Below are 57,418 nucleotides of genomic sequence, written 5' to 3'. Positions count from 1 at the left end.
CAAGCGCAACCTTCTGAGCCTCAGTGGTAATCAGTTGAATTAATGGAAGAGATTTCAAAATGCTGTTCTAAAAATACCTCAGTGTTTTCATTGTATGGAAGAAAAGAACACAGAGGAGGTTTTTGAAAACTAAAAGTGAAGAGGAGGAGAAACTGGAAATTAGCTAGAAGGTCAGGCCATGCAGAGTTATTTTGGGCAATTCAGGATCAAATGGACTTATTTTCATATCAGCCTGTTTGGCTTGCTAAAAGACCTGGGCCTACAATACTTAATTCCACTTTATATTGTATAGGTTTTGTCCAAAACAGAGAATTTTCTTTAATCGTAGCCTCTTTTAGGTGAACATCTTGGTGGCAGGCATGTAGATTTGAGGAGAAAAGATATTGTATATTCACTGGTAAATATACCTTTCTGGTCCCTGTGGCAGATCTGGGCTCTGAAACACCACAGTCCGAAGGGTGGGCTGAAATGTAGATCTTCCATGAAGTTAAAGCAAAACAAACAAGTCCTCGATCTGTCTCTCTCCTTGCTAACTCAAGTCCTTCTGCTAAGTGACTACTTTGGTGGACCCTCTTTGTATTTTCAAGTGATTAGGGGGGTTTTCAATGTTCTATTTGTAAATAAATATTAACTGGCAATTCTCCATGACTACTTTAAAAAATTGCATTTTGTTAAAACAACATTTGATGGGATCATTAACTAAGTTTCTCAAAAAAAAATCTACATCAGGCCATTCACAAATGCATGATTTTGACATTTTCATTTGTGTTATCTAGGCTCAGGTTTTGGTTTTGTTATTTTATAGTCTTACAAACAATTCCTTTGCATTAAATTTTAGCAATCAGAAGTATTACTATTGTTATCCTTAATGATAAGTATTTTAAATGCATGCTATTATTTTATTTTTATTTTCTCTAATATTATTTTATTTTAAAGAATAAAACCTGTTAAGTAGGTGTTTTGACATAAAACCTTTTATGTCAGTACATTCACTGTTAAAGCTGGCATGAAGTCTGAAACTTTTCCCAAAATAAAGATTCTGAATACTTTAAAAAATGTGTTCACAACTGTAATTTAAGACAATGAGAGTTGCAGATAAATTTGAAAATACCATGCCCATGTCATGTGGATAAATGTAAATAATAGAGAGATATGGTTCCTTGGGATGGCCAATTTTAAGAAAAATATCTGAAACTGTGACTTAAGTTGCAATTGTAGAGAGATCAAACAGTTTCACCAACACTTAACTGTTCATACAGTTTGAACCAACTTCTAAAAAACGGAGCCTGCAAATACTTTCCTACACTTAAATTTTGAGGTTTTTATTGTGTTTTCTTTTGTGTGTGTGTATTTTTCAAAACGTATTTGCTTTCAGTAAGTATAAGAAAGCAGAGAGAGTTTTTAGAAATTTTCAAGATACAGACTGGAAAGGACACAGAAGTGTAGAAATGATGTGATTTACACTCTGGATATAGGACAGTGTGTGAGGTTTTGAGGACTATTAATCCCGGGGTGTTAGATGCAGTGCGCTTGTAGCCTGTGACTCCACCGAATCCAGTCTTTATTAGGAAGGGCAGTTGTCTTGAAATCAACTTCCTTATTTTCTGCATTGACGGAAAAAGTAGACAGTCTGGTGACAAGAAAAACAGATCTGTACTTATAAAGTTTGAAAGTTGTTTTTCAAGAAGGAGAACATATCAGCGTTGCTCCCCCCCTCTCCCCCTGCTCTATAAATAGCTCCTGGCAGGCAGAAACAGCCCTGATTGCAGGAGATGAAGGGAACAAGCAGCAGGCTCTAGTGCAGAATCAATGGCACGGTGCCAAGAGCTTCATCAAATGAATAATAGCTTCCACTTGACAATCAGTAAAGTGCCTCTTCTCTTACGGATTTAGTTTTTAATGATGATTAGAGAGGATGGGCCCCTAAAATTTCTCTGGTAGAAATGACCTCCTATTAATTTCTATTCCTTGAAATGCTGAATTTCAAAGCTATTTTACAGCTGCAAAACCAAAGGCACTGACATAAAGGAACTATTATCTTTGTAATTGTAACAACAAGTACTAAATTTGTCATTGATTAACAGAGACTTTTTAACTTCATGATCCTTTGTTGGTTGAATTTCCTATTTGGAGCTCTGCTGATTTACTTGCTTTGAAAGTCAAATGTTACATTTGAGACCCAACAGCTATCAGAATAATGTCCTTTGTTTTACTACAGGGGTGGGCAAAAGTAGGTTTACAGTTAATACAAATAAATAATACAATAATTAATAGATAATACAAGAATAACCTCTGTTTCGCACACTCACAAATGTAAACCTACTTTTGCCCACATAAAACTTCCTTATAAATCTTACACTGATTATTTATTATGCAATGAAAGTGAAGATCAAGTTAGAGTTTATTGATTCTATGCAGTGTTTTCTTGTCTGTGCAGTAACAAAAAGTTCTAAACAGGTATGCTTCAAGTATGTATAGAAATGCAATTTTTATTAAGCAAAGAACTTCATCAGAATTAAAAAAAAACAACTCCTAACCCATTTTTATCTGTGTGTGTGTATAGGAATTATATTTTCCAAGATGAATTAAATATAGAATTAAGAAAGGGTGGGCTGCAGCTTCAACATGAGTCTCAGCTTGTCACCTTCCTCCCTGAACAACTTGAGCTCCAGCACAAGCTCCAGCTTCTCCACAAGCTACCGGACCTTGGGCTCCATGCAGTCACCCAGCTACCGTGTCTGACGGCCAGCAGTGTGAGCAGCATCTATGCAGGTGCCGGGGGCTCTTGGTGTCCCACTCTACCAGTGTGCCTGGCAGCTGGGGATCTGGGAGCCTGGCTGTAGGGATGGCTGACATCTGACAGAGGGCATCCACAGTGAGAAGGAGACTATGCAATGCATGAATGACTGCCTGGCCTCCTACCTGGAGAGGATGAGAAGCCTGGAGGCTGATAATCAAAGAATGGAGATCAAAACCCGGGAACACCTAGTGAAGGAGGGACCTCAGGTCAGAGACTGGAGGCATTATTTCAAGACCATTGAGGACCTGAGGGCTCAAATCTTTGCAAATTCTGTGGACAATGCCCACATTGTTCTGCAGATTGACCATGCTTGTCTTGCTGCTGATGACTTCAGAGTCGAGTATGACAGAGAGATGGCCATGTGCCAGTTGTTGGAGGGTGATATGAATGGGCTCTGAAAGATCCCTGATGACACCAATATCATTCAGCTGGAGTTGGAGACCAAGATCGAGGTTCTCAAGGAGCAGCAGCTGAAGAAGACCCATGAAGAGGAAGTAAATATTCTATGATTGCCAACTCTAGGTTGACTGTAGAGCTGGATGCCCCAAATCTCAGGACTTCCGCAAGATCGTGGAGGAACTCTGGGCCCAGGATGATGAGCTGGCTTGGGAGAACAGAGAGGAGCTTCACAAGTACTTATCCCAGCAGACTGAAAAGGGCACCACAGCGGTCACCCCACAGACTGCTGAGATAAGTGCTGTTGAAACGACACTCAGGGAGCTAAGACTACAGTCTAGCTGTTGGAGACTGATGTGAATTCAATGAGGAATCTGAAGGTCAGTTTGGAGAACAGTCTGAGGGAGGTGGAGATGCACTAAACCATGCAGATGGGCCAGCTCAGTGGGATCCTGCTGCACCTGCAGTCAGAGCTGGCCCAGACCCAGTCAGAGGGGCAGCACCAGGCCCAGGAGTATGAGGCCCTACTGAACATCAACGTCAAGGTGGAGGCTCAGACTGCCACCTATTGCAGCCTACTGGAAGAAGGGGAGGACTTCAATCTTGTTGACACCCAGACAAGAGCCCCTCCTTACAAACCATCCAAAAGACCATGACCTGCAGGACTGTGGACGGCAAAGTGGTGTCTGAGGTCAATGACACCAAAGTTCTGAGTTCAAAGTTAAAGGCAGCAGAAGTGGGGCACTCCTTGGCAGGGCAGGAGGGTAATAACAAGTTCAGAGTTCACTGAACATTAAAAAAAGAAAGAAAGAGTGAAGATGTTTATATCAGTATTAAGCAAAGAGACTATAAATCTACTTTATCACATTAGGTTATTAATTATAAAGTCACAGGTTTTAAATATAACCCATGGATATCTCAGTCTTGTGGCACTGTATTGTGTTTTAAATAAAATTTTGAATGCAAAGAGCAATTCAAAGAAAACACTGACACTTTAGAGTGGTTTCTGTTTAATTTTCTTCATATTAAAAAAACATAATGAAATGCCCACTTTAATGGTTTGTAGATTTGGGATGGCTCTGAAAAGCCACGGATTTCATACTGTTGAATTATATGAAATTCATGCATTATAATACATAAGAGTTCACAAAACTTATGGAAATATTAAAAATAGTTTAAAAGTTTGGAGGAAAATGTCTATTAAGAATTAAAAAATTTGCCAACTTTTGATTCTAGATGTTGCCCAGTGATGATCTTTGTAGTTCTTCAGTTTTCTCCAGAGAAATGAGAATATAATGAGTCTGTTGCTTAATTTTCATGTAAAGGACTTCTTTCTGAATTAAAATGTCCTTTCTTTCATGAAATAATACTTTTAGTTTAACTTTTAAATGTCTTCCCTTGTTAAAATAAAAAATTAGCAATCATCGGTGGGTTCCATGTTCACTTAAAAAATACCATCCTGTGAAATGCTAGTTAATGCATTTACTAGCCTAACAGAAGTTAGGAATTAGTTGGCAGAGCCTTGTCTTTTGTTATATGAGCTGGTACAAAGCCTCTGTCATAGCTGCAGGCCAACCAGTTGCATGGGGAAGGAACATGAAAAAATAGCAAGTTATGACACTCAAAGAAAAATAAAATCATTACATATTCTTGTAATTAGGACATAAATTTCAGAAAAAAATCATTCAAGAATTAAAACAATAGGATAAGGCCCTGGCTGGTGCAGCTCAGTGGACTGAGTGAGGGCTGTGAACCAAAGTGTCACCAGTTTGATTCCCAGTCAGGGCACATGCCTGGGATGCAGGCCAGGTCCCCAGTGGGGGCCACGTGAGAGGCAACCACACATTGATGTTTTTCTCTCTCTCTTTCTCTCTCCCTTCCCTTCTCTAAAAATAAATAAATAAAATCTTTTAAAAAAAAGTCCTAACAAAAAATATCCTAACATTTCCAACATTAGGGAATGATAATCGTGCTATTATATCACTAATTTCTCAGTGTAGAAATGAAATAAGTTTGTACTTTATTAAAGTAGCAGTATCCTGGTATGCCTACAAAACTGAAAGTACATTTAAAGGATTTTTTTCTTTTGAGAAGGCAGCATTTCTTTGAAGTATGACTTAGTTTCTATATTAGTCATCCAGGGAAGAGATAGGTCTTTCTGTCAGGGGAAATTAGGACTGCCTGAAACAATTAAAACTATTGAAAGGGAAAGTTTGTGAAGCACTAGGAGGAGTAGAATGGGATGTTATATTGAATTGTTGAGTCACGGGCTTCCTAAGAACAAGTCTGCTATCCTGGGACCACAACTTTTATTCTGCAGATGGGATATATGTATTTTACTATTTAATAAGTCCTCTTTGAAATGTCTGACTTGGCTCAAATGATCTAAACGGATTACTTGAGACTCCAGAGTAGGTAAGGAAGGCATGCCCCCAGAGGCCAGCCTGAGGGTGCCACTAGGACCATAGCGAGCGACCTTCAAGAGGATCGATTGAGTCAGAGGAGCAGAGTCATATTACTTGCTAAGCTTCTTCTTCCCTCCAGGAAAGTTTCCTTTCAGTGCTGATCTTGGAGCTGGCTACATGATTTGCAGAACTCAAGGCCAATAAAAATGTGGGGCTCCTGGCAGGGGAAGGGAAGTCAGTCTCTCCTTTGCACAGAACTGCTGCTGCCCAATTTACGGCAAACGGGGTCCAGCACTAGGCCCCACTTGATACTTGGCTGTGACCATCTGGGGAGGTCCCATGGAGTCACCCACTGAAGGTGCTGCTGCTCTGCCAGCACAGGGCACAAGGGGGTACACACCTGAACTGGATGCTCCCTGTGAGAGAGCAGAGTGTGGTTGGAGAAGGCAAACATGGCCTCCTTGAGCCAACTCAAACTGTACCCTAGACCAGGTGGTGATGGTGATGGGCCAGAGCTGTGGGAGTTTCAAGATGGCCAGCCCAGATCATGACACCGTGAGCAGGGCCCCTCTGACCATGAGACCCTGTGAGACTGCCCTGGGCACGTGTCCAGGAAGGCAGCCCTGGATGCAGGGCATGTATTATTAGAGAATGGGACTTTATGGCTCCACAGTGGCCTTTCCTTAAATATTTTTTATTGCTACAGTCGTTTTTTTTTTATTCATTTGCTCTATTTAAGTGAAAACATTAGTGCTCGTTCACCTGAAGTAAGGATTAGTTTCAGTTTTGTCTGTGTTTCAAGGTGAATGATGGAACTCAGGGCCATCTTCACTGCAGGAAAACACAGGCCCCTTTTCAGGCTGTCCGCCTGGAGTTTTCAGGCGGTCAGCCTGGAGGGTGGGCTGTTTGCACCTCAAAACTGTTTTTAAAGTAAGGAATTGACACAGCCAGGTGCAAATTACAAGGCTAAATCTCTGAAAATAAAACTGTAAATTCATTTCTGACAGGAAGTAACTACGGGTACTGATAGTGCTGCCTGACAGGGAGAATGCCAACCAGTTTTGACCTGCAGCTATTGAGAACCAAGCAGAGCAGAGAAAGTTAGCTGGCCAAGGAGGCAGAGCATGGACACGCTTTGATAAATGGTTGGGTGTCTCATTGATGTGAAGACCTAGCTCCACACTCTGTTCTTTCTTTTTATTCTCCTAATGTTATCCCCATTAAACAGAAAAAAACAGATACTTATTTTACAAGTCAAATTTTTTCATCTTCTGGTTCTCTTCTGATCCTCTTCTCAAAATTTTTTTTCTTTGTTGGATTGGTAATTATCACTAGGAACATAGTTTTGTATGACTGAGTTTAGGGTGATAAAAGAAGATAATACTATAAGCCCTGGCATTACAATATTCACATTTTTTTAGAGATAATATGGACAACATTTGAAGTTCCTTCCTCTATGTCCTCCATAGTCCCACTACCCTTCCCTTTGGCCAGCTTTCTAGATTACAGACCTGTGAAAATTAATTTTCACATGATTCACAGGATTGCTTATTATATCAGGAAAACACCTCAAGGATATACAAAGGAAGCAATGACATATACAATAAAGAAAAGGAGATATTATTTTGTAGTAATTCATTTGTGTAGGTTTGCATTGCTCTCTTGGACTTAAAGGCCCAGAAGCCTGAGTTAGGCACGTTAGTGCAGGTACCCTGTCATTGCTGGTCTACCCAATGGCCCTTTCTTCTTTTATTCATTTATTTTCAATTTAATGCTTATTCCTCAACCATTCTGATGTGTTTTTGTAAATATATATTTATTATCTATTTATTATAAATGTGTATTATTTTACATGCATCATTCTTATTTGTAAAATAACCTAATCTATTGCTATATATCTCGTTCTGTTTCTTCGTTTTATTCAGGACTCTGTTTTTGATATCTATGTGCCACATCTATTAGAGATCCCTTCTTTCTAATGGCTGCATAGTATTCTACATTTTACCTCTCCATTCTTTCAATGACAGAGAACTGTGGTGTCTCCATTTCCCTGCTACCAGAAACTGCCCTATATCGAAGCTTTATGTATCTCCTTTTGGATCTGCATAAGAATTTCTTGGGATATTTACCCCGAAGCAGGATTGCTGGGCCAAAGGGCACATGTATACCTAATTTAACTAGGCTCCGTCAGTCTGCTTTCCAGAATGGCTGTATCTACATTCCTACACAAAGTGTGAGAATGTCCCCATGCCCTTACATTATATCCCTATATCCTTGATTCTTGGCATTACTCATCTTTGGCCAATTTGATGGATATAGTGATACATCATCATTTTGTTGTCTATACATCTAATTATTAATAAAACTCAGCATCTCCTAATGTAGGCTTTTTAGTCTTTTGGATTTCCTTTTATGTGAATTGCATGTTAATAGCTTTTGAACATTTCTGATTTTGCTTTTTTTGTTATTTGCTTGCATGAGATTTTTTCCCATTTTTAATATTATAAGTTTTTTTATTTTAGGCATTGCCAGTATATCCTTCCAATTTGTCATCTGTCCACTAACTTTGTCTGTGGTGTTTACATTGTTTAGGAGGTAACTTTGGCCTTTGCAGTAGAGCCCCACATTAACAGTGGCTCAAACAAGAGAGGGGCACATTTCTCTCTCTCTCTAGTATCAGTCTGGATGGAGGTGATCCTTTTGTCTAATATCCCACCATTTCTAGGATATTGCCTTTCTCAATGTGGCTCTCACAGCCTTAAGAAGGGGAAAAGAAGGAGGAGAGTTTGGTAAGTCCCTTTGTTTTAAGGGCGTAAAACAGAAGCTTCCCACACTTGTTGGAAGTTCGCTACATTTTATTGGCTGGAAAGTAGTCACAGCACCACAGCTAGCTACAGGGAAGGTGAGCAATATAATCTTTTATCCTTGTGGTCATGGTCTCACCTAAAATACAGGCCTTCTCTTAGGTTTAGGAACAGGGGAGAATGATTCTGGGGGACAGTTAGCAGTCTAATGCTACATTGTACTTCATTGAACACAAATCCTGACGTCTGACGTTCTCAAATTAATACTTTTTTTTTAAAAGATTTTATTTATTTATTTTTAGGGAGGGAAGGGAGGGGAGAGAGAGAGAGAGAGAGAAAGAGAGAGAGAGAGAGAGAGACATCAATGTGCGGTTGCTGGGGGTTATGGCCTGCAACCCAGGCATGTACCCTGGCTGGGAATCAAACCTGGGACACTTTGGTTCCCAGCCCGCACTCAATCCACTGAGCTACGCCAGCCAGGGCTTCAAATTAATACTTTTGCCTTACTTATGCTTTGCAGTTTTATTTAAGAAATCTTTCCTCTCAGATGACTATCTTCTTTTAACTTTGTAGTGTATCTTTCTTAATTTTTATTCTATCTTGAATTCACCTGCAATTATGATATGAGAGGGATGCCATTATATTTTTCTTCATATTAGGCAATTTTTCTAAGGTGTATTTAGCAATCTATTCTTTCACTGTTTTTTGTATTTCAGTTCAAATCTTCCTGGAAGCAGATGCCAAAGTGGATTTAGACATGCAAGAGATTAACTAGGGGAGACACCTGTGATGGACAAATGGGAGGGAGCCTTGGAAGACCACTTCTGTGAGTGTCTGACACCCGTGAAGGAGAGGCGGTGAGAAGGTAGCTTGGGTAGGAAGAGTCTCAAACCTCATTACAGTTCTAAGAAACTTTTTACCAGACCGATGCGGGGAGTCCTTAAACCAAAGTTGCCTGTCACAGGTGTATCAAGTTTTGTGGAATGAGCATGGATTAGTTCCCCCAGGGCGTTCCCAGAGTGGCTTTGTCATGAATGTGGTCCTGGGTGTAGAGGAGGAGCATCTGAGGCCATCAACCTACTATGTTTCTGCAAAAGGAACTCTGAGCCGTGCATTTCTATCACCACAGTTTGTAGGGTCAACTTTATCATATATGATGTTCTCATATTTGCATGTGTCTACCTTGAGTTTTCTGTTATATTTCATTAATCTATTTGTTTCATACTATACTATACTGTCTTTTAAATTTACTCTTCTTTTTTAATGTTGCCTTAAACTAATTACAGATTTTTATTCCTTGAAACCAATTTTAAAATAAGTTTTACCTTAAAAATCTACTTGAAACTTTGACTGGAATTGCAAGTGTGTAGACTATTTTACATATGTATGGAATAGCTCTCTATTCGTTTATAGTTTGTAGTACTTAAAATTTATCTATAGAACTTTGGATGTTTTTTAATACTTGGACATTTTATACTTTTTGTTATTTTTATGAATTGTCTCTTAGTTTCATTATATTTTCTAGTTGTTTGCTGTTCATATATATACTACTGATTTTGTTGAGGTTGAATTTGAATGTTAGCCTTGCTTTTTGTTTTTGTCATTAATATCATTATATGTTGATGTTGATTTTGTTGTTTTTACTATGTAGAAAATCTTTAAATAATAAGAGTTTTATCTCTTCCTTTTTAATACTTCTCTATGTACTATGTTAAACAATGGCAGAGAAAGTTGAAAGATTATGTGTAATGACCTTTACCTGTTTAAGGAAGTTTCTGCTACTTCCTACTTTAAGATGTTGATCCTTGTAATTTTTCTGTATTTATTTTAAAATCTATGATGTTTGCTCTCTTCTGGTTGGGACCATGGAGGGTGCACAAGGGAAGAAGAAGAAGAAGTTCTCTACTGACAAAAGCCCTTAAGAAAAAGCAAAGGAATTTCACAGAGCTGAAGATCAAGTATCTGATGAGAAAGAAGTTTACACAAAAGTTGCTTTGAAAGGCAAGGAAGAAGCTTATCTATGAAAAAGCTAAGCACTGTCACAAGGAATGTAGGCAGATGTACAGAACTGAGATTCGAATGGCTGGGATGTCAAGAAAAGCTGGAGAGTTCTATGTACCTGCGGAACCCAAATTGGCATTTGTCATCAGGATCAGAGGTATGGATGATATGAGCCCAAAGGTCTGCAAGGTGCTGCAACTTCTTCTTCTTCACTAGATCGTCAGTGGCATGTTCATTAAGCTCAACAAGCCTTCGATTAACATGCTGAGGACTGCAGAACAATATATGCAGGGGGTACCCAATCCTGAATTCAACAAATGGTCAAGCATGGTTATGGCAAAATCAACAAAAAATGAATTGCTCTGACAGAAAACACATTGATCACTCAATGTCCTAGTAAATATGGTATCATCTGCATGGAGGATCTGATCATTTCTACACTGTTAGATAATGCTTCAAAGAAGCAAACAACTTCCTGTTGGCCCTTCAAATTATCTTCTGCATGAGGTGGAATGAAGAAAAAGTCCACCCATTTTGAGGAAGGTGGAGATGCTGGTAACAAGGAACACCAGAGCAATAGGCTTATTATAAGGATGAACTAAGGCTTCTACCATGGTTATTTTTGTAGTTTGTTCAGTTAATAAACAGTGACTGCTTTGAAAGTGAAAAAAAATCTGTCTTTTTTTGTTAGTCTATTCATATGATATATATCATTGAAGGATTTTCCTCATGTTAAACATAATTTCATTCCTGGAACAAACTCTGTCTGATAGTGCTGATACTGTATGTACTTAAAAACAGAGTGTTGGATTCGTGCATTTATTCTTATCAGTGAAATGATAACTTTCTTATCTTATATTATCCTCACCTAGTTTTTGAATAAAGATTATACTAGCATTAGAAAATGAACTGGTCAGTCTTCTATCTCTTTCAACATTTGGGAGATTAAATAATCTTTGAAAATTTGGCAGAGCTCAAATGTAAAATGATATGGGTCTGAGACTATTTTGGAAAGTCTTTACTTTCCACTTAAATTTCTTTAATGTCAGTTTGTCTACTCATATTTTATATTTCTCTCTTGTATAGTTTTGCATTTTATATTTTTATAAGTCCATCCATTTTTTTGAGATTTTCAAGTGTACTTGAATATAATTTTCATATTTTATTGTTATTAAAAATCTATGTTGAGTTTATAGTTATTTGTCCTTTTTTTACTATATATTGCTTATTTGCTTCTTTTTATATTTTTACAGTCAGTCCTGCCAGAAGTTTATTTAATATGATCTTTTAAAATAATGAACTTTTTGTGTTATGATTCTCTCTATTTTTTTAAACTTTCTATTTGCTTAAATTCTGCCTATTTTCTTTTATTATTTTCTTCTTTTTCAGGGTTTTATCTCTCTGAACTTTTTTTACTTTTTTGCTTAGCTGTATTTTTCTTCAATCTTTCTTGTGCCCTAAGAAATATACTCACACTTATAAGTTTCTCCATAAATGTTGCCTTCAGATATGCCTCACAAATTTTGACATATACTATGAATTTTTTCAATTCTAAATACATTGTCAGTTCTCTTATGATTTTCAAAGCTATTCAGTACATATTTTGTGGCTTTAAGATATTTGAAATTGAAAATTTTATTAACTTCTAGTTTTATTGCAATAAAATTAAAAAGCTAGAAGTTAATACTATTCTTGACCTATCAGTTTCAGAAGGTGTGTGTTAAAGTCTCCAATTACAATTTTTGATTTACCTGTTTTGTCCCACAGAGCTATCTACCTATATCCTTAGGTGCATTTATGTTCATGATGACTAAATCTTCTTGCTCTATTATTCCCTTTATCAAGGTTTATATAATATCCCTCTTTGTCACTCAGGATGTTTTTCTCTCCATGGATATTAATCTTGTCAGATGTTAAGAGTGCAATTCCAGTTTTCTTTGGAATTTTGAGTAATTGCCAGATTACCTTTTCCCAGCCTTTATATATCTTCTTGTTTTAATGGTATTTCCTGTAAACAACATGCTATTAAATCTTTAAAAAAATTTTAAAGTAGCATTAGAATCTCTGTTATTTAACTAGTTCTAAATTTCAATTTATCATAAACACCTGTACTAAGACCTAATTTTATAGAGCAACTTGGTTAACTGGAACTCCACCATGCATCTTCTTTGTATTCCTGGGCAGGGGCAACCCCTTCAGGTAGTTCACCAGCTCTGGGAGTTAATAGGGAAGAAGTAGAGGAGGAATTCATGGTGTGTGACTGGTTGGTGGGAATATAGTTTCACCCCAGCAGAACTTTTATCCTGCCCTGGTATTAACCCATGGCAGCGACCTGGACTGTTATTGTGGATTCTTTGGTGACAGGACAGATGATGAGCATTCCAAGATTAGAGTGAAATTTGGAAGCTCTCGCTAAACCAATTCTTAATGCTGAGACACAGTAGTTCTTGCCCCAAACTGCTGCCACTCTATACACTGGCTTTTATAGCTTTCTCTTTCCAAATTTCCCATTGATTTCATATTAGTTATTCAGACCCATGTTTCTCTCTGCTGTCTGTAGTTTCTCCAGGGCTGATTTGGGGGAAAGGAGCTCACAGCCTGTGCTGCTATACCATCCTGTTAGAAAGCTACAGATATATTTTATGAATATATTCCTAAGAGTGGTACACAGAGATATTTCAGGGAAAAAACTGCCACTTAAAAACTGCTTGAGCCCTGGACAGATGGCTCACTTGGTGGGAGTGTTGTCCCATCCACCAAAAGTTTGTAGGTTCAATTCCCGGTCAGGGCACATTCCTAGGTTGCGATTTGATCCTTGGTCAGGGCACATATGGGAGGCAACCAACTGATGTTTCGCTCTCACCTCCATGTTTCTCTCACTCTCTCTCCCTTCTTTTCTCTCTAAAAAATCAATAAACATATCCTTGGTTGAGGATTAAAAAATAATAATAATAAAAACTACTTGAAACCCCAAATGAGGTGACATTGGCAAATTATAAAATAGGAGTATTGGAAAAGCCAAACTACTTCACATTTGCATCCAAGACTTCCTTCAGTACCAAATCAGTCACTCCACAGTACTCCCAAGTTTTCTAAGATAGCTAAAATGTTAATTTGGTTAATTCTCCCATCTTTTTTTTTCTTCCTTTAAAGGTATCTCTGCATGCCTTTCTTTATGATATCCCTTTGGTTCAGGATTTTTTTGAAGCTCATTCTTGATACCATGCCAGTCTTTGCTGACTGTGGGCAGTTCAACTGCCCAGGTGGTGAGCTGTTTAACAGGTTGAGATTGCCTTCTCTTACTGTCAGCAGGCAGCAGTGTTAACAGCATTTATCCCCGCACAAAGTCCATTTGCCCTAATGACACCCCCCTGTACTCAAGCACTCCTGTGTGTTAATGGAATGGCCTAAGGGGACATCTAGGCTGTCTCTACCTCCTCCATTACATGACCCATTTAACCCATTTAACTGAAGGCCAGAGTCACTGTTTCTTTACTGCTTTTCAGGGGAAGGGCTCTTGTCACTATTCCTAGAAGAAACTCCTGCAGCCCCACCTCCTGTGTTTAGGGGATGGCATTGCCAGCCACAAATTAGCAGAGATTTAAACCAATTCAGTTAAGTAAGTTGTGGAGTGTAAAGGCTTGTTTTAGAAAGACAATTCTCAGAGGGTTGCTTATATTACATCTTAAGAGTGGGTATCAGGGCCTAAATTCCCCATCTTATTAGTCTGATTAAGAAATTAGAAACCCTATATCTAAATGATAATATTTCCTTGGAAGGCTGAAACATTAAGCAGCTTGGATCCATAAATTAAAAACAATGGGGTAGGAACTGAGAAACGTAGATGTTAGTCCCTGCTAAATTATTAGGTAGCTGTATGACCTTGGGGAAATTAGGCAGCTTCTCTGAGAATGTGGCTTCCTTATCTGTAAAATAACCTTTGAGGTCCTCTTCCTCAAAATCCCAAGATTATATGGTTTTAAGGTCCTGTGGAAATTTTGGCCAAGATAATTTTTTTGTTGTTGTTTTTGCCCCTAAACAGAAATGTTAACCATGTTTCTAGTAGGGTCAGCAGTGAATGCAGGTATGTTTTCAGAAGAGATTGTGGAGAATGGATGTATCTGAAATTGGGGGTGGTTCTGCTGAGGAGAACAGACCCCCGCTCACAGCAACACACTAGAGCCTGAAGGCCTGAGGATCATGGAGGCACAGGGATTAAAAGGATGGGCATGCCTGTGGGAAAGTGAGGCCACTGTAAGACACCCTGCCCCTGTCATGCCTGGGGTTATTGCTGAGTCCCTGAGATGGAGGAGGACCTTTTGCAGGCTCCTTATTTGTAAGCAGTGCATAAAACTCCCTACCGCAGACTGATGCAGGGTGTACACAGGATCAACAGCCTCAGTTTTTTTAACTGTAAATCAGCTTCATTACAGATTGAAGGGTTCTTTTAAGAAAAGACTTTTCATGGAGAGTGTTCATTTGCTAACCCCATCTTACCCATTTTTCTCCACCCCATCCCCCACTTCACCTAAGAATCACATAGGAATGAAATAAAGTGGTCTAGACATATTTTAAAGATTGGAACATTTTTCCAGACTATGATAGGACAGCTCCAAATGCGATGCAGCTGGCGATTCCTTGGGTGGCCTGTGGTGCCTCAAACCCAACCCTGGCTCTCTAAGCAAACTAAAGTTCATGCTTTCCAGGTCTTTAATTAGGAAGGAGAGAAACAATCTTACAACCTTGCTTACATGAAGAAGTCTGATTTGTACAGGAATCCTAAAGGACTTATCAAATGCTTTTGGCTTTTGAGGAGTAAAAATCAGATTTCTAAGTTCTCTTGTCTTTTCACCTTTCCCCTAGCTTAGCTAGGAGTAACTCAGGGCAGAACAGGCCAGCCCTCAGCCTTCCTCAGATTGCAGCAGTCACTTGGGTAGAGCCGTAAATGTCACCCTGAAATAAGTATATAAAAAATAAACAAAAGCATCAGCCCACACATTATATATCAATGGCTTATATTAAACAATACTTTGGAAGGTACAGAATAATGTTAGGGAAATATATTAGAGGTGCACAAAAGGAAGATGTTTTAAGAAGTAAGTATCCTCTATTTTGAAACAACAGCAGAAGTGTTGTTAGTCGTATTTTAAATATCATTATTAGTTGTTTTCAAGAAGATAATATATAGCCCATTGGGTACCTTGGCATCAAAACACAATTATAAACAGACAAAAACCAACAGCAAAGGTACCAAAGTTTTTTTAATGGAATTTATTTAATTTTGATTTCCACTAAGTGAAAATAATATTTTAAAATTCCAATCAGTCCCCAAAGGCAGCAGGAGATCTGTGGCCTCCTGCCTAATGATGTAATTAAGCTGAGCTCATCATTATCCAGCCAGACACCACACGCACACACGCACACACGCACACATGCACACACGCTGCTGTAAATTGTAACTGCGTTTGGAAGATTAAGGGGTCAGTAAATGATTGGGAATGTGTGTGGGTTGAGGAGCAAAAGTCTTAAGGGATATTTTAGTTTTTGTATTAGATATATGTTGATATGTTTTCATAGTAGCTGGACTAAAAACGGGATGTTTTAGTGTGAGAGTACTGGAAATCATCCTCAGAGACAGTAAAATACACTTCTTATTTGCTACAAATATACTTAATACAAGTTTACATGCTTAAAAAACATATATTTTATTTTTAAATTTAGTGTTTATCTCACAGATTAATGCAGAAAACACTGAGTTTCTTTTGAACATAGAGGTTTTAGTTGTCTGATAACCATTTTAAAATCACTCTCAGCCATGGTGAAGTGTTTCTCTCAAATACTTTTAGTTTATTTTGTAGAAAATGCATGTCATGAAAGTGAATGTTGTATAGGATACTGAATACGTATCCTGGGTATGTTTTGAATAAGAACATCATTTCTCCAATATAAGTTATGCTTTCAAATAGAAGCACAATTAAAGAAATTATTTTGAAAATAACGTTTGTACGACATGAAAAACAATGTCACACAGTACCTGTAAACACACGCGTAAGAATGGCCAAACACTGGCCAATCTCTGCTCTGCACAGTTTAGTTCGGCTTCTCCCCCATCACATTTGAGATTTCTTTTAACAAAAGCTATAGCTACCTGCTGGAAATTTTCACAGTTGGTATTATGGGCACGGTGATCAATTTTTAAGGGGCTAGGACATATGGAGAAGGAATTTGTTGCCCATCTGTTAAAAAAATTCTCACCTATATGAATAAAACTGTATTTTCTTATCATTAGATGATTTCATATCCAAAGGAACCAATTTATTCAAAATAAATAGAAAAGGTAATCCCAAATCTATTGCTTTTAGGAGCCTGTAAATCATTCCTAAGCACTCCTGAGGCGTATTTCTGGCACCAGGGTGACAAGTGAAATGACTTTGGGGAAATCTTATGGCATTACCGATGGCTAACAACACCTACATTGAAGTAGCAAAGGTTACAACCAGAGTTCTAACTTGCATGAAGGGTATACCTTAGAATAAACTCCAAATTCTCTGGACAATTGAGGGCAGTTAGGGACTCTGCAGCATTTGACGTAAAAGCCTTCAAGACAACGGAGTCAAACTAGGCAAAGACCTTCTTGTTGATAGGAGAAGCAGGGCTTTAAAAACCAACCAAGAACTACAGGAATGTTTATTATGTGTGGCTAGAAGCCAAGATGTGACTTGGAATAAAAAGCTAGAAAACTTTATGGTAGGATAGATGGCCCAGGCCATGCTGATTATATTCTTCCACTGTTTCATTTACTCTGTTGGTAAGAATTTATTGAGTGACTGCTATCTGCCAGATGTATTAAGGATACAGCATTACAAACAGATGATATCCCTGTCCTCCTGTATCTGTATTCTAGTGATTGAGACAGATGATAAACAAATAAATAGAGAGACAAATCTATTGTGATAAGTACTGCCAGAGAAATGTCTGGCTTTATTGAAATGTCTTAAGTGATGAAAAGAGGAAAAGCTCTTTAAGGTAGGATGATAAGGGAAGGCCTTTTTGAGCAGGCAGTATTTGAAATGCGACCCAAAGACTGAGGAAGAGGCAGCCATGCTGAGAAGTAGACAAAGAGCACTCTAAGCAGAGGGATGATATATGTGAGCGGGCAAGGACTTGGTGTGTTTCAGAAATCAAAAGGGGGCCTATGTAGCTATAGCAAAGTATGCCAGAGACAGATGATACCAGGAAAGGTTAAGGAGGTTGGCAGGAGCCAGATCACTCTGGGACTCTTTCATTGTGGCTCTTACAAAAGCAGTGGAAGGGACTTAAACAGGGAAATCATATGATCCAATTACATTTAAAATACATCACTCTGTTTTACTTTCATTTGGATGATGACAAAAAAAGATTATTCACAGGAACTGAATCATTTATACCAACACACATACATAAATAAGTCTGCATTATTTAAATCTTCAAAGATGATTAGAAAGAGAAATTTAAATGTGGCAAAATCAGACAAAAGAATTATCTTGCCATGTGGGTTTACTACCAGGAGCTCTTATAAACCTTCCCAAAATAATATGTCAGCCAGAACACATACCTTTTAATTCTTTGGCAGGAAAATTAATGGAAATTCACAAGGTAAAAAGATGTCCTGATGATAAACATGCTGGAAGTTTTAAAAATGACTGGACCCTTTAATTGTGAATTTTCAGCAGGGTCTTCCTTGGCCAGGAAAAGCCTTCTTTTTTGTAGGAGAACAAAACGGGGGAACAGTGGCCTGACCCATCTTCTTATTCTCAGGAGGATGTACCTCCATACTCTTCCTGAGGCTGAAGAGAACCCCTAGATCTCCATGTCTAGAGTCACCTTGAAATATTCTCTGCTCTGTGGCCACATCTTGAGTGCAAACATTTCTTGACTTCTTGTTCATTAACATTTCCCTGGATTTAGACATTATAGTAGGACAGATGTCATTAATGGGGATTTTTAGAAGCAAGGCAATTATTTAAAAATCCTTTATGCTATACAGTTAAAGTATTAATGCATTTACTACATTATTTATGCACAAATGTTTACCTAACTACAGGTATTCTATGTTGACAGAGTTCTGAAAGAAGATCATGGGCAGGGTAAAGAGTTAGGCTGACTTGTATTCAAACCTGGCTTGGCCACTTTTTAGCCTTTTGATATTAGTCATTTTACTTCTCTGATTCCTGTTTAATTATTTATAACACAGCAATAATTAAACCTAACTCATAGCATTATTATGAAGTTTAGAGGTAGGGCGTATACAGTGCTTGGCATATAAAAGTGGCTAAACTACCAATAGATTTCATTATATTTTTGTTGTTATATTTGCCAGTTTCTTTCCATAGAGTTAAAAATCCCCTCCTAGTCTCTGCTTTTTCCTCTCTGATCTACCTATTCTATTGTTTGCTTTGGTCCAGTTTGATTCCTCCTTTTTCCTCTTCCCCAGGGTTCAAATTCCAATTTCCTTTGCACTTCAATTATCTTTGACTTAGGCTCTTGATTGGGAGGCAGTGAGTAGAGCTCCCAGTTTGCCTGGTGCAGGTGGTAGGAGCAGCAGTGATGATGATGGCCCAGTGTTTGTGGGGCTGTGTTTCTGAGGCATCAGTAGCACTGGTGATGGTGGTACCAGTGGTTTCAGTGATGCCAAGTTCCTGGTGTTGGTGGAGTTTGGTGGAGAAACTGGGGGCTTTATTCTTTAACCTTGAGAATCCTTCACCTAATATCCTATATTGAATCTTCTTAATGTATTCAGAGTGCATTCTAGTGAATTCTGTTCATTTGTTTTGTTTCGTTTTTGATAAGAACTCTGTACAAATCGGTCTGTTTCTATCCTCTTTTTAGTCCTTAGTATTTTCACAGTCCGGTTCTTTTCAATCCCCTCCCCCATATTATATAGGGGGCTTACAGGTTCCCTTCTGCATACCCCTATAAGCCACTTTGTTCTCACAAAATCATGTAAACATAGAGTTTGAAAATTAAACTCATTCATTATTTTCCCTGTTTCCAATATTTCCTTCCTTGGTGAATGGCTCCATATACCACCAGTTTTCCAGACCTGAAATCTGGACATTTTTTGATCACTCACTGCTCTTTATACACAAACACTATTGATTCTGTTGCCTAAAATCTTCCCATGCTCATCCCTCTGCATTATTTGGGTCAGACTCTTAACACCTGTATACTATTTTTATAACCCCCCTCCCTTACCTTCTTTATCTTGATTTGTACCAGAATAATATTTTTGCCATGAAAATCTGATCTTATTGCTACTCTGCTCAAATATTTTCATCATTTTTTAATATCTATAGAAAAAAAACTAAACTTCTCTGTATGACATGTAAGTTTCTTCAACTCATAGCTCTTACATTTCAATCTAGCTTTATTATCTGCTACTACTTCCCTTTAGCATCATGTTCAGTTTATTCTGTACCAATTTAAGTTCCTCAAACATAGATTAGTTTTCATATTTTTGAAATTTAGAACATATTGGTCCTTCTTTCAGAACCCACTTCTTTATTGCCTGCCTAGGAAACTCCTCATCCATCTAGCTGCAGTAAAAACACAACGTTCTCCCAGACAGAGCCAGGTTTCTTCCTCCTAGTCCCCATGGAACAGTTTCTCTCCCCACTACACTTCTTGCAGGCAAGGGTTGTATTTTCATCTTTTTAGACTTATCTGACACCTGATTGGTGCTCAATGCATATTTGTTGAGTGAATGAATGAATACACGAATGAAAGTTTTCTTCCCACAAGGCAACACTTCTCTGACTCCTTTCTGTTCCTACAGTTCTTGTGGTGGCTAGTCCTGTTTCTAGCCTGCATTTATGACACTGCTCTCCTTTTTTGCCGTATCTACACATTTATGCATCATGTCTACAGGGTCCTTTTCATTCTCTTCCATTCTCGAGGCTGTATGTTTTTTAGATACATACCCCATAAACATAGGTCACAGGTCACCTCTAAGGAACTTCTGCCTGGTCACAATGTCAATCACTTAACTCTGTGTTTTCTTCTGCTGACATTGACCATTTGGGCTACACCGGTCATATGTGTCAGTCTGATTCCAAAGCTTTGCTAGACACCTGCTGACTTTCATATATTGTGGTTCTTACTAGTTTGATTAATCAGTTTTCTGTAAGTTTGATCATCAGTATTAATTTCATCCATCTACAGAAGGAAATGGCCACTTACATACTACTCTAATTTTGGGCAGTAAAGTATTAGCTTTCTGAGAGAAAATTACAACAAATAGTATTTCCACAGGAGACAAATTAACACTGTGTTTAAGAGGATTTGTTTCCATAGTTCATAAGTCTCTTTCAGTATAATGACATGACAGCTAAGTCCCAGCTCAGAAGGAACTACTTCCCACTAAAAAAATATTTTAGAACTTCAAACTCTTGATCTGTTTTCCTTCCATTATACTTAGATAAACTTATAGCCAAAAAAAAGAGAAAAGAAAATGGTGAAAAGTCACTAAACTTATTTGAAAGCCTGACATTCTATAACTTGTTTAAAGTTAAAAGCTAGTAAGCAACAAAACAAAACAAAACAAAAACAAAAACAAAAAAACTGTAACAACAGCCAAAATGAAAAATCTATAAAGCTATTTTTCTGGTATATTGAGGGTGATCTTTAACTCTGCCTGCTGAGATAATACACTTCTGGGACTGCAGTCCTTCAGAATGGTATCTAATTCAGTCATGGCTGTGACTAAAGGGGCTTCGGCTCTTTGAATTAAAAAGGTCCACTATTGAAATTGACTTTGCCTATAGACTAGATGGAGTCACTTGGTTCAAGAATGGTTTATTTTATTTCAGGTTTTCTACCTTCACTTCCCTTCTGGTTAAGAGTAGTGGAAATGATGTTTTCAGAATGCTTATTTGGTTGGCTAGGCACTGTAGTAACTTCTTTAAACTTCATATCTAATTAAGAAGACATCGTTACCTTAATTTTATAGATGAAGAAACTGAACCTCACAGCCATTCATACATTTCTCAGAACAGAATAACTAGTCAATAGAAGGCCAGTGAAGGAGCCTGTTCTGCCTGACTTTAAGGCCCATTTGGTGGTGTCTTTTAGCAGTTATAATCAGGGGCTGAGGATATAGTCGAGTTATTCTGGATATTTCCATCTCCCTTGGCGACCGTGCCAGATCAATTCTCCTTTTTCACCATCATTTAAAGAAACTTTATCCTCCAAGAGATTCTAGAGGCTTATATAATTTGCAGTGACCAAAAACATAAGAAAGATATGTTCATGGAGGCTCTTACATATTTATTTTAACCATTCTCTTTTTTTTTCTCCTGAATACAGGGTAGGCCATAAGAGGCTAATTTGGAATTATTGCTATCCAGTAGTCACTGCTCTGCAACATACTGTGTCAATGATGAAGCTTATGTGAACTACTAAGTGCCAAAGTTACCGATGTTAAATGTGGTAGTTCACAGGCAAGATCAAGAATGGTTTCATGGAGGAGGTTGGAGTAAGTGTTTGTGAAACTGATAAGCACTTAAAAGATGAGTAGGTTTTGATAGACTGAGATAAAGCGATAAAAGTAGGCATTTCAAGATAGGAAAAGTATGAACAAAGGGACAGAAAAATACTTACGCCTGGTGTATTGGGTCACCTGCACCATGTGACCTAAGTGTCAGAAGTTACACACAAGAACTGTGAACATATAATATGAAAAAATTGAGTGTGTACTGTATGTCATGTGCTACTTAAAACTCTTGTATTATACGCATTACCCCATTTAATTCTCACAATAATCTAATGTGGTAGGCACTGCAATCATTCCCATTTTACAGATGAGGAAACTAAGGAACAAAGAAGTTAAGTAATTGTCACACATCTAGGAAGTGTTAGATCTAGAGAAGTCAGCTCCTAAATCCATGCTCTTAATCCCAGTCCAGGAAGAGGTGTGGACACATTACCTTGAGGGAACCTGACAATAAAAAATGGTTGGGGAAATTCTCCTGTGACAGGTAGAATTCACCTGAATCTCTATACATTTGTTTTACTATTTTATTTCCACTTCTCTACTTTCCCAAGTTAAATAAAAACTAGTTTCTAGTTATCTGATCTTCACCTTCGGCTCTGCCCTTCCCTCCTCCTTTATCCATCACTCATTTTTCTTTCCATTTTTATCTACCTCTTTTCCTTCTCTCCTTTATTCTCTCCCTACCTACTACCTCTGGGTTACACGATCCTGTAATATCTCTTCCCATTTGCAGGACTGTGGTTTGGGAACTCCACCATTCCCATAGGGATCTCTAGGGCCAGAGTGGAAAGGTTACCAAATTGAGAAGTTGGGGAAATCTGGAAGCAGAGCTCAGTCAAGGGTCTGTGAGCTTAACTTTTCTGTCCCTCCAGCCACCCCTTGCCTCATTCTGTCAGTCACCGAGACCCACTTGTGGGAATGATGAGAGCTGTGAACTGAGAGAGTCAGCCTCTGAGCCTTTGCCAGGATAGGTTTTGCTCCCCTGCAGCTGATTGGGTCACCTCACCAAGGACAGCCCGGGATGTGTTTATTTGCAAAGCCAAGAGAATCAGAGCATGGTATTCCAGCAGTTCTATCTTAGTTTTCTGGAACTTGAAACCAAGACCTGCCTAGGATTTTCATTAGGTATTGGAATGGGTGTCTTCGATTCTAAAAAAAGAAAGAAAAGCAACAAACAAAAACGCAATTTCTGATGGAATTGGAACCAGTAATTTCAGTCCAGGTACTCTGAGGTGGTTGGAATTGCCCAGGTGGTTCTTATTACATCTCAGTCTGATCACTTGCTGCCTCCTGCACAAGAGAAGGGCAGGGAAGTTTCAATGTTACAGACATTGTTGAGTGTTCATCACATGTCTTCATTTTACGTAGCACTGAGAAGACATGTAGGGGGAAGATGTGAGACTAAAAACAAACAGTCTGAAAATAATATATAAAAATAAGTAAAGTCTACAACAATGTCAAAATAATAGGAAGCTAAAAGTTACTTCATTAAAAATATTTAAGAGCTCCTGTTTTAGGAACTATACTTAGAACTATTTGAGCTATGAAATAGTCTGAACACTGCTCTGCTCATTTACCTTGGTGCTAGATCTGGTGACAAATAACTACTGATTGTCTTGCAAAATAAATTCCATCTTCAAAGAAAAAAATCACTGTTACTGAGGCTCTATAGAAGAATGTATTGTACTTCAGGCTTCAGAAGTGCTTCAGATGTCAGCAGTGTTGAACAGGGACTGAACTCCAAAGGGCCTACTTTGGAGAAAATAACTTCCATCTTAGTGTATTATGTTTCTGAATGCTTGTTTGAAAATAAAGTCATGTTATTTTGTGGTTATGCTGTAATCACAAGGTCACAGACATTAGATAGATTACTATTTTGTGAGACTTACACATATAAGACTGTTAAAGAATAATTGAAGGCAAAATAACAAGAATCATTAGTTCAAACTCATAGAAACAGAGAGTAGAATGGCAGTTGCCAGGGTCTGGGTAGGTTTGGGTTGGAAAATGGGCAGGTGTTGGTAAAAGGGCACAAATTCTCAGCTATGAAATGAATAAGTTCTGAGGGTTCAATGTATAACATACTGATTATATAGTTAAATATTGTTTTGTGTAATTGAAATCTGCTAAAAGAGTAGATCTTATATACATATAAAAAATCACATTGTACACTAAGTACCTAACAAAAACTTTGTCAATTATACCTTAATAAAGCTGGAATAATTTATAAAAGAATTATACAAAAGTGACCCAAAACCCAATTGTCAAATGATAGTTGAATTCAAGGAAGGAAATTATATAGACTGGAATTCTTACAAAAGACCACAGGGAAATGTGAGACTTCAAGTGTGTAAAATTTGGGATACGGGGACATAAAAAATTAAAATGTAGGATTTAAAACACAAGAGCTGCCTGATTAAACATTATCTTTAAATTAAGCAATTTATGGAAATAATCTTAAGGATATTGGGCAATGGTATACAAGTCTTCTAATTAATGTTACAAAAATGGCCTAATCCTTATGTGACTTGTAAATCAATCATCCTTATTTGACCTGTAAAGTAGTGCTAAGCTCTTGAGAGAAGCCTTATGAAATAATGTTGGCAGCATTCCCTAGCACATTTAGATGCATTTTCTTGAGACTGTTCACATGTCCAACGAACCCACAGACTACAGATCCCTCACGGTGCTGCATTCCCAGAACCCTGTAGAATGTAGTGACTAAGAAAGTCTTGCAGTCCAGCTCAGAAAGTAAGCCAAGCTTCCACAATAGCTAGCAATCTGTGCTTACACATGATTGTTTGTCCAGAAAGTCCTCCCAGGTAGTAAATGAAGATTAATAGGTAAATATATAGAGAAAAATAAGATCTGAAAACAAGTCACATATTTATTTCTCTAATTATAATCTAAAGATTAAATAAATATCCAAATGAACTAAATAGCTAAAGTTTTATTGGCCCTTTGCTTTGTAATCAAAACTTCCAAAGTCGGCTTTTTCTTCAAACAATCATGCAGAGACCCTGTTCAATATGTTCTGTAGATTTAAGCAAAAGGAATGGAACTTTAAACTTGTCACTAATTTCCAATTATAACATTAAAGGCTGAGATGAAAATCCACAATGAGGAAATGGATTCATTCTGAATCACATAAAATTTCATGGATATTTAATAGAATAATAACGCTATATTTATTGAGCATACTGATTGAGTTGAGTGCAAAACACTGTGCAAAGTGGTCTATTCAATCCTTGTAACAAACCTAGGAGGCGGAAACTGTTGTAGTTCTTCTACTGTGGATGTGAAAAAAGAGGAGCCACACAGAGGTTTGGGAACTGGCCCCCAAACTACAATTGGACACAAACCTAGTTAATTCAACTCCAGAGCCTTCCTTTAAAAAAAAACAACACTTTTATTTATTTTTTATTTTTAACAGTAACAAATGTGCATACTTCAGTAGTAAAATAAGGACAAATTTGTAATTAGGTTGAACATTTAATTTGCTGTGTTTCTATTGAGAATGAGAGTGTGGTGGCCCTGGCTGGTGTGACTCAGCGAATGGAGCACTGGCCTGTGAACCAGAGGGTTGCCTGTTTGATTCTGAGTCAGGGCACAGGCCTGGGTTTAGGGCTAGGTCCTCAGCAAGGGGTTCATGAGAGGCAACCACACACTGATGTTTCTCTCCCTCTCTTTCTTCCTCCCTTCCCCTCTCTTTAAAAATAACTGAAATCTTTTTTAAAATGTGCTAAAAAAAAGAAAAAGAAGAAGAGGGGTTGCTAACTGAATAGAACACTGGGAAAATAGGTTTAAAATGGAACACTTCTGAGAAAAGTAGGATTGATGGTCACCTAATTTATGATGGAAATCGATAGTCCCTGTCTAGACTATTCCCTTCTCACCCATTTCTGCTCTTTAGAGCATTTAAAAACTATTTTTGCTGCCTTTTTTGTGTTGCAATTTGGGAGCTCTTTTTTTTTTTTTTGAGGAATTCGGCCCTAAGCTTTCTTTCTAAGGTCTGAAGCTTCTCTTATTACTGTCATACCTCATAGATAATAAATAATTCCACTTTTTTTCCCTAAGAAACAGCCCTCTTAGATTCTCTATCTTTCTGATCCGATATACCATATTTTTCAGACCATAAGATGTACCTAGATTTTAGAGGAAAATAGGAAAAAAATTTTTGAAGCAAGAAATGTGGTAAAATATTTAATAACATAAATAACATAATGTTTCACCAATGTAAATATGAACAGAACTCAACAGCAGCATTAACAACCATTATTCCTCCCAAATTTGGGAGGTGGAGAAGAAAAGTGCATCTTATAGTCCAAAAAATATGGTACCTGTGCTTTCTAAATCTACTATACCATGGTTTTCTTGGGAGCATCCTCATCTTTATCCTGGAGATAATTTCTTCCATTTTAGGTTTTCCATGTCTTGGATTGCATGTCTTTGTTCCAAATACCAGACCCTCTCTGAGTCCATTTCTATGTGAGTAGTGTTCTGTTTTCTCCAGGTGGTGTAGGTGGGGGGAGGAGGGCATCTAAACTCAGAAATCTCCTGTTACAGACTCAGAAATCAATCTTTGGCCCAACTTAGCTTGCCCCTTAGTCTTCAAAGTCACTGGTAACAACAGCTCCTGAATCCTTCTAGAGTTTAGGAGCACAGAAATGCTTGTTTCTTCTTTGGCATTTCCCTTTCCAAGAAGTTAGGTTTCAAGTTTCTTTTATTTTTCTTTCTTCCTTTATTTTTTAAATTGTTGATTTACTGAATTAGTTGCTATTTATTTCATCTTTTTCCACCTTCCAGAACTTTTCCTGTTCTCTTTCTCCTTGGGAGTTCATACACTTAAAAAAAAGAGAGAGACTATTTTTTAGAGCAGTTTTAGGTTCACAGCAAAACTGAGCAAAGAAAATACAGAGTTCTCTTGTACTTCCTGTCCTCCCACATTCACAGCTTCCCCCACACTCAATACCCCACACCAGAGTGGTGAATTTGTTTTAGCTGGTGAGCCCAAATTAACACACCAAAATCCATAGTTTATAGTAGGGTTCACTATCGGGTTGCACATTTTCAGGTTTGACAAGGATAATGTGACATGTCTCCACCTCTGTAGAATCATACAGAATATCCTCACCGCCCTACAAGTCCTCTGTGCTCTGCTTATTCCACCATCCTTCCCGTTGACCCCTGGCAAACACTGATCTGTGTAATCCCCATATTTCTGCCTTTTCCCAAACTATATAGTTGCAATCATATAGTATGTAGTGTATTGGCTTCTTTCAGGAAATATGTATTTAAGATTATTTAAAATTTAAAAAAAAAGATTTTATCTATTTAGAGAGAGAGGAGGAAGAAGGGAGATAGAGAGGGAGAGAAACATTGATGTGAGAGAGAAACATCAATAGGTTGCCTCTTGTACACATTCCAACTGGGGACCCAACTCACAACCCGGGCACGCGCCTTGACCCAGAATCGAACCAGCGACAACCAACAAACTGAACTACACTGGTCAGGGCTGTATTTAAGATTCTTTGATGCTTGACATCTCACTTATTTTTAGGGCTGAACAATATTCTATTGTATGGATATACTAGTTTATCCATTCATTCACCTACTGAAGGACATTTGGTCACTTTCAAATTTTGGCAATTATGAATAAAATGACTATAAACATCTGTGTGGAGGTTTTTGTGTGTAAATACATATTTTGTTAGATTTATACCTAAATATTTCATTTTGGGGGCTGCAATGTAAACACTTTCATGGTTTTAGTGTCAAATTCCAATTGCTTATTGCTAGTATATAGGAAAGTGAATGACTTTTATGTATTCACTTTGTATTTTGCCACCTTGCTATAATCACTGAGTAGTATTCCATTGTATTTTGTATCACATCTTCTATATCCAAAATCCATCTAAGGACACTTGAGTTGTTTCCATGTCTTGGCTGCTGTGAATAATGCTGCAATAAACATAGGGGTACATTTATCTTCAGAGATAAATGTTTTCAAATTTTAGGGGTATATATCCAGAAGAGGGATTGTTGGGTATATTGTAGCTCTATACTTAACTTTTTGGGGGAAGACACCACCTCACTCCTGTTACAATGACTATTATCAATAAGACAAGATGTAAGTATTGGAGGTGATCTAGAGAAAAAGGAAGCCTCATACACTGCTGTTGAGGATTTTTGCATCTATGTCTATGGGAGATATTGGTCTACAGTTTTTATTTTTTTAAGTATTGTTGTCTGGTTGACATTAAGGTAGGGATGACTTTTTCACGTTTTTTTGTTGAGGAAAAGTATGTGCGTGTGTATATGTGCCTGGTGGCATTCACCTCAACTTCTGCAGAACGGGATGCATGGTGGAGATGGGATTAACCTGGACTTTTAAGGAACAAAGGGGAAGAAGGCATTATAGTGTAGTGGTTATGAATGCAGGTTAAGGATTCAAATGAGACCCGGATACAAGTCCTGGCTCTATAATTTACCAGCTCTCTGACCTTGAGTAAATTATTTAAACCCTCTAAGCCTCAGTCCCCTCATTTGTGAAATGCAGACAGTAATATTAACTGTCTCATAAAGTTGTCAGGATGATTATTGAGATAAAGTGGATAAAACACACAGAATGAGTGCCCAGTCTTCAGTAAGCTTTTGATAAATGTTAGCTATTTAAAAAGACAAAGGGCAGTGGTAAACTATTTTAGATAGATGAAGAACACTGAAATAATGATAAAAATAGCAAATGTTTAAGGCAGAATGTGTCATGAAGAGATTTAATTATGCCAATGGAATATTAGAAGAATGTTTTAAGTCTTTTAGTAACTGATAAGATTTTGCAAGGGTCTAGGAGACAGAAGTTAGCTTTCATCTGTCTCCTTCCTCTAGGCATCAGCCTTTCACTTTACACCCCATTAATTGGGTGCTCACCTAATGTGCTCCTGTAATAGTCTAGACGTCCCATATCCTAGCATTTACCATTTTATATTGAAACTTGTCAGAATACCTTACTAGGCTCTAGGGTCCTCAAGATTAGGATCTGTGGAGGTCTTAGTTATTGAGTGCCTGGCACAATACAGGCACTCAATAAATTTCTCAAGCAAATAAGCAGGTAAACAAGAATACAGCAGAAGAGTAGCATGTGGAAGGCACTGAATTGACAATTGAGTTTCACTTATGGTACATATATGGTGTCATGTTTAGGGACTTAAAATATATATAGTTCCACAACATTATACTCCTTAACACTCAGTGATGTGATAATGGAATAAGACATATAAACATGGGCCTAGCATGATTTCTAGCATACATGCAGTAAATGTGTGTCTGATTTATACAATACAGATAGAGCTAGGGCTTACTCAACAAATGTTTTCAAAGTTCATAGTGATTGGGGGTTAAAGGGAAGCATGCGGGTGGGATGGCGGCAACAGTAGGTGTTTTGTTCACAATCAAGTAAAAGTGTGAAATCAGTCTCTGAATTTGGGGAGATTGGCTTGGAATGATGGGCTTCTCTTTGTCAAAACTTTTTTGTTGGCAAACCTATTTTTAATTAAATGGCATTTATTTGATCATGTCTTTATTTTATTATTGTAGTCTAACTTAAAAAAAGAGTAAACATATGATAATTTAAAAAATATACAGTGGTTAGTTCAGTATGAATTAGTGATTTCCAACCTTGCTATTGCAAAGAAAAATGTGCAGCTAGAGTGAGAAAGTTATAATTTTGAACAGTTTTTTGGAATCACCAAGTTCCACTATTCTCTTGCTTGTTCATAGTCCTATTTTATGTTTGAATGAGTTAAACTGTCTGATTATGTTTTAGCCATACCTGAGGGAAATATGTGTGGGACGGTGACTGCTCTTACATGTGAACATAATTTCTTCCTTCCTCAGCTTCATGGAATTCTAGGTCTTTTCCCCCCTACTCATTCCTACAATGCTTCCTTTTCTTTTTCATATGTTGCATCCTACTGTTTTTTTCAACTAAATTCAAGTCACATTAGTTTTTTTCAAAAGAAAAAAAAACCTCTTACCCATTAAAAATCATTTTTTTCTGTGTTAATTAATACTTATCCAATTCCATTACAATTGGTTGAGGTATTAGGAGTTGCTAACTTAGCCTGAGTCATTCTTTTTTTGCCTATCAACCCTAAATAGTTATTTTTTTACTCTACTTTTGCATGGCTCAGCTTTCTTAATGTGGTGTTTCATTAAGACCACTCTCACTCTAGCCTACATTTTTAGTCTAAATAAGTATTTTAAGTTATGGCCACAGCTTGTTATTCAGTACTGAGAAATCTAGAAAACCTTATGTGTGTGTGCAAGTGCAAGGGCAGTACACATGTATAAGGCAATGACGTGAAATGTATCTGTTGCTCATTTAAAACTTTGGCATTGCCTACATTACCTACATGCCCTGTATATCTGTCTAAGATCACATCGAGCCTGTGTGTAATATTTACCATTGATCCTGCCAAAGTCTTGAATTGAATTCTTTCCAGAAATGTTAAGGTCTGAGTTTATTGTTTCAAGTTAATGAGTATGCCTTTAACTCAAGGCAAAGGCAAGAGTTGAAACCAGATTATGTGGCCTTAACCCACACAACAATTTCCCTTGTGAAATTTTTTGCTGTTTGAGTTTAGTTTGTATAAAATAATCAAAACACTCTGTAGGAATTATAAGCTTCTAAAGTGTTTTATCCCCACAGAGCAGTTTAGATCATGTGTGGCAGTCTGGAACTTGGAAAGTGGTTGGCTTAATTTATTGTAAGCATTAGAAATAGAAATTAGCATTAAACATTAAAATCGTGTGACTTGTCCCCCCTGAGTTAAACTTACATAAAGTGATTGAATACACTAACTATAGGATTTATCAGCTTCTGGTGAGCTTAAATTTGGTTGCACAATGGTGTAAAATGGTTGTAAAAGGTTTAGAATCAAATTTGAATCACTTCTACTTAGTTTTCAAAGTCACTAAAACAGAGATCTATAGACTTGTATTTATAAACATTTTGGTTACAATTTTATTTAGGAGGCATTTTTAATTTCTATGTTTTTGTCTTTTTGGTTTCTAAGGAGATCTTATCAGTCATCTTTTCTTCAGAGTTATTTAGGACTAAACATAGATTTAAAGGTTTTTCTTTTAAGTTTTATATTAAGAAATGGGTGTGTTCTCTGTGTTTTCTGATGTAAACTTCATATATGAGAAACTTGTATAGTCGTGTGATCATTTACATATGTTTGCGTATGCATAGAGTTATTTATTAAAACTAAAGTTCTCACAGGACAGTGGAAGCTTAAAAAGTCTGTTTCCTAATAACTTTAGCTTGTTTAAGAAAGCATAATTTCAATTGCAAATAAATAAATAAATAAATAAAGAGTAAAAAAATAAACAACTGACTTTATTTCCTGGGATTTTAAAATACATCAAATTTTATATAGTTAATGGATTATATTGTTTGTTCATAAATCATGTAACATCAGTGGCAAATAATTTTCTATAGATAGAATTTTTTTGTAGCTATATAAATATTTAATATTATTTTTATATATTACATTTCCCCCAGATGAATAAAGAAAAAATACTAATTTTCAAAAATAAATACCAAAAATTGGGGGATTGGTAACTGTAAAGGTGATGGAATGTAACACAGGATGAAAGTATCTTTATTTGATACTGACCACTTTTGAGAAACAACTGGATATTTTAAGGTGACAACTCTGTAATTATTTATGGAATACTATGTTTGCTTTATGAAATCCAGAACCATTTCTATTTTCCTCTCAATATAGCAATTTGATGAACTGTCATTTTCTGCAATTAGTGTGGACGAGCATTGTAGATTATACTCTGCTATTAATATTTCCATATACAAATTTATATCAACAAATCCAGAGGTGGCATATGACCAAATCCAATGACTTATGCTTAAGAAAACAATAGTTAATTACAGTCCTAAAAGGTAGTATGTTTTTCAGCTATTCAAAACACAAAACAGCCTCTCAGCAGTAATCTGGGGTTTGTACCAAGTGAAGGCATCTTGCTGGAATGTCGGAGGGACCTCTTTGAGGTGTAGTGTTTGTTAGGATGTGCATGCAGAACAATTTACCGTGCAGAAGGCAGATTAGGACTGTAAAACACCAAAGCAGTAACAATGGCCTACCCTCTCGTGACATCCAGCAATTCAGACTCTGTATTTACTCACAGATTGGAAAATAACTGTTCTTTATGGTAAATACATATATTTTAAATTATGTGGGAAGAAGAGATACCTGATTTTGGCACTTTTCTGAAGGACACAAAGATAATCTCAGTCCCCACATAACTCCTACATGAGCTACCTGCCTCCCCCCACATTCTTACCAAGAAAAATCCATCCTATGGGTGTTAAGACAGAAATAAGATTACTTTAAAGCATTTTTGACTTTCATGTCAATAATTTTATATTTTCCTCAGTACTTCATCATTTACAAAGTTCTTTATGACATTTCTGTGGGACACTGTCATTCTCTTATTAGCAATGGGGAACTGAGATTCAGAGCAGTTATATAACTTGCACAGGGTCCTATAGCTAATGGCAGATGGAAGCTCCGACTCCAAATGTAATGCTTTATTACTACATTACAGCAAGGATACAGGAGACTAGCAGCTGACTAGTTAATAATACACAGGAAGCTAAGTGGGTCAGAGCTGGGAGAGAGCTGAAAAGGTACTTCAGGTCAAAGTGAATAAGGAACTAGTCAAGGAAATGGGGAACCCACGACTGGGTAAGGGCTGGGGATATGGTGAGTGATGGAGCTGATTAGAAGGAATCAAAATGGTAAAGACAGAAGTAGAAATTCTCAGAGCAACTTCATTCTTCAAGTTTGTTCATGGCTATAAGAACAGTAATTGTTTTTCCACTTACCACAGCTCTTAAGAGGCTCCATGGTATCTTCTAACCACCATTTATGTATGTTGGGAAATAGAGGGTTTGTTGAGGAAGGGAATTTAGATTTCTACCATTTCCTGAAATTCTTTATGGGGCTTATTTAGGCATGAAAAGATATATGGCACTCTACAAGTGCTCTCTGCAAATGGCCTCAGTGATATATAAGAGAATCTCTGCAAACTAGATATTTCTACAGTTATATATTTTTTTCATTATTGTTATGAACAAGCACTATGTTAGAACTGGAGGATCTGAAGCCAGATTGCCTGAGTGAGATTTTTTCTTACTAGCTATGTGACCCTGGGCAATTTTCACACCCATTAAACAGTCATACTGGTTGTAAGAATTGTATAAATAAATACATTGAAAGATCTTACAACAATTGCCTGATTCAGAGTGAAATTTCATTTAATTTAACTATTATTACAATTTACAGAAAGTTAAAATCAAGGCATCCCACAAAAATGGTAGACACAATTGAAAAGACTACCCAAAATGTTTTGATAGCTTAATTTATAGTAATTATTAGTATTTTTAAATAAAATTTTTTCCTTTATATTTAATAGCACTTTGATGAGACTGCTTTGCTAGATTGAGACACATGATGTAATTTAGTTTTTTCTAATTATTTTTTTTATTGTGACTGTAATTTTATTTCTTTCTTTCTTTTTTTATTGTTGTTCAAATACAATTGTCTCCATTTTCCCCACCACCACTCTCCCCTGCCCCAGCCACCCCATCTCGCATCCTCAATCTTACCAGCCTTTGGCTTTGTCCATGGGTCCTTTATACATGTTCCTTGACGAGCCTTAATTTTTATCCCATAAAGATGTTTCCTAAGAAAATATCAGTGGCTTCTTTCCTCTCCCTTCTCATTCTTAAGGAAGTAAGGATCAAGTCTTTCACCTTAAAACATACAGAATCCCAAGAGAAATATTTATGTAACAAGCAGCTGGAAAGACCAGGTACCATAAGTATAAGAAATAAGACATGGGGAGACTATAGGAGTTGAGAGGACAGATTTAGGAAAGGGGACCTTTGGCATAAATAGAAGGTTCTGGGAAACTCAGACATAAGAAGAAAAATTGCCATATTTTTAATAGAATTATTATTTATTTGAAAGGCATCACATAAGAGCTCTTTAAAAACATTATATTTATTTATTTTTAGAGAGAGAGGAAGGAAAGGAGAAAGAGAGAGAGAGATTGATGTGTGAGATAAATATTGGTTCAGGAGGACCTGGCCTGCAACCAAGGCACTGTGTACTAAGCAGGAAATGAAACAGTGAATTGGCAACTTTCGGTTTGCAGGACGATGCCTGACCAGTTCACTGAGCCACACAAGTCAGGGCTATTGTATTCTTTTGTTGGTGCATGTTTATCTGAAATTTTATTCTGTGTTTCCCTTCATAGCTGTTTCTGTTTCTTGAACATTCCACGCTCTCTCACTTGACTTTTGAAGGGTGAAACTTTGCATACATTGTACCATCTTACAAAAAACTCCAAAACAAACTCACCCTTTGCCAGGTTAACTTCTTATCATCTCTCAAACCTCAGTTTCAATGTCTCATCCTTGGGACACCTCACCTTACCCCTAGATCAGGTTCAATTCCCTGTCAGATGCGCTCACAGAACCTAGAGCTTCCCTATTGTCATACTATGTTTTGTACTTCTCTAATCTTGGTCTTCTCCTCTACATTGTAAACTCCACGAGAGCACAGCCTTTTTGTCTGGGGATCTGGAAATGTACTTACTATCTCTTGACTTGGATGGTGGTTTACATACATAAGAGTTCATTGAGTTGTACATTTAAGATCAGTGCACTTTATTTTATGCAGGTTATGCCTCAATAAATATGAATAAAATATCAGGCACTTATCTGAGTATTTAATCTGAACAATAACAAACCTTGAGGTTAACTTGAGCACATTGAATTACTACTAGAAAAGTTCTTCCTTTACTGAGCTGAAATATGCATTTCTATAATTTTCATCTGTTGAACAAATATCTATTCCCTGAGCCAATATTAAATAATTCTATTTCTTTTTTTACATGATGTCTTTTCCAATATTTGATGAAAGCTTTCATGTTCCAGGCTAATATCAACCATTCCTCTAATGACAGTTTTAATTGTTTAATCATCTTGGTCCTTCTTCAGGATATATCCTCTAGTTTATTAATATCCTTTGAATACGGTATGTAGAAACAGACACAGCATTCCTAGTATTATCTGACCAGTGCAGAGGACAGCTTTTCATCACCTCCCCCTTGAAGTGCGTATTTTGCTAGTATTCAACAAACTATAAAACTTTTATTAATTCTGTTCAGTATTCTCATCTCATATTAACACTCCTTTTCAACTCAATTTAAAAATTGCCATTAAACTAGATCCTTTCCATCCATATTTGCATAATTCATTTTTTAAAACCTAATTCAGGCCATTACATCCTAGTGGCTTCAGACAATAATGAGTTCTAACTTATTCCACCCGAAGTTAATATTTATTGAATGAATGTATGAATGAACAGAATTCATCAATCTATCACATGAACTCATAGTAACAAACAGCACCGTGCTCATGGATATTCACTCTTCTGCTGCTACTCTTTGGCCCTGTCTCAGGGCAGACCAGGATGTTCTGAAGTTCCAGCAAAAGGGTATTTGCGACCATGACTCAGGCTCTAAATCAGAGGTTTGAGTTTACAACAGGACAGTTTTCCTGCTATGTAAATTCAGAGAAATCCCTTTAACTCTGTACTTCTTCATTTTCATATTTCAAGCTTGTATTTCCTCATTTCTACACTAGGAATGATAATATTTCATATGATTGATTTGGGAATTAAGTAAGAATTCATTTTAAAAAGTTTACAGTACATAGTGCTCATATAATTTAAAAAATTCAAAAATATAATTTTCATACAAATATATAATCGACATGTGCCAAGATTTAATTCATTAACAAGAGAATCAGAAGAATAATAAAACCAAGTCAAAAAATGTTTGAAGAACTGAGTATTTATAGGCATTGAGGAAAGAATGTTGGAATAAGATTGCCAGGTTATATCTCAAACTGGTTAATGTCTCAGGGAGCTTACCCGTAGTCCTTAGGTTTACCTTTTGTCCCAGAGAGAAGTCATTTGAAATTTTACTAAATAAAAATCTGCAAAATAACATGAAACATTAGGGTTTGGTCCTTTGACTAGCAGTCAGACAACACTATCCATAACCCCCAGAGAGTCAAATACACCTGCTGGACAAGGCTCAGTCTAATACAAAAAGAACACATGGTCTATTTTTTGCTTTATTTTAGGTGTTGTATAATTTGCTTTTAAAAATGCAATGGCATATAATACAAGGTATGTTAGAAGATGTAATGAGGAAAGAATCTTTCGTCTCATGTGAATTGTAGGGGGACACAAGCATTCACTCAGACCATAGTGGAAGGTATGTGAAAGTTAATGATCAGCGCAAAGGGAAATGTACCAGTTTTCTTGATTTTGCCCTCTGCTGGCCAGGAGGTATCCTGTAACCTAACGGAGGCACATTTTTTTTTTTAAACCTAGTTTCCAGAGCATAGTGATTGAGGTTTAGAATAACCTGTCATTTTCCAGCATTTTCAAGCAGGTCTTGATGATGCTTTCTAGCTCTGTGCTCTGTACTGCCTTTTATTTTGAATGTCATTAAGAAATTTCAAGCAAACTTCCTGAAGAAGTTGGAACAGATTCCTGCCTGTACCTGTAGCTGTTTTATTATAATTTATTTTTTTCAGGTCAGGACCAACACATCTGGACTAAAATGGGATGTTTAGAGACATATCATTTTGCAAAAGCCTTGACAGCAGGGTTTGGAGCACACACTGTATGGACTGTCACTTTTTACTTCCATCTGGTAAACAGAAGCCTAGTTGGACTCACAAAGGATAATGATTTATGCATCTGACTGGAGATCCTATTTATAATGTTCACAAAGCAAGATAAAGTTAGCAGGTTATTTCACTTATTTAAATATTTCTACTGTACCTGATTCTACAAAAGATTTGAAGAATTTCGGCAGAAGAGTTGATTGAGAACTGATTTATTACTTATAATGATGTCAAAATTGTAGTGAAATTAGCTCTAAGTGTTGATTTAGAGCTAAATTCCACTTGTATTCTTCAAGTGGAATTTATATAAGAGAATATATGTTATAGTGGTTGTATCCACACAGTGAAAATTACATGAAGAATTTGTGTGCAATCCAAGATGCTAAGGACAATCCCTCTTGCTTCAGTAGTACTGACACATAAGTATATGTGTATGAAATATACACATACATACATACATGCTTTTTCTTGAATTACCTAGACTTTATAATAATACTATTTACTGTGCTCTGTATGAGCAGTTAATTGACAGGAAACTAGCAGAAAATTTTTTTCAAGTAGCTTTTTCAAGGATATTCCATAAGCATAAAACTGAATTGTGACGTCAGTCACTCAGTAAATGCTAGGCAAGAACTAATTTTTTATTGTCATATATTTCTTAGTCAGGTACCTTTGAGAAATTAGTACATTCTGCTTTATGTATATAAAACCAGTCTGATGTCACATCTTGTTTTGTATATGTATGTGTGTGTGTGTGTGTGTGTGTGTGTGTATCTTTTGTCTGAGTAAGTTACTACATCTGCCCTTGTTCATGTGAAGAACCGGGAACCCTTTTTTACTTACTCTGTGGACATTTTATCATCTCCAGGACCAGGGGTGATCAGGAAACAGTAAGACTGAGAGAAAATTGATTAAGGCCAGATCTTTCTTACTTTTCACTATTTTAAAAGAAATTGAGCTTGGAGTAGGCAAAGAAAGTGTTTATTCATGAAATACTTTTTAGAAAGTAAAATATATTCTTCTGGCCACTATCAATTGTGGTATAAAAACTTTATTTTTTTAATCAAAGTAAATAAATTAAAAATTCTGTTTTTAGAGAATCCCAAAGAAACCTTAGAATAGTTGAGTTATTCTTGACAATGTACTTATTTATCTTTTTACCAAATACTCATGAGCTTCTACTATGTACCAGGCACTTTGATAAAGCCAAGGATTTCGAACCAGTCTCTACCTTTATGTTCTTTACAGTTTAGAGAGGGAGACAAAAAGTCAACAATTAACCATAAAAATAGGCAGGTATTTAGAAGTTGAGATAAGTGTAACAAAGCAAAAATACAGGGTTCTATAAATAAAAAAGAGCATCCAGTTTAGACTGAGGGAACAGGAAAAGTGTCTCTGGAAATTACAATTGAACTGATAAAATACATCAGTGTTAAATGTATCTGAGGAATGAGAGACAGTCAATTTGTCTGAAGTGTAGTGATGGAAGAAGAGAGTGGTACAAAGCAAAACCAAGAGGTAGATTAAACAAGCACTTGAAGGCCATTTACAGTTTTAAATTTGATCTGAAGTGCACTAGAAGTCATTGAAGCATTTTAAAGAGATCTAAAACATAAGATTAGTATTTTAAAAGATTTTTAAAAGACTCTGGTTTTGTGGAGAACAGATAGCTAGAGAACAAAAGTGATGAGAGATGGGGTGTCCAGTGGGGGATATCCATCAGGAGGTGACTGCATAGGACTAGGTAAGATGGTAATTCGGAGCAGATTAATGGCAGATAGTGGAGACAGAATGAAGCAGACATATATTACAAAGGCAGCATAAATTGACCAAGGGGTCATTGTGTGAGCCAGGTGAGACAAACTGAGGTACTAAGTATGGTTTCCATTTTCTATCATGAGCAACCAGGTGGATAGAAGCACCACAGATGCACAAAAATTTAAGAAAAATGGAACAGAAACAGATTTTAAAAGCCTGAGTGTTAAAAACCCAAAGTTAGGAATCATTGCTCTAAACAGGAAAGATGTAGCGGAAGACACGCATTTAGAGTAGCAGGAGCAACCCTGAAGATGACAGAACCCTTAGAGATAGTTCAGCAGGGCCAGACCTTGAGTGACAGTGCTCGTCCTTTAGGAGAACACGGGGCCTGAGCGTTTGATAAGAACCTCAGAAGCAATCATGAGAACTATTGATTGCTGACAGCTTGTTTGCCTTTGGATAAATCACTTAACCTATTTGCTTCAACTTACTCATCTGCTAAATGAAGATGTTAGATGAGATAAGGTACCTTTTTATTCTAGCTTTCTGTGATATTGTGCAGTGGAAGACAGAATTTAATCCCAGGCCTTTAATTTCCACATCTATAAAATGGGACTAGTATTAAAGAGGTAGCACATATAAAGAAACTTACATGTTGGAATTGCCTTTCTTCCTTTCTTTTCTTTTAATGCTAATCAGTAGTTCTAAATACTGTATTTCACTTGGACATTAGTCACATACTTTCCTATATAATTGGTGCTAAAATATGAGAGATTGAGATAGAGTAAAACCCCAACTTCCATACATTTTATATATTTTATTTTGTTATGTGATTTTACTTCTCTGAGGCTCTATTTTCTCATTTCTAAAATGATAATAGTAATATTTAGCTTACAAGGTTGCTGTAAGGTTTGAATGAAATAATACATGTCAAGGGCCTAGCAAAGTGTCTAGAACGTATTAGACTCTCAAAAGATTTAATTCTCTTTTTCTTTATTTCTTAAGTCAACTTAGTTGGACTATAACCCTCTCTATAAATTTCATTCTAGGGCAAAATGGAGGTTAGATAAGTAATTGTAAGGCCAGAACTACTTTCTATAGTTACTAGATAATTGATCATGTGATATTTATTTCTTCATTCAATAGTTACTAAATTTTTAGTCAGACTCAGTAAGCATTCTATCTTGTTAATGCTCTACTGTCAACTGGGGAATTCCAACTTTCTCTTTGGTGAGATAAAACAATTCCAAGAACAGCAAAAAACCTTCCCTAAGCCTAAATGACATCCATCAAAGCTTTGTGATATATGTTGTTTAATGTCCATGAAAGCCCAGTTTGTATTTGAATGGCATAATGATCTTTAAAGTAGGTGAAAGGATTCCGGACTACTGTATAAAAAAGAAACACCACACACCCCCTTTGCCCTTAAGAGAGCAGCAAGCTTGCTTTAGGAACCATTACAATCAATGAGCTACTTTGCTCGCTCTCAGACTGCCCTTTGCAGTAGCATCCAATTTTCTGCCTCTTAGAGCTGAGATTCTCTTCAGTGAAATGCTGAAGAGAAGACAAAAGGTCTACCCTACAATATGCCTAGCATACCCAGACCAGGTGAAATTGGATTTGTGTTTTGAGCTCTGTTTTAACTCACAGGTAGCTGTAATTCTGTCTGGGAAAGCCAAGAGCATCTTGAAATCATGGCCAAAGTGCTTTCTTCACCCAGAATTTAATGTCCAGGAATTGGGAGGATCAAACAGTACAAGTTCAAGATTTTATCACTTCAGGCTCCAGCTATTACAATAAACCCTAACTTCTATCTCTCCTTTTAATCTCTCTCTGCCACCAGTTTCTCTTTCCTTCAATTTTCTCTCTCCTTCAATTCAGACTTCCCTCTGATTAATCTTAAAATAGCTCTTAAACAAAGTCTCATCTCATCTTAAAACTCATTATCTGTATTAAACGAAGTGGTTTATACTCTATAAAGTGGCAAAATCTGACCCCAACCTACTTGCCTAGACTTTTCTCTCATTATAATCATTTATGAACCTGACATGCCAGGCACATGTAATTTTTTGGCCTCTCGTCAAATCCAAGTGGCAATGCAGGGAATATGTCCCAATTGGTTTTGAGATCCAAAGAGACTTTTTCCCTCATTTCTCCTTTTCTAGCATGTATTCACCCTTGCATTCTATGCTGAAAAACATTTTGCTTTAGTGAGTCTTTAAGATATTCTAACTATGACCTAGAAAAAATATTTCAAAAATTTATATGAAACCACAAAAGGCCCTGCACAAAAACAGCAATTTTGAGAAAGAACAAAGTTTGAGGAATCACCCTACCTAATATCAAACTATACTATAAGGCCATAGTAATGAAAGCAGCATGGTACTGGCATAAAAACAGACACATAGATCAATGGAACAGAATAGAGAGCCCCAAAATAAACTCACATCTTTATAGTTAATTAATATTTGACAGAGGAAGCAAGCACATACAATGGGCTAAAGATAGTTTATTCAATAAACAGTATTGGGAAAATTGGACAGACATGTGTAGAAAAATGTAACTAGATCATTTTTTCACTCCCCACACAGAATAAATTCAAAGTGATTTAAAGAATTAAATGTTAGACCCAAAACCATAAAAATCATGAAAGAAAATATAGGCAGCAAAATCTCAGACATTGCTTGTAGCAATATTTTATCTGATATATCACCTCAGGGGAAGGGAAACAAAAGAAAAAATAAATAAGACTGCACCAAACTAAAAAGCTTTTGCACAGCAAAGGAAACCACCAACAAAATAAAATGACAACCCATAGAATGAGAGAACATACTCAGTATTAACCTCTCATAAGGGGTTAATATTGAAAATTTATAAAGAACTTACAAAACTCAACACTAAGGAAAAAAATAACCCAAGTAAAAAAATGGGCAAGAACCTGAACGGACAGTTCGCCAAAGAGGACATACAGATGGCCAATAGACACATGAAAAGATGCTCAGTGTTACTAATCATCAGAAAAATGCAAATTAAAACCACGATGAGATATCACCTCCCACCAGTCAGAATGGCTATCATCAATAAATTAATGAAAAACAAATGCTAGTGAGGATTTGGACAAACGGGGACCCTTTTGCAATATTGGTGGGAATGCAGGTTGGTGTAGCCACTGTGGAAAGCAGTATGGAAATACCTCAAAAAATTTAAAAGGGATCTGCCTTTTGACCCAGCAGTCTCACATCTGGAAATATATCCAAAGAAACTCAAAACACTAATTTGAAAGAATATATGTACCCTTATGTTTATTACAGAATTATTTACAATCGCCAAGATATGGAAGCAGCCCAAGTGCCCATCAATAGACGTATGAATAAAACAACTATGGGACATTTATATAATGGAATACTACTCCACCATAAAAAAGAAGAAATTTTACCCTTTGCAATTGCATGGAAGGATCTGGAGAACATTATGCTAAGTGAAGTAAGCCAGTCAGAGAAAGACAAACACCATATGCTTTCACCCACATGTGCAGTTAAATGGACAAACTGAACTAACAAGCAAAATAGCGACAGACTCAGAGAGAGAGAACAGGATGACAACTATGGGGGGGTGGTTGGGAGTGGAGGGATCAAGCAAAAAGAAAAAAGGATTCATGGACATGGACAACAGTGTGATGATTATGGGGTGGAGGGTATTTGGGGGATAAATAGTAATGGAAAAAATACAGTTAAAAAATCCTTCCCAACTAAAAAAAAAGATAAACAAAATATTTAAAAATAATAAAGATATACATTTAAGAATCACTGGCTTATTGATGAGATTTAAAGCAATAGTTCTGATTTACTTAGTAAATGAGTTAGTGTAGATAGAGAATAGGTCTAAAGCTTGAGTGCTGGGCACTTCAATGTTGAGAGGTCAAGAAGAGAAAAAGCAAGAAAATAAGAATGAAATGGAGCAGCCAATGAGAGACGGCAAAACCCATGAGGGATTATACAGGCTTTCTATAGGAAAAGCTAACCTAAACTGTTGCCTCGGTTTTCTGGCAGGGCAGGTTGGCTTCACCCTCAGTACCATCACTGGCTTTCTTTCAGATACGCCTTAGCTGTACTGTCAGCCCGAACTGGGGCAGGACTTAAGAGTTATAGGAAATTGTAATGTCATACTGTCACAGCCACTTCATTCCCAGAGTCATGTGTTGGTGGAGGTTGAAAGAATGTATTAATTTGATTAGTATTTCCTTGTGAATCTCAGTTTCAAAGTTCATTGCCTTTGTTTCCTGGTGACTATATCAGAAATGAGCCTTATCATAAATCTTATATAAATACCAAATCATAGATTCACACAGCTCAATAATCATAGATTATTGCATTCCACATCTTAAGCCTTCAAAAAAATTTTCAAACCTTTTCAGATGATATAAAGGAACATTTGTGATTGGGTCTTAATTTTCTCTTTGCCATCATCTCTCATCCCAGCTCCCTTCACTTTCCTTGTTCTAGCCAAGTGGACATGCTGCCCATTCGGTCCTCAGAGCGGGACATGCTCTCTCTGGCTTCCAGGTTTTTGCCTGTGAGCTCTCCATGAAATATTTTCTCTTTCCATCAGCTGGTAGCTACTTGTTCATTTTTAGGTGTCAGTTTAAATGTTACCTCAGTTTTTCTTAATCCTTACAGTCCTGATTTGAGACTGCAAAATTCTTACATCACAACTCTTAATAAATGATATTATAATTTCTTATACATTTGTCCATTTCCCTGCCTAGACCATTGGCAAACTTTTTCTGTAGAGGGGCAGATTGTACATATTTTATGCTTTTTCACCATACATTCTCTGTCACAACTAACTGACTCTTGTTATAACATAAAACTGGCCATAGGCTATGTAAAATCAAAATACTGTGTTCTAATAAAACTTTATTTATGAAAAACAGGCAGTGATTACATTTGGCACTTGAGAATAGGAAATATAATTTTGTTGATTATTATGTGCCCAGCACAGTTCCTGAAACACAAATAAACACTCCACAAACATTTGTTTAAGGAATAAAGGACAATCTAGCACAATCTTGTGCCAAGAAAAATGGCCTCATTGTGATCATGAAAAAGTTGTGCAATTTAAGTTACTTTATGTGTATTCTTTCAAGGCAGTCCTCAATACTTAATATCTTCCCTTCTTTGCTCCTAAAATTGGCATTGGTCTTAATGTTTTGACAGTTTTCCTAATTTATCCTGGATGCTGAGGCAGTACAGAGGCATGGGGGCTGCTGTCTGATCTGTACATCTTTAGCTGTGACCAGGAGTTGTAGATATTGCTTTCTTTTTACATGCACTTCATATGAGATTGTCCCTGGGATCGAGTCTGTGTTCTGTGGTTATTGGGAGTCTGGTATTTATTGACCATTCCTGTCTCTCTTGCAGTACATGGAATTTGGGTAAGCAGTGATTCATTTGCAGAGATCTAATTTATTTAGATTCATTTAATGGAGTTTCATGTGGTTTCTCGGCCATGGTTTACTTCCCCAAATTATGAACGGGAAATCAGGAGGTTTACGAGAATTTTGGCTTGTACCTTTGCCAGGTAATGAGTAAAACATGGTGTAGGGGATGAGAAGCTATGTTTGTGGTAGTCACATCTTTTAACCAGACATTGTCAAGATGTTGAGCCAGATTGGGTCAGATGAGCAAGTTAATCCCTGGGAAATCTCATTACTTCTGGGTTATTTAAAAGAAAAGAAAAACAATAGAAAAGATGCTTGTATTTTTAAAGTGACCCTGCAAAACCATAATTATTTCCACTACCAGGGAATTTTTAGTTCATTTTGAACACCAACCAAACTCAGAAGAGGGAAGGCTTTAAGACTCCATTCACCCTTAACTGGCCACATGAGCCAGCAGTGGTGAAAGACAGGCTTAGCTCTGCCTCTGGTGCAGAGATCTGACTCTGGGCTCAAAAGATGTACACAAATTGGCACTTTAGCTAGTTGAAGTACTACCCAGGCCAAGTGGTTTTCCAACTATTCGTGAATTGTAATAAATTTCTTTCACATTTTAAAGTTAAAATACAGAAAAAAGAAAGAGGAAAAGGGTTAATAAGTTAGACCAGAATAGTGAAGATTATAGAAGAAGCAATAGACAGGAGTAAAAAAAGACCATTTTATTAATATTTTTATAGTGTTTTATAGACTAAAATAAGTTTCTAAGTAACTTTTATATATTATTCCTTCAATGGCCATCTGAACTAGACAGAGTTAAATAATCTCTTTGCAAATGATGAAATTCGCTTTCAAAGAGATTAAATGACTTGGTCATATTCAGTAGAGATCCCTCTGGCAAATGAAGGAAAAGGTTACATTTATTTTCATTGTCATTCACCTATTGAATTTATCTCTCTTTTCCATGGGATTCACTGTTTTCTAACATAGTTTCTTTTCAAATTCTAAATCTTGAGCTTTCAGAGTTCAAGGACTGGATTTCTGTTGGCCAACATTTTTCCTGTATCCTCATAGCTTGGTAGTGTTGTTTCTTCCATTGTTTGTGCCATCACTCTTACAGTCAGTGTATCAGCATAGGAAGAGGTGAATACTGGGAACAGAGACTTGGGAGGTGGAGAGTTATGTGTACTGAATAAAGCAGGAAGTTTGAAATGAAAAGAAAGCTAGCCATTATAAGAATGTTCACTGCGACTTCCGGCCAAGATAGAGGCATAGGTGGACGCACTGTACCTCCACACACAACCAAGATTGGAACAACAACAATTTAGAGGCAGAATAACACCCAGAACTGACAGAAAATTTACCTGAATGGAAGTTCGACAGCCAAGAAGTTGAAATAGACCCATTCATCCAGACCGGTAGGAGGGATAGAGACAAGCAGCCAGGCTCGGGTGGAGGCATGGAGAACGGGGAGAATTGGGCGCATAAGGCAACTGGGGGTGCGTGAGGCATCTGGGGCGTGCAAGATCACAGAGGGTGGACCCTGAGTACACAAGCAGCAGCTGGCAGACCCAGTGAGGCGGCGATTGTGGAGCAGGGCAGAGTGCGTAACCCAGGATCACAGGGAAGAGACTCAGGTCCCACAGAAAACGGAGCTACCGCTGTTGTTCCCTCTTGACTCCGCCCTCCCATACAAAGTCACAATCTAGCAACTGGGGTGCCCAGCCCTGGTGACACCTAAGGCTCCTCCCCTCACCATAACAGGAGCGACCAGACCAGGAAAAAAAAGAGAGAGAGATGGCTCAAATAGAAGAAGAAATCAGTGCCCCAGAACTCATCCTTTTGAGCGACTAAGAGGTAGCTAACCTATCAGATGCACAGTTCAAAACACTGGTGATCAGGAAGCTCATAGAATTGGTTGATTTTGGTTGCAAATTAGATGAACAAATGCAGGTTACCATAAAAGAAATGAAGGAAAATGCACAGGGAACCAATAGTGATGGGAAGGAAACTGGGACTCAAAACAATAGAGTGGACCAGAAGGAAGAAAGAAACAACCAAACAGGAAAGAATGGAGAAATAAGAATTCAAAAAAAAAAACAAGGAGAAGCTTAGGAACCTCCAGGACATCTTTAAATGTTCCAACATGCGAATTATAGGGGTACCAGAAGGGGAAGAGGTAGTGCAACAGATTGAAAACGTATTTGAACAAATAATAAAGGAGAACTTCCCCATTCTGGCAAAGGAAATAGACTTCCAGGAAGTCCAGGAAGCTCAGAGAGTCCCAAAGAAGTTGAACCCAAGAAGAAACACACTAAGGCACATTATAATTACCTTAGCCAAGGTAAAAATGAAGGAGAGAATCCTAGAATCAGCAAGAGATAAGGGGATAGTCACCTACAAAGGAGTTCCCATCAGACTGTCAGCTGATTTCTCAAAAGAGACCTTACAGGCAAGAAGGGGATGGAAAGAAGTATTCCAAGTCATGAAAGACAAGGACCTATATCCCAGATTACTCTATCCAGCAAAGCTTTCATTTAGAATGGAAGGGCAGAGAAAGTGCTTCTAAGGTAAGGTCAAGTTAAGGGAGTTCATCATCACCAAGCCCTTATTTTATGAAATGCTAAAGGGACTTATCTAAGAAAAAAAGATAAAAAGAACATGTATAGTAAAAGGACAGCAAACTCACAATTATTAACAACCACACCTAACGCAAAACCAAAAGAAACTAAGCAAACAACTAGAACAGGAACAGAACCACAGAAATGGAGATCACATGGAGGGTTAGCAACAGGGGAGTGGGAGGAGGAGAGAGGAGGAAAAGGTACAGAGAATAAGTAGCATAGATGGTAGGTAGAAAATAGACAGGGGGAGGGTAAGAATAGTATGAGAAATGTAGCAGCTATAGAACTTATAAGTATGATGCATGGACATGAACTAAAGTTGGGGGGGAAGTGGGTGGGAGAGGGTGCACAGGGTGGAGGGGAGTGAAAGGGGGGAATGGGACAACAGTAATAGCATAATCAATAAAATATATTAAAAAAAAGAATGTTCATTGCCCAGATAGGAAGAGATACTACATTTTTTCTTCTTTTTGATTATCAGTGTAATAATTGACATTATTCAAGACTGTGGTATTTTATAAAGTTCACAAAGCACATTTTATAAAGAGCACAAAGTGGTCAATTAAAAGTATGTAAATGAACATTTTAGGAAGCAACATCAGTTGTAGTTTCCATCAAAATTAAAATGCTATGGAGAATTGTAGGCTGGGCCTATGAGCCATATGAATAGGTTTTTCTGTTTTAAGTTTAGAAGGTACATGTGTTTCTTCATGATTTGATCCCTGGTGTTTTCCGATGGCACAGTGGTAGGTGGAAAAAAATGTGGCATGGAGATATTATCTCCTTTACTTGATGTTGCCCAGTGCTATTATTGCAAATTAATTTTGTGTTTGTTCACATCTAACTTGGAAATATTTAAAATATTTGCCCATATTTTCTTCACTAGCAGATTCTCACCCAGGTACCATCTTACATTTATGTAAACAGTGATCTAACCATGCAAAATGTTTTAGGTACAAATCCCAGATTCCCTTGTCTGTGTTGGGGAAGGTGCCCCTGAGCTCTCTTCAGCCAGAGCCAGTTAAACTTATGCACATGGAAATGCTGTTCTTTGTTTGCATAATACCTTTGTACTCACGTTTTCTGCTCTGTTTTAACACATGGAGTTAGTTCCTTAGACGTCATATCAATCACTGAATAAGGAATTCTTTCATCTAGTGGCAGATATTTAACATCTGTCTTCACATTTTTTTATGCTGTTCCTCAGTTTCAAAAGAAACTCTAATCCTGTAGATGACTGGCCTTGGGTTGTTATTGTCATTATTATCATCATCCACATTATTTTCTGCCAGTTTTTCAGGTCACTCCTGGTTCACTACCAGAAGAGGAATCTGACTACAGGAAGTTAAAGTTAAGTAAAATTTGAAAACACAGATTAAAATAATTTGGTATATTCACATGGAAGGGCAAAAAAAAAGGGTACAGTTGGGTCCAAGAATAATAATCAGTTTATAGAATGACAGAACTCTGAACCAAGTTTTAAAATAGTCAGATGGCTACTCAATTTACCTATTCTTTGGCCTCTGTCATCACCTCCACTCCATCACCACTGTTTCTTCCTTTTGCTAGCCAGTTGCTATGGATGTGGGTATTGAAAGGGCAAATGGACTAGAAGTCAAGAAACCTGGATGCAATATCTGATTTTGCTGCTGGCATAAATCAGTTAAAGTCTCGGGGTTTGTTTTTGCAACTCTAAAATGCGATCCGTGACACCTGGCTTCCTCGTCTATGGTTAAGGTGAGGTAAACATAGGAGAATATGGAAGCATTTAAAAAATTCTACAGTTTTGTACCTACATAAGCAATCCTGACAGTGAGCATTATTGCTATACTCAGTTACATTAGAAATTTCAATAACTCACTTTATGTTCCCACAAATTTTTTAGAAAAGGTGCTTCACCTTTAAGGCATGTGGGCTGAGGGACTGAGGCTGCCGTTTCTTAGCAGTAATTTTATATGGCCTGACCAGTGATTGAACCCACGACCTTGGCGTATGGTGAGGATTCTCCAACCAACTGAGCTACCTGGCCATGGCCATGGCTTTGTGTTTTTGAATCAACCCTGAGGGATCTGATTGTAAAGAAAAAGAATGTTGGTGAGAGAGAACAGCAACCAGAAATAGATCAATGAAACCAACTGGCTGTTATTGCATGAGTTAGTTCACAGTGATCTGGAATTGATACTTTACACTACTGACGTTGTCTTTGGAGACATTTGTATAGATTAATGGAATGTCTCACTAAGTCACTGGTTGTTTTTATATTGATTTTGCAAAATTATTTTGTGCTGTAAGGGGGCTCCCCGACCTAGGAAATTTTGATAATTATTAAGACATATTTCAATTTCCACTAGGAAATTTCTGAACTAAATGACATCATCAGTGGCATGTCACCATGAAAAGAACATGGATTCAGGTGAGAAAACCTCTAATCTTATTTTTAGTTCTACATGTGTGATGTTGGATATGATACTTCTTTTGTCAAGGCCTCGGATGTGGAAGTTGGAATTGATGATTTTCTGTGCTCTCCCAGCACTAATATAATTATTATTCTACTAATAATGGTGGTCTGTGAGTGCCATCACAGGTGTTGACAAAAAAATAGAAATTTTTGCACAATTCCTAAATGATAATAATTAATTGAGTAGATAAAACTGCTAACTAGTAGAATCAGTGTCAGGAAAATAACAAAGACCTTAAAACAACCAGAAAATACAATAAATTCGATGATGAAGAAAACTGAATTCCTAGGCCATGGCAGGATAGTTCAGTTGGTCAGAACATTGTCCCAATACACCAATGCTCTGATTGTGGGTTCGATCCCCAGTCAAGGCACATATAGGAATCAACCAATGAATGCATAAATAAATGGAACAACAAATCAGTGTCTCTCTCTTGCTTCCTCTCTCTCTACCTCTCTTTCTCTCTCCCTTCCTCTCTCTCTCCAAAAATCAATAAATTAAAATTAAAATAAAAAAAAAGAAAACTGAATTCCTAAATCAGCAACTATGGACCACACATGTGGTTAAGAGTATTTCCTTATCATGGCTTGAAGTTCTGTCAAATCTATGGGACACAATTAGTCTCTATCAGGTATTTCATTCAGAAAAGAATACATAGATTTTCACTTAACTTAGAGGATATATTTGAGATAGTTTGATATAATGGAGATGGGTTGCAACAGTTTTAATTTTCACCCAAATATCTATTGGGACTTTCCTTTTCATACAACCATCCCTTTCCAAGTGACAAGGATCACGCTGTCTGTTTTGAAAGATGACAATTTCATAGTGTTTGGCTATTAAAGAGGGGGAATATCCACATAGAACTGCCTAGACAGAGCCCAGCAAAGGCTGTGAATCAGTAAATGTTCTGTTTAATGATAGCGTACCACGTGTTATGCCAGGGACTGCCAACATAAGCTTCTTACCCTATAGAAATAAAGAGAACAGGTAATGGCTCCCCAAAATGGTGGCTCATGGTCTGTAGATACTGGCACAGATTTTCAGTCTCCTTGGCACTGGCCCTAGGCTGTAATCAGAACATCCTCGTGCTCATTCCTATCTTCTCCAGGTGTTTTACCCTTGTCACATTTTCTCATTTCCAACCCCACCCCTTAGATAATAAATATCACATCTTCGTTTCCCTAATCTCCTTAATTTCTATGATTATTATCTACTGCCATGAGGGTTAAGGGTGAGAGTAGTGTGGGGAAGACAAAAAGAGTATGTGTGGGGTTGTCTGGTTCCTTTTCTTTTTCCTTTCTATTTCTGGTACTATGGCAGAAACTCTTTGCTCTTCTTCCCTTGAAATTTCTGTTTTAATTCTGAAGAAATAATTTTGTCAGTTAAAAACTGTTTTCAGGGTTTTTTTCTTTGCATCCCATTTGTAATAAATTAACTGATTACCTAACTTGACTAACAAGAAGAAGGGTCACATAAAAGGAAGTTGAGGAAAGAAAAAAAAACAAAGGTAGTATTTTAAGTTAGGGGTCAACAAACTATAGGCAGACTATCAGCATCTGTTTTTATAAATAATGTTTTATTGGGACTCAGCCATATTCATTTATTTATGTATTGTCTATGGCTGCATTGGGTTCAACAATGACAGAGACAGGGTGGCCAAAAATTCCTAAAATAGTAGTGTTATAATAACAGTAATGGTTTACTAATAGCATATACTATCTAGCCCTTTAAGAGAAAGTTTGTTAACTCTATTTTAAGATATTGCCTTGCAAAAATGTTACTTAAAATATAACTTAATGTTCTTCTTTCTGGCCAAAATAGTCTGAAAGGAACCAGGTTCACCCTTTCACTTGAGATTACAAAGAGATTGAGAGAAGAGCGAGAGAGAGCGAGAGAAAGAGAGAGACGAGAAAATGTTTTCCAACATTCCACATGTCAGGCAATTGGCTGTGATCCTTCAAAGACAAGAAACAAATGAGGTAAGGCCTCTGATTGCCCCATACTAGTATCTTGGGAGAGTTTCCATGTCATGGTAGAGGAGGGGCACTCCAGTCAGAGCCCAAAGGGTTCCCTGAGTTCAGGAGATGGAGCCGAGAGTCTGTTGCTTGCCTGCATGGGAAAACATGAAGAAAAAACTAACAGAATCAGAGAGAATTATAAACAATTCAACAATAGTACAATAGCTAGAGGCTTCAATACCTCACTTTCTGCAATGGGTAAGACAAACAAGCAGAAGACCAACAGGAAACAGGAGACTGGAACAACACTTAAACCAACTAGACTGAAAAGACATCTGTAACATACTAAAGGTAGAATATACCATCTCCTTGAGGGCATATGAAACACTCTCCAGGATAGACAATGTGCTAGGCCTTAAAACAAAGCTTAATAAACTTAAAAGGGTTGAAATCATATCAAGTGTTCTTTAAGTACAGTGGAATAAAAGTAGAAATCAATAACAGAAAGAATTTGAGAAATTCACAAATATGTGGAAACTAAACTTCCCTAAATAATCAATGGGTTATAAGAAGAAATCACATGGGAAATTAAGAAATTCTTTGAGACAAATGAAACGAATATATAACATACCAAATCTTATGGACAATGCTTAGAAGAAGATTTATATTTATAAATGCCTATGTAAAAAAATAAGAAAGATCTCAAATCAATAGCCTGAGTTTCCACTTTAAAATACTGAAAAAAGGCCCTGGCTGACATAGCTCAGTGGATTGAGCACGGGCTGGGAACCTAAGTGTCCCAGGTTCGATTCCCAGCAAGGATACATTCCTGGGTTGCAGGCCATAACCCCCAGCAACTGCACATTGATGTTTCTCTCTCTCTCTCTCTCTCTCTCTCTCTTCCTCCCTCCCTCCCTTCCCTCTCTAAAAATAAATAAATAAAATCTTAAAAAGAAAATAAAATACTGAAAAAAGAACAGCAAATTAAAGCCAAAGCAAGGAGAATGGAAGAAATCATAATGATTAGAACATAAAGCAATGAAATCAATAGGAGGAAAACAGTAGAAAAAAATCTTGAAACCAAAATTTGGTCATTTGAAAAGGTGGACAAAATTGACAAACCTTTAACTAGACTGACCAAGAAAAAAAGAAACTGAAATTACTAAAACAAAATATGAATGAGAGGACATTACTACCAACTTTACAGAAATAAAATGGGCTATAAGGAAATACCATAAACAACTGAATATTAACAAATTAGATAACATGCATGGTATGCACAAATATCCAGTAAGGCACAAACTACAGAGATGAACCTGAGAAAAAATAGAAAAGTTGAGTAAGCCTATAACAGGTAAAGAGATTGAATTCATAATTTAAAAACTTCCCACAAAGAAAAGCCTAGGCCCAGATGGTTTGTAAATTCCATCAAACATTTAAAAAAACATTAATACCAATTCTTCCCAAACTCTTCCAATGAATATAAGAGGAAAGAATATTTCCCAATTCATTCTAAGAAGCTGTGCCCTGCCTAAAAGAAATGCATTTTAAAATATAAAGACACAACTAGGTTAAACAAAAAGTATGGACAAAGATATACCATGCTAACTTTAGTGAAATGGCTACATTAATATCCAAGTAGATTTCAGAGTAAAGAATATTACCAGGGATAAGGAAGCTCATTTCATAATAAAAGTTGCAATTATTCAAAACGACATAATCAATTAGGTTTATACACATAATAAGATAGCTTTGAAATACATGAAGCAAACTGATAGATCTGCAAGAATAAATAGGGACATCTCAATTGGAGTCAGTTACTGAGAGAAGAGACAAGCAGAAAAGCTACAAGGATATTATAGATGTTTAAACAACTGTCAACAGATTTGACTGACACTTGCCAAAGACCCACTTAAACAACAGCAACATACAAAATGTTTTCAAGTACAGAACAAACAGAATATTTACCAAGATATACCATATTTGGACCATAAAACAAACCACAATAAATTTAAATATTTTAATTCATACATAGCATGTTCTCTTACCACAGTGAAATTAAATTTGAAATTGGTAACAGAAAGATCCCAATCAAAATGCCAGCAGACCTTTTTTCATTTTTGTAGAAGTTGGCTAACTGATTCAAAAATTCATTTGGAAAAAACAAAACAAAAAAAAGAAGAAAAAAATCAAAGTTAAAAAAATTTATTTGGAAATACAAAGAACATAGAATAGACAACTTTGAAAAAAATAAAAAATCAAAGATGGAGGCTAACATTATTTGATTTCAAAAATTATTACAAAAATCAAACATCTTTACATTGGATAAACTTAGACAAATAGATTAATGGACCAGAATAAGAAGTCCAAAAAATTCTCACTTATAATGTATGGATAACTGATTTATTACAATAGTGTAAACCAATAGAATGGAGAAAGGATAGCCTTTTCAACAAATGGTAGTAGAACAATTGGCTGTGTGTGAGTGTGTTTGTGAGTGTGCGCAAAATAACTTGGACACATGCTTCAAATTACATAAAAAAATTAACTCAAAGTGGATCATAGGCTTCAATGTAAAGCTTTAAAATTTCTAGAAGAAAATATAGGAAAAGTGTTTTACAATCTTGCTGACCAAGATTTTTTTAGATATAATACCAAAAACAAAATTCATAAAATAACAAATTAGTAATTTGGACTTAATTTCTGATAGTCAAAAGAATGGGAAAGAGAAGTCAAAGATTGGGAGAAAATATTTGCAAACCATTTCTCTGAAAAGGACTTGTATAAAGAATATGTAAAGAACTCCTAAAACTCAACAATAAGAAAACAAACAATAAAATTAACAATGGGCAAAAGATTTGAACAGACACTTTATTAAAAAAAAACATTTAGATGACAAATGATGAAAAAGAACCAGAGACATGGAAATAAAGAACAAATTGACAATGACCAGAGCAGAAAGAGGAGAGGTAATAGGGAAAAGAAGGGGAAGGGTCAAGTCAAGGAACAGGTATATATAGGACCCATGGACAAAGACAATGGGGCAGGGAGAATTGCAAGTGGGAGAGAGGGGTGGGCAGGGCAAGAGAGAGCAATGGGGGGAAAATGGGGACAAGTGTGACTGAACAACAATAAAAAGGTTTTTTTAAATAAAAAAATTAAAAACTGATGAAAAAGATGTTCAACATTATTAGTCATTAAGGAAATACAATTTACAACTATAATGAGATACCATCGCACACTTGTTTACATTTCTATGACAAAAAATACTGACCATATCAAGTACTGATGAAGGTGTGAAACAACTGGACATTTTGTATAGTGCTGGTGGGAATGTACAACTGTTTTGGCAAACAGTTTGACAGTTCCTTTAAAAGGTAGAGATACACTTACCATACTACCCAGTCATTCCATTCCTATATATCTCCCAAGAGAAATAAAAACATATGTCTGTAGTTAAGCTTTTAAATGAATAACGATAGCAGCTTTATTTGTACTCAGCTAAAACTGAAATCAGCCCAAGTGTCCATCAAAAGATGAATGAATAAACACATTATGTTATAGCCATACATTGGAACATTACTCAGCAGTAAAAAGGAATGAACTATTGTTACATACAACAACATGAATCGATCTCAAAATACTCTGAGCTAACGAAGTCAGACAAGCACAAAAGGGCATATAGTATGATTCCATTTAATAAAACTTTAGAAAATTCAAACTAATCTATAATGACAGAAAGTGTGTCCTTAGGAAATGATGAGAGGGAGAAATTATAATTGTGCACAAGGAAACTTTTTGAGGTGAGAGAGAGATATATATATACTGAATATATATATATACTGAATATATATATATTCAGTATTTTGATTGTGATGATGGTCTTACATTTACATATGAGGTCTGTCCAGAAAAAGCACAGCAACTGTTACTATAACAGGAACAGTTTGCACGATATCAATGTAACCTGGCAGCCAAGGAGAATGGACTGGGATGGGTATGCATGAACAATGACAACTTCACTGCACTACTAGTAAGTGGAGGTGGTAGATGCAATTGAGTGAGCGTGTGTACTGTGTGGCCATTGCATTCCAAATGACTGAGTGAGTAGAGCACAAATCTGTATCAGATTTTGTGTGAAGCTTGAATATTCCTCCATGGAAACTATTTCGATATTTCATAAAGCTGCAGCTATTGGCAACTGGTGATTGGCAATTTCATCACAACAAAATGCCTGCTCATGAATTGCATCTCCCAAAGAATTTTTTTGTGAAACATCAAATCACACTGGTGACTCAGTCCCCCTATAGCCCAGACTTGGCACCCTGTGGCTTCTGGCTTTTTGCAAAACTAAAATCACCTTTGAAAGGAAAGAGATTTCATACTGTCAATGAAATTCAGGAAAATATGATGGGGCAGCTGATGGCGACTGGGAGAACTGAGTAAGGTCCCAAGCTGTCTACTTTGAAGGAGACTGAGGTGTCATTGCCCTATGTACATTGTTCTATGTACTTTGTAATGTTTCTTGTGTCTTGTATCTTCTTCAATAAATGTATCTATTTTTCATATTACATGTCTGGAATACCTTCTGGACAGACCTCATGTGTCAAAACTTACCCTACTGTATCATTTAAATGTATGCAGTTTATCATGTCAACAATAAGCTCATTTAAGTGTGTGTGTGTGTGTGTGTATTACAATGCAGCCTATGTGGTATACAAAAATTCATTTTGGGCAACCCTGAAAGCTACGTCAAAGAAACAGGAAGTTATCCTCTTGAGCAGCTACAGACGTGCCTTTGCAGTCATGTTTCTCACATGAGCGAGTCTATGTGGGTGCTCCAAGGAGAGTTAGCTGCATGAGTACAGTCAATTAACCATAACTTATGATTCTAGAGCAACACCTGCAAAATAGCTGGGGTGAAATAATAGATACTTACCTATGAGTCTTACTGGCCAGCTTTGAAGGCATCACTTTTATCAAGGATTACCCATAACCACAGTTTTATAACATTATTCCAGGAAGTCTTTTTTAAAATTTTTTATTCTTCCTTTGAACAGTAGTTTTTTAAAATTTTTATTTATTTTATTTTTAGAGAGGGAAGGGAGGGAGAAAGAGAGAGAGAGAAACATTAATGTGCAGTTGCTGGGGGCCGTGGCCTGCAACCCAGGCATGTGCCCTGACTGGGAATGGAACCTGTGATGCTTTGGTTTGCAGCCTGCACTCAGTCCACTGAGCTATGCCAGCCAGGTATTCCAGGAAATCTTTAAGAGGGAAAATGTAGAGGCTAGAATCACAGACCCCTTGCTTTTTTCTCCATTTATCATACCTAAAAACAAACAAACAAACAAGCAAGCAAAAATAAAACAATTCTAGTTAACTGTCTACCTGATCTTTTCCTGAGCTGGAGTGTCTGAGTGGTGCTAGAGAAAATTACACCATCATGCCCATGGAATTCCTTTTAAACTTATGTCCAAAAATCTCAACAGGATATTTGCTAAAACATGAAGAAAGCCCTGCTAAATGTACTTTTCCATTTCCACAATAACCATTTTATATCTTTTTCTCTTTTTTTTTGTGGGACCTTCTGCTCCTCCCTCTCTGACCTAATGATTTTACTTGAAGTTTCACTGAGAATATAGAGGCAATCAGAAAAGAACTTCTATATTTTCCCCACCACCAAATCTGTCAGTCCACCAGTTTATGTACCGTGCCCTCTGCCTTCTCTCTTTCTCAATGTTCTGCACACCCGTCTGTCTACAGATCCTCCTCCCTGGATAAGGGATTCAAGTTTTCTGCCTCACTGTTAGATGCGAGGGTGCCCTGGACCTCAGTCTTCGGCCATCTTCTTCTTTTACACTTGTAACCTACACCTTCTCTCTGGTCAATCTCACTTAGCACTATGGCTTTAAATACCACCAACATGTTGCTGATTCCAAAGTTTTACCTCTAACCCTGGCCTCTCCCTTGAATTAAACTACACATCACCTTCACTGCCACCACCTCAGTTAAGCTGCCTTCAAGAATGCCTGCACCATTGTACTGACCTCCTTATTGCATTTTTGCTACTCTCGCCCATCCACTCTCTCTTCAGTAGCCAAAGTGATACTTTTAAAGCCTAAGGAAGATCATATTTGTTCTCTGTTTTAAAACTACACAATGATTTATACTGCCGTTAGAGTAAAATCCAAATTCCTGACTATGACCTAAAATAAGGGTCAGTAAACTAGAGTTTACAGGCCAAAGTCAGCCTGCTCCCAGTCTTTGTAAATAATGTTTTATTGGAACATGGCCATACCCATTTATTTACTTATTGCTTGTGGCTGGCTTAGTGCTAAATGGCAGATTGAATTCTTGCAACAGAAACTCTATGTTGTCCAAAGTCTAAAATACTTGCTATCTGGTCCCTTTAAGATAATATTTGCCAACCCCTGATGTATGACATCTCAAGA

General features: G+C 36.9%; 1 long non-coding RNA gene and 2 pseudogenes across 1 annotated transcript; all 3 read left to right on the top strand.

Moving 5' to 3' along the window:
* The first annotated feature begins 2,625 nt into the window (after positions 1–2,625).
* LOC114496308 lies at positions 2,626–3,986 on the top strand (annotated as a pseudogene).
* Positions 3,987–10,270: 6,284 nt separating this feature from the next.
* Positions 10,271–11,008, top strand: LOC114497876 (annotated as a pseudogene).
* Positions 11,009–27,888: 16,880 nt separating this feature from the next.
* LOC118500435 lies at positions 27,889–55,037 on the top strand. The gene is made up of 4 exons (XR_004902993.1): positions 27,889–27,914; positions 45,796–45,802; positions 50,838–50,844; positions 54,868–55,037. It is a non-coding gene; the product is annotated as an uncharacterized LOC118500435 (long non-coding RNA).
* Positions 55,038–57,418: the final 2,381 nt, after the last annotated feature.

The sequence above is a fragment of the Phyllostomus discolor genome, chromosome 5, assembly GCF_004126475.2.
Source record: "Phyllostomus discolor isolate MPI-MPIP mPhyDis1 chromosome 5, mPhyDis1.pri.v3, whole genome shotgun sequence".
Classification (NCBI taxonomy): domain Eukaryota; kingdom Metazoa; phylum Chordata; class Mammalia; order Chiroptera; family Phyllostomidae; genus Phyllostomus; species Phyllostomus discolor.
The sequence above is the reverse complement of the archived record's forward strand: the minus strand, read 5'-3'. Positions and strand labels throughout refer to the sequence as shown.